The sequence below is a fragment of the Emys orbicularis genome, chromosome 5, assembly GCF_028017835.1.
Source record: "Emys orbicularis isolate rEmyOrb1 chromosome 5, rEmyOrb1.hap1, whole genome shotgun sequence".
Lineage (NCBI taxonomy): Eukaryota > Metazoa > Chordata > Testudines > Emydidae > Emys > Emys orbicularis.
The window spans coordinates 1,887,272-1,948,219 of NC_088687.1; the positions used below are offsets into that span (position 1 = coordinate 1,887,272).

Consider the following 60,948-nt stretch of genomic DNA (forward strand, 5'->3'; position numbering starts at 1 on the left):
CTATCCCTCTCCCTCACAGCTCCCCCATAGGAGATACCCACCCATGTCCCCCCACAAGTGAGCCCCCTGCCCTCTCACAGCCAAGCCCCGTAAGAGCGAGACCCGACTCACATGAAGTGTGTTGAAGACAAACTTCTCCCTCACAGTGAAAAACGGAGCCCTCAAGGTGGGGAGCAACTTGAACAGCCTCCAGGGAAACACCTCCTGAGAGATGCTGGCCCCCTCCAAACCGGCCAACAGGGCTGCTAGACACAGACACAAACTCCCTTAAATAAACTGATGGGCCCATGGCTATTGATAGAAACTCCCAGGGCCGCTGATTGGGGAGTGCTTCTATTGGAGAGCAAATCAGCCTCTTCCGTGGGCTGTGGGAGCCCCACACCCAGCCAGCTTTCTCTAGGGGGCTGAAGGGACTGGGGCCAGGGACTGGAATGGAGGTGTGAGCAGGAAAGAGGATCCAAGGAGGGAGTTTGGGACTCAGTAAAAGTTTGACTCAGAGTCATTGTTCAGCCCAATGCCCCATGTGTGGCACTGGGGGCTCTGTGCTGCAGAAAGCAGGGTGAGGGACATGCTCCCATTGTAGTCAGTGTGAACCTCAATGCCCCAGCATGGTGTCCGTGGGTGCTGTGGGTAATCCAGAAAGGGAGCTCTTTCCTCACAGTTAGGGCTGGCCCTAATGCCTGAGAGCAGCCCCCGGCCCAGGTCCTCACCCCTTGGGGCACGCTGTCCAGGACTCCCCACAGCAACCCAGGATTACTGGGCAGCTCTTACCATGGCCCAGCTCCAGCTTCTGGTCTGGCCAGGGGCAGGGCCTCAGGGAAGAGGAGGAGCAGGGGGTGGGGCCTCATGGCAAGGGGGTGGCAACTAAGGCCAACCTCAGCTCCCCACCAGGAAGAGGCTGGCACCACCCCGGAGCCTCGGGCAGGCGTGGAGTGGTGCTGGAGGGAATCTGGGACAAATGCTGTCCTGGTGTCATGCAGCCCAGGACCGGGACTTCAAAAGTATATTTTGGGACTGTCCTGCCCAGTTTGGGATGGGTGGTCACCCTAGGCCCTGGCCCAGTCCCAACTTGTTTGCCCCATCCTGCCCCAACGGGTTCAGTCAGATCCGGAATCCTCCCTCACTCCCTGCTCTGAACAGCTGTACCACACTAGACATCCGGAGCTGTCATAGGGTTGCCAACAGTGCCTTAGTACAAGGGACATCCCTTATTTTTCCACCTCTGTGCAACTAAATTGGGAGCTGCTGAGTGTTGCAAAAAGCAGCAAGAAATCCCCCTGGCGAATGTAAGTGAGTGCTGCTTATTTATAATAAAATCATCATCATCATCATATTGGGAGGAAGTGATAAAAATACAATGCCCTTAACAATATTGGCAACCCTTTTTATTGGGAGCTAGCTGTGAAACAGCTGCCACAATCATCCCGGCACAGCATGCACCTCGGAGGGGAGGGAGTGACCGTGTGCAGTGTGTGTGTGTGTGTGTGTGTGTGTGTGTGTGCATGCACGCGTACAAAGCTAACAGATCCTGGTCATCAGCAGGTGGGATTGAACCTGGGATCTCTGAAACGTAGGCCTTGTCTACGCTGCCACTTTACAGCACTGAAACTGTCTCGCTCAGGGGGGGTGAAAAAACACCCTCCTGCGCGATGCACGTTTCAGCGCTGTAAATCGGCAGTGTAGATAGCGCTACAGCCCTGGAGTCACACTCCCAGAGCTGGTAGCTACTCCCCTCGCAGGGGTGGTTTCTTTACAGCACTGGGAGAGCTCTCTCCAGCGCTGGTGCCATGACTACACAGCCTGCAGGGCCGGCTCCAGGCACCAGGCAACCAAGCTGGTGCTTGGGGCGGCACCTGGAGGGGGGCGGCGCGGCGCTCGGGCCGCTGGGGAGAGCGGGGCCACAGCCGGGCTCGCCGCCCTCCCCCCGGCGCTCTGGCCGCCCTCCCCCCCGCGCCCTCCCCCCGGCTGCCGGGGGGAGAGCGGAGCCCCCGCCGGGGCTCGCCGCCCTCCCCCCCGGCGCCCTGCCCCCAAGGGGAGAGCCGAGCCCCAGCCGGGGCTCGCCGCCCTTTCGCCGCCCTGCCCCCGGCGCTCTGGCCGCCGGGGGGGGGAGAGCCGAGCCCCCGCCGGGGCTCGCCGCCCTGCCCCCGGCGCTCTGGCCGCGGGGGGGGAGAGCCGAGCCCCCGCCGGGGCTCCCCGCCCTCCTCCCAGGGCTCCGGCCGCCCTCCCCCTCCGGCGCCCTGCCCCCGGCCGCCGGGGGGAGAACCGAGCCCCAGCCGGGGCTCGCCGCCCTTTCGCCGCCCTGCCCCCGGCGCTCTGGCCGCCGGGGGGGAGAGCCGAGCCCCCGCTGGGGCTCCCCGCCCTCCTCCCAGGGCTCCGGCCGCCCTCCCCTCCGGCGCCCTCCCCCCGGCTGGGGCTCGGCGCCCTCCCCCCCCCGGCGCCCTGCCCCCGGCCGCCGGGGGGAGAGCGGAGCGGAGCCCCCACCGGGGCTCGCCACCCTCGCCCCGGGGCTCCGGCCGCCCTCCCCCCGGCGGAAGAGCGGAGCCCCCGCCGGGGCTCGCCGCCCCCCCCCGGGCTCCGCCCCCCCCCGAGGCGGCAAAAAAGCCAGAGCCGGCCCTGACAGCCTGGCAGCACTTTAACATTGGTAGTGTAGACAAAGCCTTAGGTCATGAGCCGCCACTCCACTACATGAGCTAAAAGGCACGTGGCTCACAGTCAAGGCTGTAGCAGACTCATTCTAACTTGGCTAGGTGCCACTCGAGGCAAACAGAGCACCCACACCAAGCAGGCATGGATTACGGGCACACCTGGGGAGGGCTGAGATCCTCTGGGGAGAGACGCTGGAGAAGGGTCAGTTTGTTACTGGTGAGCACAGACTGTCTGGGCTCAAGGCTCTATCCCCTACCAATGGTTTAACCTGTGCAATGGTGGGACGCTCAGGGTCACGCAGGGTCAGAGCTACAGAAGGTTGGGGCTCCTGATTCAGCCGTGGGAGAGTAGAGATGGCGTGGGGGAGGGGGAGGTCTCTGCTCAGTACTGGTGCATTGCTGGTTGTTGTGTCTGGGTCGGCACCATGGTATGACACACTCAGAGTGGGAATCGGGGGCAGGGCATGTCTGTGGGATCCCTGGGGCTGAGCCAACGGGCCGGATTCTAACCAGTCCCATGATCCCCTCCAGTGGTGAGCTGGAGCCGGTTCGCACCAGTTCGCAAGAACTGGTGGTTAAATTTAGAAGCCGGTGTAGAACCGGTTCCTAAAGGGGCGGGCGGGTGGGCAAACTCCGGTCCGCGGGACCATCCTGCCTGGCCTGCCTGAGCTTCCAGCTGGGGAGGCCCCCCCGCAGAGCCCCAGCGCGCCGCGCTGCCGGCGCCAACACTCTGGGCAGCTCGGCAGCTCCTGCCGCTTTGAGAGGCATGGTAAGGGGGTTGGGCTGTGAGCTCCAGCGGCCGCAAGGCACCCTTACACAGCAGTATAGTAAGGGGGCCGGGCCGGGGCTGGGAGGAGGGGTTGGATAAGGGGCAGGGAGCAGTTGAAGGGGGCGGAGGTTCTGGGGGGCGGTCAGGGGACGGGAAACAGGGGGGGCTGGGGAGATGTTGGAGTTCCAGGGGTCTGTCGGGGTGGTGGTGGATGGGGTCAGGGCAGTCAGGGGACAGGGAGTGGGGCAAGTTGGGTAGGGGGTGGAGTCCTGGGGGGGAGTTAGGGTGGGGGATCTCGGGAGGGGGTGGTCAGGGGACAAGGAGCGGGGGGGTTGATGGGTTGCGGGTTCTGAGGGGGGGGAAGTCGGGGGCAGGACATGGGTTGGGATCGGATGGGGGGGAAGACAGGCACGTGGGGCTTGTACTCACCGCGCGGTTCCTTACCGGGTCTTCGGGGGCGGGGGTGGTCTTCACTTGCTCCGGGTGAAGGACCTGCTGCCAAAATGCCACCGAAAACCCAGAGCGAGTGAAGACACCCCCCCTGCCGCCGCTGAAGTGCTGCCGAGGACCCAGTAGGGAACCGGTTCTTAGGATTTTGGGAGCTCATCACTGATCCCTTCCCCCCAACCCCAGCTCCCTCCACAATAGGGAGCATGAGAGGGAGCAAATAGTCCACATGGTGCAGGGTCTCAGCTGCTCATGCAGATGCTCCCAGCCAGAGACACCCGCACCTTTACCCCTCTCCCCTTCTACACCCACCCTTGCCCCTCCCCCTGCCATTGTCTGCTCTACCCAGTGAGCCCTGCCCCCTCTGCAGGGGCGGCAGGTTATATGGGCTCCTGGTGCCTGAGCACCAGGAATATTCAAAAGGCTGGGGGTTGTGCTCCACCAATATCTGGAGCTGGGTTTCTCCCCTGGCCCTGCCTGGAGCGGGCACCAGCCCCTGCTGCCACCCCCCCTGCCCCGGAGCGTCCTCCCCCCGCCCAGTAGCGTAGCTGGGGGGGAGTGGCCGCTCCCTTCTGTGCATATTTTCCAAAAGCGGCGCCTTTCCAGTTTCCAGGCAGCCAGCACTGGGCTCCGGACTCGGAGTCTAGAGCCGGGTTTTGCGTGTGGCCGCCGGCTGGCTCTGGGCTCCGCACCGCCCCCCTGGCATCCCCAGCCCTGCTCCCTAGCTCCGCAGGCATCCTAGGCTGGTTGCCCGGCTCCCTGGGGATGAGGAGGAGGAGGCTCCCAAGCCGGGGTGGGCTCTGCCGGGAGGGGAAGGGGTGGCAGCGCAAGGGCCGGCTCCAGGCACCAGCTTGCCAAGCAGGTGCCTGGGGCGGCCACTCCGGAGAGGGGCAGCACGTCAAGCTCTTCGGCGGCAATTCGGCGGACAGTTCCCTCACTCCGGCTTGCAGCGAAGGACCTCCCGCCGAATTGCCAGCGCGATCACGGCTTTTTTTTTTTTGGCTGCTTGGGGCGGCCAAAACCCTGGAGCCGGCCCTGGGCAGCGCAGCCCCCCCAGCGCAGCGGAGGGCTGAGGAGCAGCAGCCCCGTTGGTCCCCGGCAGCTCCATGCAGAGCGAGGCAGCCGCGGGCGGCAGGGAAGGGGGCTCTGAAGCCCAGCTGGTGCCGGTGGAGAAGGAAGGAAAAGGGGGGGGGGTGTTTTTTTCTCATGGTCTCTCTTCAGAGGAGGGGGCTGAGGGAGCGGCAGGACCAGGAGGCAAAGGAGCGACTTTGGGTTATTGCCCCCCGTACTTACCCCCCCCAGTGCTGCGCCCGGGGCTGTGAAACTGTGCTGAGTGCAGCTTGTGAAGGAAGGAGGGGTAAGGTGCCAGTTCTGTCTCACTGCGTCTCACTGCTGACTAGCTGCAGCCCCAGAGCTCAGAATGAAGCAGTGTTCTCAGGGACTGTACAGACTCTAGACTAGTTTTCAATTGCCTGCTAAATGCTTCAGCCATGCCACCTTTTCACTTCGCTAGCTCCTGAATAGTGGTGCCTGGGAATGGGGGGGGGGGAGGGGGGAGCGGGGAGTGTAGCAGATGCCAATTTGAGGTGAATAGTCTCTTGGCCAGATTCTACTGGGTTTATGGTGCTTTGTGCTATGGACTGGAGTAAAGTGGCTGGTGAATAACCAGGAATCTGGTTAATAATTGTTCTCTAAATTCAGCTTTCTTCTTTCTCTCTCTGTGACTTATCACTAATTCAAAATAGTAGTTTGCAAGTTGACTGGAGAATGGTAATAGCAGAATCTCTTGTTAGAACATTGTAAACCCTACTACCTGATTAGTAATTTGATATGTTGGGTGGCACCTTTTTTTATGTGTTCGCTCCCCCTGATGTTAGAACCTGGCTACGCCACTGGGGAGGGGGGCTTCCTAGACCTGAGCAGCTGGGGCTTGGGTGAATTTTGTGACACCCTGCCCCCCCCCAGCCACCACCTTGCAGTCCCCACTCCTGCCCCATGCTGGGCAAGGGGCAGCCCCATCACCAGTGAGGCTATGGTGAGGGGCAGCAGCAGGTGAGGCCACACGTGATGGCAACCCCCTCCCCCGGTACCCACCATAGGGGAGGCGAGTGGGCTTTCTGGACCTGAGAGAGGCCCTAGGAGCATGTGCAGTGACCGTGGTGCAGAGTGAGTGTGCTGCGGGGGAAGAGGAGGGGTCCCTCCCCTGGAGCTTGCTGCTGCTAGTGGGGGGGGGGAGTCCTCTCTAGCCCTGGGGCAGCCTGTCTGCACCCCAAGTTCCTCATCCCCAGCCCTGCCCCACCCCAGAGCCTGCACCCCCAGCACCCCAACCCTGAGCCCCAGCCCTGAGCACCCTCCTGCACTGTGAACCCCTCATCCCCAGCCCCACGCCAGAGCCCTCACCTGAGGGGGAAAAACACACAACTTAAAGTTGGTGGTCAGATTGGAGTATCATTGTGTTTAGCACAATACTTGATTATTTTACACCCTTGAAAGTATATAACTAGTCGTATACAGGTGTTACAAAGTGGGAATGTTCTTAATGTTTTCTCTGAATACTGTGTGGGTGCCTCGGTTTCCCCTATGCATTTCTTAAGGATCTAGATGGTGGGATAAGGGGGTGGGATTGTTGTAGAGCCCTAGAGGGCCAGTGTGATGGTGTCTGCACAGAGAATGGCCGAAACCCTGTCTCCGGACAACTAATGGCCTGGGCCGCTCTCCTGCAAGGTGCCAACTGAAGGTGTTGGAGCACAAAGAGATCAGGTGGCCTCCTAATGCCTGGAAAAGAGACAAAGGCCAGAGGAGGGAGTGTTAGTGCCTGTGCGGACTTCCGGGAAGCGCATGGTGTGGAAGGGGATGCTGGGATGCTCTGGAACCACTCCTTCAAAGCCAGTCAGGACTCTGGGGGAGCCTCCTCTCTCGGAGCAGACTGTCTCCAGGGCAAGAAGCTTACACCTTCCTGGGTCTGACCTCGGAGCATTCAGCACGCCCTTCCACACCGTGCGCTTCCCGCAGCGAGTCCGCCCAGGCGGAGTCCTGGGGCAGCCAGAGGTCCCTGCACCCCAACTCTGCAGTCAGACGTGACTCTCAGCCAGCCGGGAAAACAGAAGGTTTATTAGACGACAGGAACACAGCATAGAACAGAACTTATAGGTACAGAAAACAGGACCCCTCAGTCAGGTCCATCTTGGGGGGGTGGGAGCCCAGACCCAAGTTCTGGGCCTCTCCCCATTTCCCGAGCCAGCTCCAAACTGACACTCCCTCCTCTGGCCTTTGTGTCTCTTCCGGACAAGGAGGCCACCTGATCTCTTTGTCCCCAACACCTTCAGTTGGCACCTTGCAGGGGAAACTGAGGCACCCACACAGTATTCAGAGAAAACATTAAGAACATTCCCACTTCGTCACAACAGGTGCAACAAAATATAATACTGTATATTGAAGCAAGCAAGTGCTGCTTCTGACTTTCCACTTTTAATTGACCCTTGTAATCTTGTGGCGCCGATGCGTTGTAGCTTCATTTTATCCCAGCAACAAATTCTTGATTTGTAGGACCACTAATAATCAACAATGGATTTTTCTGATAGTGATATTGTGCAATAAAGAGAAACATTGCACTTAAATGCTTACGACTTCCAGTCCATGTTTACACTATTTAATAAAATATATATATTGGCTTACAGGGCGGGAGCAGGGGGGGGCACCACCATGTTGGGCACCACCAAAAATTATACAAACCTGCCGCCTATGCTTCCACCAGCCCCTGTTCAGTGACTTGTCTGTCACACGAGGGACTTCAGCACTTTATGAACTTAGCCCTTCCCTGTGTGGTGAGTGATAACTACTACAGCATCATTGCCCCCAGTTTGTGGATGGGGAGAGAGGCACAAAGAGAGCCCAGTGATTTGCCATGGAAGCAGCAAATACAGGGATAGAACCAGTGTTGAGCTGCCAAAATATTAACAACAGGTTCCCTCCTCCTCACCCCACGAGGGGGTCGTGCCCCGCCCCGGACTCCTGCCCCATCCAATCCCCCATGTTCCTTGAGCTCCCCCTGGGACCTCTGCCCCATCCACCCCCCTTCCCTGTCCCCTGACTGCCCCCTGCCACCCCATCCAACCCCTCCTCGCATTCCTGATGGCCCCCCCGTACCCCTGCCCCATCCAACCGTCCCATCCAACCACCCCTTCTCTCTGTCCCCGACTGCCCCTGACTGCCCCCCACCGCCCCATCCAACCCCTGCTCCTTCCTGACTGCTCCCCGGGAGCCTTGCCCCCATTCAATCCCCCTGTTCCCTGCCCTCTGACCGCCCCAACCCCTATCCACCCCCCCACAAGCCCCCGAACACCCCTGCCCTCTTCCAACACCCCCTCCCTGCTCCCTTACTGCGCTGCCTGGAGCCGCTCATCCCGGACCCAAGCCGGGCCAGTCCGGGACCGGGGCCGGCGCTCGGCCGGGACCGCCCGGCGGGCCGCGGGGGCTGAGCCGGGGCTGGAGCCGCTCGGCCGAGACCAGCGCGGTGCCACGGGGCCCGAGCCAGGACCGGGCTGAGGCGCTCGGCGGGGGCCAGGCCAAGGCCAGGGGGCCGGGCCGGAGGGAGCTGCTGGGCTGCGCCTCCCTGGAGCCCTCCTTGCACCCTCCTCCCCCCGCCCCGCCCCAGCTTACCTGCCTGCTGCTTGTTTCAGACTTCCCTGGAACATCTGATTCCCGGGAAGCAGGGGAGGGGGAGGAGAAGGGGGTGGAGCGTTCAGGGGAGGAAGTGAGCTGGGGCCCCGGACAGGGTAGACAGCTGCCCAAGCTTTTGTTAAATTTAAAAGCCCTTTTAGAACCGGTTGTCCCGGAACAACCGGTTCTAAAAGGGCTTCTAAATTTAACAACCGGTTCCTGCAAACCGGTGGGAACCAGCTCCAGCTCACCACTGGATAGAACCAGAAGTCCTGGCTCCCAGCCCCCTGCACTAACCCACTAGACCCCACTCCTTTCCCAGAGCGGAGCATAGAACCCAGGAGTCCTGCTCTAAGCACAGGGGATAACAATGACCTAACCCCTGTATTGTCTTTGCTTTTAGAAGTCACTGGGCTATTTACAACATTTCTGGGAACTATTTTGATTAGTCTCCTCCCCTGGGGGAACCAAGGCTCTGAGGCCTGCAAAGTTTTCCCTGTGCTGCAGTACAGCCATAAGAATGGCCATACTGGGTCAGACCAAAGGTCTATCTAGCCCAGTATCCTGTCTACCGACAGTGGCCAATGCCAAGTGCCCCAGAGGGAGTGAACCTAACAGGTAATGATCAAGTGATCTCTCTCCTGCCATCCATCTCCACCCTCTGACAAACAGAGGCTAGGGACACCATTCCTTACCCATCCTGGCTAATAGCCATTAATGGACTTAACCTCCATGAATTTATCCAGTTCTCTTTTAAACGCTGTTATAGTCCTAGCCTTCACAACCTCAGTCAAGGAGTTCCACAGGTTGACTGTGTGCTGTGTGAAGAAGAACTTCATTTTATTTGTTTTAAACCTGCTGCCTATTAATTTCATTTGGTGACCCCTAGTTCTTGTATTATGGGAATAAGTAACTTTTCCTTATCTACTTTCTCCACATCACTCATGATTTTATATACCTCTATCATATCCCCCCTTAGTCTCCTCTTTTCCAAGCTGAAAATTCCTAGCCTCTTTAATCTCTCCTCACATGGGACCCGTTCCAAACCCCTAATCATTTTAGTTGCCCTTCTCTGAACCTTTTCTAATGCCAGTATATCTTTTTTGAGATGAGGAGACCACATCTGTACGCAGTGTTCGAGATGTGGGCGTACCATCGATTTATATAAGGGCAATAATATATTCTCTATCCCCTTTTTAATGATTCCTAACATCCTGTTTGCATTTTTGACTGCCTGGATGTCTTCAGAGAACTATCCATGATGACTCCAATATCTTTTTCCTGATTTGTTGTAGCTAAATTAGCCCCCTTCATATTGTATGTATAGTTGGGGTTATTTTTTCCAGTGTGCATTACTTTACATTTATCCACATTAAATTTCATTTGCCATTTTGTTGCCCAATCACTTAGTTTTGCGAGATCTTTCTGAAGTTCTTCACGGTCTGCTTTGGTCTTAACTATCTTGAGCAGTTTAGTATCATCTGCAAACTTTGCCACCTCACTTTTTACCCCTTTCTCCAGATCATTTTATGAATAAGTTGAATAGGATTGGTCCTAGGACTGACCCTTGGGGAACACCACTAGTTACCCCTTTCCATTCTGAGAATTTACCATTTATTCCTACCCTTTGTTCCCTGTCTTTTAACCAGTTCTCAATCAATGAAAGGACCTTCCCTTTTATCCCATGACAACTTAATTTACGTAAGAGCCTTGTCAAAGGCTTTCTGGAAATCTATGTCCACTGGATCCCCCTTGTCCACATGTTTGTTGACCCCTTCAAAGAACTCTAATAGATTAGTAAGACACAATTTCCCTTTACAGAAACCATGTTGACTTTTGCCCAACAATTTATGTTCTTCTGTGTCTGACAATTTTATTCTTTACTATTGTTTCAACTAATTTTCCCGGTACTGTAATTGTAATAGACTGTAATTGCCGGGATCACCTCTAGAGCCCTTTTTAAATATTGGTGTTACATTAGCTATCTTCCAGTCATTGGGTACAGAAGCCGATTTAAAGGACAGGTTACAAACCCTAGTTAATAGTTCCAAAACTTCACATTTGAGTTCTTTCAGAACTCTTGAGTGAATGCCATCTGATCCCGGTGACTTGTTAATGTTAAGTTTATCAATTAATTCCAAAACCTCCTCTAGTGACACTTCAATCTGTGACAATTCCTCAGACTTGTCACCTACAAAAGCTGGCTCAGGTTTGGGAATCTCCCTAACATCCTCAGCCGTGAAGACCGAAAGGACAGTTACCTGTTTCGTAACTGGCGTTCTTCAAGATGTGTTGCTCATGTCTATTCCACAGTAGGTGTGCGTGCTTGCCACGTGCACCGGTGCCGGAAGTTTTTCCCTTAGCAGCATCTGTAGTGGGGGAGCATCGCTGCGACCCCTGGAGTGGTGCCAACATATCGCGCTATAAAGGGGGCTGCGTGCTTCCCCCCCCCCCACCCTCAGTTCCTTCTTGCCAGACAACTCCGACAGAGGGGAAGGAGGGTGGGATGTGGAATAGACAGGAGCAACACATCTCGAAGAACGCCAGTTACGGAACAGGTAACTGTCCTTTCTTCTTCGAGTGATTGCTCCTGTGTATTCCACAGTAGGTGACTCCAAGCTATACCTGACAGAGGTGGGTAGGAGTTCTAAATGATAAAAGTTATGGCTTACCCAGGCAGAGTACCGCCCTACCAAACCCGGCGTCATCCCTTGCTTGGGAGACGATCGCATAGTGCGATGCGAAAGTATAGACAGAGGACCATGTAGCAGCCCTGCAGATGTCCTGAATAGGGACATGAGCCACATAGGCCGCGGACGAGGCCTGGGCTCTCGTCGAATGCGCCTTAACAATAGCAGGCGGGGGAACCCCAGCCAGGTCATAACACGTGCATATGCACGAGGTGATCCAGCGGGAAATCCGCTGGGTGGAAACCGGTTGCCCTCTCATGTGCTCAGCCGTAGCAATGAAAAGCTGAAGGGATGCCCAAAATGGCCTTGTTCAATCTAAGTAAAAGGCCAGCGCCCTACACACATCTAGCATGTGTAGGTGTCGTTCCTCATTGGAGGAATGGGGCTTAGGACACAAGACTGGCAGGAAAATGTCCTGGTCCATATGAAACGCCGAGACCACCTTCGGCAGGAAGGCCGGGTGTGGGCGAAGCTGTACCTTCCCCTTATGGAAGACAGTGTACGGGGGTTCCGAGGTGAGCGCCCTAAGCTCCATCACCCTGCGGGCTGAGGTGATAGCCACCAAAAACGCCACTTTCTCAGATAAGTGGGACCAGGAACAAGTGGCCAAGGGCTCAAAGGGAGGTCCCGTGAGGCATGAGAGTACCAGGTTCAGGTCCCAAGGGAGAACCGGGGGTCTAGCATAAGGGAACGCTCTGTCCAAACCCTTTAAAAACCTGGAAGTCATATGGTGGGAGAACACTGACTGTCCCGCCACCGGAGGGTGAAAGGCCAAAATGGCCGCCAGGTGCACCCTGATCGAGGAGGGAGCTAGCCCTTGGGTCCTAAGGGACAGGAGGTAGTCCAGGACCAACTGTAGCAGAGCGGACGCGGGGGAGGAACCTCTCTCCCTCGCCCATGAGGAGAACCGATACCACTTAGCCAGGTAGGTCCTCCATGTGGACGGCTTCCTGCTTTCAAGCAGGACACGTCTAACAGCCTCGGTACACCTCCCCTCCTCCGCATCTAGCCACGGAGCAGCCACGCCGTCAGGTGGAGCGGGACCAGGTTGGGATGGAGGAGACGACCTCCCTCCTGGGAGAGGAGGTCCGGGCGGAGCGGCAGCCTGCGAGGGGGGGCCGCCAAGAGTTGTAGTAGGGTCCCGTACCAATGTTGACGGGCCCAATCCGGGGCTATCAGTATAATTCTTGCCCCGTCTGACTTCACCTTCTGTAAGACCCTGCCTATGAGGGGGAAAGGCGGGAAGGCGTACATCAGAGGCCCCAACCAATCGAGCAGGAACGCGTCCGTCATGGCCCCCTTGCCTTCTATCACCTTGGAGCAGAACCTGGGACACAGGCGGTTCTGGGCGGTGGCGAACAGGTCCACCTGGGGAGTGCCCCACTGAAGGAAAATCCATTCTGCCACCTCCCTGTGCAGGGACCACTCATGTTGATGTGAGAACACCCTGCTCAGGCAATCTGCGAGCGTGTTGCTCTCGCCGGGTAGGTGGAACGCTCGGAGGAGGATGTCGTGGGCTATACAGAACTCCCACAGGAGCTGGGCTTCCTGGCATAAGGCCCTGGAGCGCGTGCCCCCTTGCCTGTTGATGTAATACATTGCGGTGGCATTGTCTGTGAGGACTCTGACCACCTTCCCTTGCAAGTGCTGGCAAAAGGCCAGGCACGCCAGGCGCACAGCCCTGAGTTTCCTGACATTTATGTGCAGGGTCAGTTCCTCGGGTGACCACATACCCTGGGTCCTGATGTCCCCCACGTGGGCTCCCCAGCCCAGGTCTGAGGCATCCGACACTAGATCTAGTGAGGGAGAGGGGTCTCAGAAGGGGATACCCCGGAGCATGTTGCTCGGGAGGGACCACCATTGGAGGTCTGCAACCGTTGGCGGTACCGTGACAACCTTGTCCAGGCCGTCCCTGGCCTGGGAATAGCGGGAGGCCAACCAGAGTTGGAGGGGCCTCATCCGGAGCCTGGCATGTCGCACCACTGTGGTGCATGCTGCCATGTGGCCGAGGATCTGAAGGCATATCCAAGCCGTGGTTACCGGGAAGGCCGTGACCGAGGCGACGAGGCCTTTGAGCGCCTCGAACCTGTCCCTGGGAAGGGAGGCCATGGCTGCCTGGGAATCCAGCAGCGCTCCTATGAATTCTATGCGCTGGACAGGAACTAATGTGGATTTCTCCTCATTTACCATTAGGCCCAGAGCGGAGCAGGTGCGTAGCAAGAGGGATACTTGCTGCTGCACCTGGGACTGGGACTTACCCTTGAGCAGCCAATCGTCCAGGTAGGGAAAGACCTGCAGCCCATTCCTCCTGAGGTTGGCCGCTACCACCGCCATACATTTGCTGAAGACCCTGGGGGCTGTCGAGAGGCCAAAGGGGAGGACCGTAAACTGGTAGTGGTCCTGACCCACCAGGAAACGGAGGAAGCGCCTGTGACTTTCGAAAATGTGGGTGTGGAAGTAGGCATCCTGGAGGTCCAGCGCTGCAAACCAATCCCCCGGGTCTAGGGAGGGAATAATAGAGGCTAGGGACACCATGCGGAATTTGCAGCGTACCAAGAACTGGTTGAGCTTCCGCAGATCGAGGATGGGCCGAAGCCCACCCTTTGCCTTTGGGATGAGGAAATACCTGGAATAAACCCTCTTGCCCCGGAATTCCCAAGGTACTCTCTCCACGGCTCCCAGGGAGAGGAAGCGCTGTACCTCCTGACCTAGGAGAAGTGCATGTTCCAGGTCCTCCACCGACTCCCTGGCCGGAGGGCAATTGGGAGGGGGCGAAACAAACTGCAACCTGTACCCCAGGGATATAGTGTTGAGGATCCAGTGATACGGGACCATTGCAAACGGAAGGCAGGTAAACACTTTGCAAACCTGAACTTTATTAACTGGGGGGGGTTAACCTGGCAACAGGCCCGGTGACCCCCCGCAAGCAGTCAAAAACGCCGCTTCCCTGGCCTCCTGGCCTTAAAGGACCCCGGATGAGGGGCCGAATGGGATTGGCGTTGTGACCGGCGCCTCTGCTCCCGCTGCTTCTTAGGTGGGGGCTCATATCTACCCCGAGCCTGTGGAGCGGAGGTGTGAGGCCTGGGCTTGTCCTTGGCCGGCGGGACTTACAGGCCCAGCATCTGCAGGGTAGTACGGGAGTCTTTCATCCCATGCAGACGCATATCTGTTTGATCTGCAAACAGGGCCCGACTATCGAACGGCAGGTCCTGCATGATCGACTGGGACTCAGCCGATAGGCCAGAGAGCGAAAGCCAGGACGCCCTTCTCATGGAAATCGCCATGGCCATCGAACGAGCGGCCGTGTCCGCCGCATCGGAGGCCGCCTGGAGCGCCGCTTTAGCCACCGCCGCACCCTCATCCACAAGGGCCCGGAACTCCTTCCTGCCCTTCTTGTGGAGGGAGGGTTCAAACTTGGGAAGGGACCCCCACAGGTTAAAATCATATCTGCTCAAGAGTGCCTGGTGGTTGGCCACTCTGAGCTGAAAGCTCGCAGACGAATAAACTTTTCTCCCAAAGGAATCCAGCCTGCGAGCGTCTTTGTCCTTAGGGGTAGGAGCGGGTTGGCCATGTCTCTCTTGGTGGATCACTGACTCCACCACTAGAGAGTTCGAAGTTGGGTGGAAGTATAAGTACTCGTGCCCCTTTGTGGGCACAAAGTACTTCCGTTCGACCTTTTTGGAGATTGGACAGAGAGATGCCGGGGTTTGCCAGAGGCCAGTAGTAATATTGGCCACCCCCTGATGGAGCGGGAGGGCCACAAGCCCCGCCGTCGAGGACATTAAACAATGTGTCCCATGGCTCCTCCATCTCCTCGGCCTGGAGCTGGAGGTTTGATGCCACCCTCCTGAGTAGCTCCTGGTGGGCCTTGAAATCCTCCTGAGACACCAGAGGTGGTGGCGCCACGGAGTCGTCCGGCGCTGAGGAGGTCGGTGCCACAGTGTCGTCTGCACCCGGCTGTACTGAAAGCTCGACGTCCTGACCCCGGGGCCCGAGTCGGTGCCGGAGGGTCGGTGCCCACTGCCTCATTGTGGTGCCGAGGTGGCGACGTCGGCTGGGCCTGGGACACTCCCGCCACGGAGCGGGGTCCTGGCGGTGCCGGTGCCTGGGGCCACGGTGCCCACTGGCACCACTGTCCCTGCCAGGGAACGGCCTGGCCCTGGTACGCAAGGTGGCCCGGAAGGGCCGGCTGGTCCTGCGGCACCGAGCGGCTCGACGAGGGGCAGCTGAGTGCCAAAGCCGAAGTCCGGGATGAGCGGACGGTGCCATATGAACAGCTGGAGCGGTCCCGTACATGACGTCTCCGGCCCCTGGAGGAGGACAGGTAGGAGTCGGGGGTGCTGTCCCCGTGGTGCCTCCAGCGCCCAAGACTACGACGCCTCGGTGCTTGGGATTCCAGTGATAAGCTCCGGGCGTAGCGCCCTCCACGGCAGCTGCCGGAGCAGGAATGGCGGTGCCGACGACGACGAGACCTGTCCCTGAGGTCAAGGCTCAGAGAGGAGCGGCGCCGTCTTAGTGCCTCCCCTACGGTCTCCCGGAGTGGAGGTGGAAAGCTCGCTCGCAAACGATCCTGCTTGCGGCGTGGAGGCGCGCCGAGGTCCGCGGCTCAGCCCTTCAACTCGGGACAGTATCTTGACCTCGGAGACGTCCGGAGAGGGTCGATGGGCACTGAGCGATGGCTTCCCACGGGATCGGGGGCCTGACTGGAGCGGTGCTCCCGGTACCGGAAGCGTCATGATGTCGCACGCGGCCTGAGCTGCCTCCGGCGTCAAAGGCATTCTCACCTCTAGCGAGGCGCGCGTGGACAGCACCGGACTACTCCGCTCTACCTGAGTTGGAGGTCTCGGTCCTGATGGGGATCGTGGGCTGCCCAGCGGGGGTCTAGCCTCACCCCGTTCTTTCTCCCGGCACCGCTGAGTCTTCCCTTGCTTCTTAGAAGGGGAGCGGTGCCGGCTCGTCGACGGGGCCTTGCTGCGCACCGACGACGCAGTACCGGATGCGGAATCAGGACGGCGCGCCGGGGGCACTTCGCTGCACGCCGAGGATGAGGTGCCCGGCGCGGGGTCGACTCGACGTGCCGGTGCCGGGGTCAACGCCGACTCCATTAGGAGAGCTCGGAGTTGGATCTCAGGCTCCTTCTTTGTTCAGGGCTTGAAGGAGTGGCAAATTTTACACTTCTCACTAATGTGAGCCTCACCCAGACAGCGAAGACACTGAGTGTGTGGATCGCTTCTGGGCACAGAATTGCGACAAGAGTCGCACGACTTGAAGCCTGGGCCACAGGGCATGCCCCGAGCCCAGCACTAACAGAGAAAAGTTCAACAAGTAACTTCAGGGAAAGCTGGATACCACTAAGGCTAGAAATGCTGCAGCAAAGCTGGAGCACAAGTTCCGACTACCTTCACTGGCGGCAAGAAGGAACTGAGGGTGGGGGGAGCACGCAGCCCCCTTTATAGCGCGATATGTCGGCGCCACTCCAGGGGTCGCAGCGGTGCTCCCCCACTACGGATGCTGCTAAGGGAAAAACTTCCGGCACCGGTGCACGTGGCGAGCATGCACACCTACTGTGGAATACACAGGAGCAATCCCTCGAAGAAGAAGCAAAGAATCCATTTAGTTTCTCCACAATGACTTTATCGTCTTTAAGCGCTCCTTTTGTATCTCGATCATCCAGGTACCCCACTGGTTGTTTAGCAGGCTTCCTGCTTCCGATGTACTTAAAAAAACATTTTATTACCTTTTGAGGTTTTGGCTAGCCGTTCTTCAAACTCCTCTTTGGCTTTTCTTATTATATTTTTACACTTAATTTGACTTCCACTTTTTAAAAGATGCCTTTTTATCTCTCACTGCTTCTTTTACATGATTGTTAAGCCACAGTGGCTCTTTTTTAGTTCTTTTACTGTGTTTCTTAATTTGGGGTATACATTTAAGTTGGGCCGCTATTATGGAGTCTTTTAAAAGCATCCATGCAGCTTGCAGGGATTTCACTTTAGTCACTGTACCTTTTAATTTCTGTTTAACTAACCTCCTCATTTTTGCATAGTTCCCCTTTTTAAAATTAAATGCCACAATGTTGGGCTGTTGAGATGTTCTTCCCACCACAGGGATGTTAAATGTTGTTATATTATGGTCACTATTTCCGAGCAGTCCTGTTATAGTTACCTCTTGGACCAGCTCCTGCGCTCTACTCAGGACTCTGGGTACGTCTATACTTACCTCCGGGTCCGGCGGTAAGCAATCGATCTTCTGGGATCGATTTATCGCGTGTTGTCTAGATGCGATGGATCGATCCCGGAAGTGCTCGCTGTCGACGCCGGTACTCCTGCTTTGCGAGAGGAGTACGCGGAGTCGACGGGGGAGCCTGCCTGCCGCGTCTGGACCCGCGGTAAGTTCGAACTAAGGTACTTCGACTTCAGCTACGTTATTAACGTAGCTGAAGTTGCGTCTCTTAGTTCGAAGTGGGGGGTTAGTGTGGACCAGGCCTAAATTGAGAGTTGCCTCTCCCCTTGTGGGTTCCCGTACCAGCTGCTCCAAGAAACAGTCATTTAAAGTATCGAGAAATTTTGTCTCTGCATTTCGTCCTGAGGTGACATGTTCCCAGTCAATATGGGGATAATTGAAATCCTCCACTATTATTGAGTTCTTAATTTTGATAGCCTCTCTAATTTCCCTTAGCATTTCATCATCACTATCACTGTCCTGGTCAAGTGGTCGATAATAGATCCCTAATGTTATATTCTTATTAGAGCATGGAATTTCTATCCATAGAGATTCTATGGAACATGTGGAGTCACTTAAGATTTTTACTTCATTTGATTGTACATTTTCTTTCACATATAGTGCCACTCCCCCTCCCTGCACGACCTGTTCTGTCCTTCCGATATATTTTGTACCCCGGAATGATTGTGTCCCATTGATTGCCCTCAGTCCACCAGGTTTCTGTGATGCCTATTATATCAATATCCTCCTTTATCACAAGGCACTCTAGTTCACCCATCTTATTATTTAGACTTCTAGCATTTGTGTACAAGCACTTTAAAAACTTGTCACTATTTATTTGTCTGCCCTTATCTGATGTGTCTGATTCTTTATGTGAATGTTTCTCGTCTGATCTGGCCCTTACATTATCCTCTTCCATCCGCTGCTCCTGACTATAACCTAGAGAATCTCTATCATTAGATTCTCCCCTAAGAGAAGTCTCTGTCCGATCCACGTGCTCCTCTGCAGCAGTCAGCTTTCCCCCATCTCCTAGTTTAAAAACTGCTCTACAACCTTTTTAATGTTTAGTGCCAGCAGTCTGGTTCCACTTTGGTTTAGGTGGAACCCATCTCTCCTGTATAGGCTCCCCCCATCCCAAAAGTTTCCCCAGTTCCTAATGAATGTAAACCCCTCCTCTCTACACCATCGTCTCATCCACGCATTGAGAGACTGAAGCTCTGCCTGCCTACCTGGCCCTGCACATGGAACTGGGAGCATTTCTGAGAATGCCACCATAGAGGTCCTGGATTTCAGTCTCTTCCCTAGCAGCCTAAATTTGGCCTCCAGGACATCTCTCCTACCCTTTCCTATGTCATTGGTACCTACATGTACCACGACCACCGGCTCCTCCCCAGCACTACACATAAGTCTATCCAGATGCCTCGAGAGATCTGCAACCTTCGCACCCGGCAGGCAAGTCACCATATGGTTCTCCCTGTCATCACAAACCCAGCTATCTATGTATCTAATGATTGAATCTCCCATTACTAACACCTGCCTTTTCCTAGTGACTGGAGTTCCCTCCCCCGGAGAGGTAACCTCAGTGCGAGAGGCAACCCCAGCACCGTCTGGAAGAAGAGTCCCAAATATGGGAAGGTTTCCCTCTGCTCCTGTTGACTGCTCTGCTTCTCTGGGCCTTTCATCCTCCTCAACAGCGCAGGGGCTGTCTGACCGGAGGTGGGACAATTCTACAGTGTCCCGGAAAGCCTCATCAACATACCTCTCTGCCTCCCTTAGCTCCTTCAGTTCTGCCACCCTGGCCTCCAAAGCCGGTACGCGGTCTCTGAAGGCCAGGAGCTTCTTGCACCGAATGCACACATACGCCACCCGCCCACAGGGCAGGTAATCATACATGCTGCACTCAGCGCAATAAACTGGATAGCTCCCACTCTGCTGCTGGGCTTCTGCCTGCATTGTCTCCTGCAGCTACCTAATGAAAGGGTTTTGTTTAAATCAAGAAGTTTTGAATGTATTTAGTTTACAGGTTTTAAAGAACAGCAGGTGAACCTTGCCCCCTTCCCACTCCCCTTCCAAACTCCCTTGCGAAACTCCCTGTTAGCAGCCTCTGGTCGCTTGCACACTGCTTTATAAAGCCCTGGCCTTCTTGATAGCCCTGCCCACTGACCAATTAACAGAGGCTTCTAGCTTTCAAACCTTACTTTGAAGCTCACAGCTTCCAACTGCCAGCCACAGCACACAGTCCTTCAAACAACCAAACAAAGAGACAGACAAACACAAGCTCAGCACACAGCAAGTAACCCCCAAACACAAACACACACTACAGACAGCCACTTACCCCAAGGGTGCTGTATTGCTCCTCCTTCACCTGGAGAACTCCCTTGCGAAACTCCTTGTTAGCAGCCCCTGTTCGCAAAGTCACTATGGCTGTTAGTATCGGTGGGCTTTACATACTGTCCTGGGCTGGTCACTCCGGGTCTGGGAGCCAGGCTAAGGGGAGACTCCACCATCTGGGACACTCACCCCACTTGGGCGGGTCAGGGGGGCTGAGCCTCAACACAGCTTCCTGTTTCTCAGCTCCCAGTGCTATCAGAGGGTCTCCCACTTGCTTTCAGATTCTGCTGTATCACATCAGGGCAGTTTGGACAGAAACCAGCATTGCCCCCCTGCCATGCACACCTCTCGCTCCCCACAGCCCCGCTGACAGCCTCCCCCTACACTGGCTGAGGGTGATGGTCAACCACAAGCCCAATGACTCCCAGACTGACTGTCTCCCCTGGGTGGCTCTGAGCTGCTGGCGCCGACCCTAAACGCAGGACAGTTCTGGGCCGGGCAGCCATTTTGTATATCTGACATGCATGAGTGAATGCAAGATGGTCACCTCAATAGGAATCCCCCTTTCGTCTGACGATCACCCTAATAAGTCTGTCCCGGGCTGTGGATCAGTGGCCTAGGGCTGTGGGGCACCCCTTTTGGTGCCATTACAGAGCCTTGCCCTATGGATTGCCTGTGGTTTCTGATTCTGGAGGTTTACATTTTTAGGGGCCCAAATGGAGACACCCGGGGCTTGACTTGCAGGGGTGCGGCATTCCCCCAGCTCCCTGTGATTTTCCCCTAGCATTGTGGGTGCCCAGCACCCCACAACATCAGCCTTAGGGTGGCTCAAAGCTGGGCCCCTGAAAAAGGAGGCATCGAGAATTAGGGGGCACTTTTGAGAGTGGGGCCTTAAATCCCTCACCCCGGGGGCCTCCTGCACGGAACGGGGCTCAGCAGGCCCCCCCGCTCTCCAAGGGGTTCCCACCGCCATCGGGGATCTCTTCTGTCTGCCCCTGCTCCAGAGGCGAGGCTCAGGGGACGGGACGTGTCCCGGTGGGTTTCTTTGGGAATGTGGAGTGAGAAAAACTCTCCCGGGCCAAGACGTAGGCAAGAGGGGGCAGTGGATTCAGGATGGTCCTAGGTTCATCCAGACAGGCCAGTAATTGACCATTACAAGCTGGGAAAGCGGGCTCCTTACCTGCCTCTGAGCCACGCCGGGGTGGGGGGGGGGGGGTTGATCACAGAGGGACCATGAGTGCACCAGAGCTCTACAGGCAACGCACAGAGCCAGGGAGGAGGTGTCCTGTATTCCCAGCTCTCTATTAGCATGGTGAGTGCTCCCTACACTGGGGTTCACTGCTTTCCTGCTATTTCTATAGTTCCTTTAACCCAGGGGTGGGCAAACTTTTTGGCCTGAGGGCCGCATCGGGTTTCCAAAATTGTATGGAGGGCCGATTAGTGGAGGCTGTGCCTCCCCAAACAGCCAGGCGTGGTCCGACCCCACCCCCTATCCAACTCCTCCTGCTTCTTGCCCCCTGATGGCCCCCCTGGGACCCCTGCCCCATCCAACCACCCCTTCTCCCTGTCCCCTGATTGCCCCCGGAACCCCTTGTAGCCTGATTTAGGGTGTAGTGATAATATTAATGTGGCTAATATGGGAAATTATTTTATTTATTTATTTTGTATTTAATTGTAATTTTATTTTGATTTAATTTAAGTAACAATATTAATAATAATAATTATTATCAATAGTAATTGGTATGGGTTTTAGGCTCGCCAATCTGTTTGATCAGAAGATAACAGTTCTTGTCCTGAATCAGGCTCCACAGAATGTATAAAGGACGCTTGGGGGTATGACAGGAAGCTCACACTGAGACAGATACAGACTTAAAGACCTTTTATTAAAATCAATAATAGTAAGTAAATGGTAAAATAATCAGAGATACAAAGTTACAATTGCATTACTGCTATTCAAAAGATACATATGATAATATAGTATTATATGCAACAAAGCTTTGGTTAATATACTCACACCCGTCCTTGATAACCTGGTGGTAAGAGACACAGGAACAGCCTTGTGGTTCAGGTTTCTCAATTATTGAGTGAGGGATGCAGTGCTTAGAAGAAACTAATGCTACGAGCTATTAAAGTGAACTTAGGGTTTACTTGACTAACAAACTTAAAATCAAAACCTGATAAACAAAGACTAAAACGTAGGGAAACCGAGCTTAGCCTCGTTCCTTTGAAACGTAACGTTTAAGAAGAACAAGTACAGCCTACTCATAGTAGCAGTCATCGTAGACAGACAGAATAGATAAAGTGGAGGAAGTATGTGAGACTAGAGTAAAGTGAGAATGGAGATGGAGTAAAGTGAGAACAGAGTACTCTGTTGAGGTGGGTCACCTCTTTTATCGGGCAAATGCCAGAAATCCTTCCTCTTATGCCCAAATTTCATTCCTCACCCACAGAAATGTTAGGGTACACTTACCCCATAGGCTAATATATTTGTGCGGATTGATGACAGGTATGTATGCACATCAGTCTCTTCTGGTGTACTTGTTAAGTCTGTGGCTACAACATTGAAACCCCCCCTATGCCATTCTCCATTGTCTATTGGTCTAAATAAAAGGTCATGGACATAGGCGTGGGTACTCATCTATTTAGGTAACAAGATATAGGTCAACTTAGCTTTCTGAGTAAAAGGTCTTAATATAGATATGCTAACTTTGCCTTAGTTTAACATACAGGATATGGCCTGTAGGTCTCTTGCATTACAGCCAAACTTACTTTAATATAAATCTATAAACCTATTACAATAAACCAAATACTTAAACTATAAGAAAATATAGATAGATAGATAGATAGATAGATAGATAGATAGATATAAATAAAAGCAAGCAGGTTAGTCCTATCGGCTACACCCTGCCCCTGACTGCCCCCCACCGCCCCATCCAACCCCCCTCTCCTTCCTGACTGCCCCCTGGGGATCCCTGCCCCCATTCAACCCCCCCGTTCCCTGCCCTCTGACCGCCCCAACCCCTATCCACACCCCTGCCCCCTGACAACCCCTCTGAACTCCCCTGCCCTCTATCCAATCCCCCCCCCGCTCCATGCCCCCTTACCGCATTGCCTGGCGCACCGGTGGCTGGCGGCGCTACAGCCGCGGCGCCTGGCTGGAGCCAACCACACCACCACCACCACGCAGCACAGAGCACCAGGTCATGCCGGGCTTTACAGCTGCGCTGCCCCAGGAGCTCGCCGCCCAGAGCATTGGAGCGAGCTGAGGCTGCACGGGAGGTTGGCTGAGGGTGATGGTCAACCACAAGGGGAGGGGCCAGGGGCTAGCTTCCTGGGCCAGGAGCTCAGGGGCTGGGCAGGAGGGTCCCGCAGGCCACCGTAGTTTGCCCACCTCTGCTTTAACCCCTAAGTGCCTCACTGACTATGCACAGCACCCACAGCCCTATGGAGATGCAGCCACCACTGGGGACGAGCACATTAGCCAAACACACAGGGGAAATGTCAGCCAAGGGCTATGGGGCAAACTCCTGCTCTTATGGAAAGTGCCCCATGAGGTCTTCAACCTACACCCATCTGACGGGCCTTGGGGTTTAACCCCTCCTCCCCCCCACACACCCCATGGATCCTCTATTATTTGCTGGGAAGTGCTCCAGCAGCAGCCGACTTCATAATATGCATTGACTTGTGCACAAAGATTGCCATACACACAGAGGAGAACCCCACCCTAGCTGGGCAAGGGGAGGCGGGAACAAAGACAGAGACTGAGCTGGGGAGGTTCAGTTTGGTGCCCAGGCTAAAGTTCCCCATAAACACAGAGTGATCCCCTGGCGAGTGGAGGATGGTATCCTCCGGCCCAGAGACAGGTGTGTTCTCCCCACTGCATTGAAGGGGCAGGGGGGGATCTGGGCCCAGACCTATGGAGAAAAGGCCCAGCAGAGTCAGACAAAGAGAGGAACTAGAATGAAATCCCCCGCCCCCCCGACTCAGCCTGTATCTTTGCTCCTGGATTCCCGGTATCAGCCCTACAGACAGCCGTGCTGAAGAAAGGGTCAGCTGTTTAAATGGCTGCTGGGCCGATGCTGAAGTCAGGCAGTGCTTTCTAGTCACAGCAGCCGGCGGGGATGATTCAGGGCTGTGAGCGTCAGGGTGACACACTGGAACTGCAGGGGGGAATCCCAGCTTCCTCCCCCTTGGACTGAGCTCCCAGCAGAGGGTGTGTGTGTGTGTGTGTGTGTGTGTGTGTGTGTGTGTGTGTGTGTGTGTGTGTGTGTGTGTGTGTGTGTGTGTGTGTGTGTGTAAACACCTGCAGGTGAGCACACCTGGGTGTATTGCAGGGGTTGTAGATTTAGCTTGGGGTTCTCCAAGGCACCTATGGCAGTTAGGCACCTAAATCCCACTGGATTTCAATGGGGATTTGGGCACCTGATTCCCTTGGCCCCCTTTTGAAAATCATGTTCCTCCCCAATACCCCCAGCATTGGTAGGGGGCCACGCTTACCTCACTAGCCCAGTGCAGGCTGTCTGCAATTGCAGGGCAGGGGCTGCACGTTAGAAACCTGACAGAGCCCAAAAGAAGGTCAGGGACACACACTTTGCTGACATTCACCAAATGGGTCTGATCCTGAGGCCTTAGCTCAGTTCATAATAATAAAACAGATTAACATTCAGTCTCCCCTCACCCTGGCAGCGCACTGCTTTCCTCTAATTAGTGAGTAGTGGTAGAAAATCCACTCAGGTTTTCTCCCTCTCTCTCCAGTCCTCCAACATTGTTCAATTTCCCCTCACATTCTGCCCTTTTCCCCTCTAAGGGCTTCTCTACACACAGTTTTTGCATCAATTTAACTCTATGGGTTTCTGAACCTGTAAAGTTAAATGGGTGCATCTCCTAGTGTAGACACAATTATATTAACACAGCTCAGTTGGTACATTTGCCAAAACAAGCTATCGCAACAGAAACACTTTTATACAGACATACCTGGGTTCACATAAGGGGAAGCGCATTGATTTAACTATATCAATTTAAAAAAACCACCTAGTTAAATTGATGCAAAAACTGTGTTTAGACCAGCTCTAATTCTCAAATATGGATGATCCATATTTGAGAATTAGAGCTGGTCTAAACTCAGTTGCCAACTCTGGCCATTGTATTGCAAGTTTCACAATATTTGGAATTTTCCTAAGAGCCCCAGCTCCTGGAGTCATGGGATGATGTGAGAATTTCAGCTTTAAAAAAAAAAAAAAAAAGGTAAATTTCTAGTCCTCATAGCTGAGGGAAAAGCTTGAAAATGTGATTGCCTGAGGCTCAAAACCCAGAATGTAAATAAACTCCCCACTTCTGTTCAAAGTCTCATTTGTGAATCAATGTTCTGATTTTTGGAGGGTATAAGTGGCGCATGCCATCTGCACATGCCCCTAGCACCCAGATACAGCTCTGCAAGTGCCCCCTGCCCTAGCAGGTCATCAGTAAGCTAACCAAGGCCTTTATGCATTGAACAGTCCCCCTTCCAGAGTCGGATTATTTAAAGGAAAGTTCAACAGACCCAAGGCAGCCCTTCACCCAGCCCCTTGGCAGGGGGGCAGACTGCATGTGAGTGTGTCAACCCCACAGCCAGGCACAGCCCCCTTCCCTGGAACCAGGCCCTCAGCACCCACTGCAGCGCCTCTCCCAGTAACACACAGCTCCTGCAGCTGGCTGGGAGATTCCCCCTCAGTTCTTTCCTCTGGAACTCTCCTGCTCTGCCCCCCTGGGCCTGTTTGCTCCTACCTGAGCACTGGGAGCCTTTTCTCAGGGCCAGGGCTCATTAGCCAATTAGCTGCCACCCAGGCAGTCAGGCCCAGCTCCACACAGGGATTTATTCTCCTAACTTCCATTGAAATCCTTGGTGGAGCTTTGCTTTAAGTACTGACAGCTGGCTGAGCTGGGCTGGTTCTCCCTAAAGAAGCCCAGCATAAATAGACAGGGCCCTGACTCCCCTCGATGGCCCAGCCGGCCAGGGCAGGGGCCTTCCCAGGATCTGGGAATGTCTTGGAGCTGGCCGTGCTCTAGAGCTAAAATCCCCTCAGGAGTTTCCCTTTCCCCTTTAATGCACCAATACGGACAGAAAATCCCCTCAGATGTGGGGCCTCCCACAGGTTTTAAACCCCAGCCCCTTTCCCTGGGTTTGGAAGGAAAACTGTTGCCCTGAGAGGATCTCTGAGGTGGTTCAAGCCTCACAATCATCGCCTCAGCTATCAGAGTTTGATCCTTTCCCCTTCGCCATCAGTAACACTCAGCCCATCTGGGGTTAACAGTTTCTCCCTTTATGGCAATAACAACTGTCAGGTTGGTGACTGACACGACTTGTTCCATATTTAAGAGTCATCTGGTTCCTGACAGAACAGGCCTTTATTCCCATGAGCCCCCACGTCCCTGTCCATTCACTTCCTTCCTTACATCAAGGTATCCGTGCACCATGGACAGTGCTCAACTGTTCCTGCTTCTGTGTGAAAAACACCCAACCCGGCAACTGCCACCCACTGGCCGCCTGCCCCAGGAACTGGCAGCTCCAGCCTGGGAGTGCCTGAGCCCAGCCAACAGGAGATCCGAGTAGCGCCTGTAATGGGGCATCCCTAAGGGAGGGGAGCGCTGGGACATGGTCTCAAACCCGGAGCTTCACAGGGCTCCCAGGTGCCTTTTAAATCTCCACATTGCTGCTCACTGCCCATAGAGTTATTATTTGTATTACGATAGCACCTGGAGCCCCTGACTGGGGACCTGTTGTGCTGGAAGCTGCACAGACCCTGACTGCAATCAAGGTCCTGTTGTGCCACCTACTGCACAGACCCTGAGCAAGATCAAAGCCCCATTGTGCTGGCTGCACCACAGGCTCCCATTGAGATCAGGGCCCCACTGAGCTGTGTGCTGTATGCACAAACAGAGACACTTTCTTCCCCAAAGAGTTTACATTCTAAATAGACAGAGGAAAGATTCTTATCCCCATTGTACAAATGGGAAAACTGAGGCACAAAGTGGCTCAGTGACCTGTCTAAAGTTGCACACGGAGTCGGAGACAGAGCCAGGAACTGAACCAAGATGTCCTGAGCCCCAGGCCAGTAGCTTCACCACAGACATCCTGTTACTGTCCCTGCGTTACATTTGCAGAAAGATGGCAACCCTTTCAGCCTTGAGGGGGCTGTAGCGAGGGGGAGGCATTATTAAGGGAGAGCAATACACAAGGATTTGGGGAGACCTATAATTGAAAGGGCATCATTCAGGGCTGGGCTGAGGGGAGCCTGGGGTCTGAGCCCAGACATCATAGAATCATAGAATACCAGGGTTGGAAGGGACCTCAGGAGGTCATCTAGTCCAACCCCCTGCTCAAAGCAGGACCAATCCCCAGTTCCCGTCTGGCTGAATCTAGCAATCCAAGGGAGAATGATCCTGCTTAGCACTGACATGCTGCTGGGGCAGTCCCCACCCATGTTGCCCCACCCTGGGGCAGGCCCTGCAAGTGAGGGATACCAGGGGCAGCCAGGCCAATGGCTCTCTATCCCCATAGGCCTGGGTTCCCCCTGCCAGGCACCTTGTACTGCCAGTGGTACCTCTGCAGACCAGGCATCGACCCCCCCCCCCCAAGTCAGCCCCACCCTGGTGCCAGCATTTCCCACCGCTCTGTCCTGGCCAGCAGCAGGGTGATGGTGGGTGAACCAGGCCCCATGCAATGGCTGGGCAGGGATCAGGGACACAAGGCTCCCTACCCCTCTTGCCTGGGAGTCTGGCCATCAGCCTGTCGGAGAATAACAGAGTTCTCACTTTTTGTTTGGGTACAGCAAATCAGATACTTTATTTTTTTCTCTAGAGGGAGAGAGCTAAACAGGTCTCTCAACAGGTAAACAATTACAGCAAGCATTTATACCTTTTGTTACAGACAATAATGAGCAACAGCTGCATTTTGTTTATACATAGGTCATTCTGATATCTTGTTTTGCTCACTAATGTAGACTTAGTCCTGGTCCACACTAACCCACCACTTCGAACTAAGAGACGCAACTTCAGCTACGTTAATAACGTAGCTGAAGTCGAAGTACCTTAGTTCGAACTTACCGCGGGTCCAGACGCGGCAGGCAGGCTCCCCCGTCGATGCCGCGTACTCCTCTCGCCGAGCTGGACCCGGCGGTAAGTGTAGACCTACCCTTTGTCTACATTCCATATTATCTACACAAGGTCGCAACAACTTCTCACACAGTTCTTTCCCACTCGCCTCACACATTCCTCGCTACTACAAATCTCGCGTTATTAGGGTTACAGTTAGCCTGACTCTTGCTAACGAAATGTCATGCATTGCAATCCCCTTCCTGTCAGTTCTTTCTCTGCTTCCACAACCCCCCCTTTTGTACTACTAGTACAACAAACATTTTCAAATCTCTATTTGCATTAAATCTCAGAATTCAGATTCTACATCAGATGCTTCAACCTTAGGGGTTTTGATTGGATGTAATGACAATGCATGATGAGCATGGACATGAAAGGTATTACTATTATTACGTCCTTTACAACAACAATAACATACTCCTACACTAGCTAACAACAACACAAGCAATAACATTCCCATAGCGATAATATGATGGGGTTGTTGTACAATCTTAGTCATATAACACAATACATCATACTTAGTACACAAGGTGGATACTCTATAAGCTGTCTGAAAGGCATACTTTTCAACTTGATATATATTTTGAAGCATGTGAATTTGCCCTTGTATTTCAGAGATTTTCTGAACCTCTGGTAACAGTGAAAGCAAATTTTGAAATCGATCAGGTACTAAACTAGTCCAATTAAAGGGTATCTGGAACCTAAGGACTACTTGCAAAATTCTATCTGCAGGCCAGTAGATAATATGATTGCCTGCAGTGATAGTGAGATTAAAATGTATGTCTTGCGATGTGGTGGCATTAACATACACACAGCTATCATTAGCTTGAAAAAAGTAAGTGTCCTGTCAGGGTAGTTCCTTGTCCCCTACCCTCCCAGCAAACGTAGTCAAGAAGAGTAACAACTGCTCCTGGCTTCAGTTTACGGATACACTGAAGCTGTGGGGGTTCTAACGGCCAAAATGTCCATTGACTCCCTAACCCCATCCAAAAGTCAGATGTAATCCCAGGAGCACTGACTAAAAATCGATTGGGCATACCTGGAGGTCTAATTTCCCAGATGTCTCAGTGAATTACCCAATCCCACATGCATCCTCCCCATGGACCCGGCAGGATTCGGTATGTGGGAGCCCACCCCCTCCCAACCGGTCCATATGCTTGGAAGGAGCACTGAGAACGTCCGCACTTCCACCCAGAAAGTCTCCAAGTATGTCTCCATGGCCACAGATCAGATGGTACTCCTGATGTGTCTGTAAGGGCAGTGGGCCAAGCCTGATGCTCTAGATCATTCCGAATGGCCATTAGCTGGTCATTCAGGAAATCCTGAATTTCTGAACATGCTAGATCCCACTGCAATGCCTTCCCCGCCTCAGTGATATTCAATACCACCTCTGTCAGCAACTTCTGGGTCATAGAACTAAGGGCGGAGATAACATTATTAGTCACTGGAATAATTTCTATGCAGGTAAAATTTCCAGTGGCAGAACAAACTCTCTGGGTATTCGTTTAATTGTTCACTAATTGGGTGACCAAATAACAATAAGGGCCTCTCTCATTTAACACAGTGCAAATTCCAGGAACATTCGCTATAGAACCCATCAATTGCAATTACAGATTCTTGGGGTTCACTGGTAGTGATATCATATACTTTTATCTCCACTGATCCATTCAATTGTTCACTTATATGGGATATCCACATTCTTTTCTGAACACACCTAAATTAATCTCAGAGAAAACAAGGGGGATTTGGCTGCAAACCTGTTCCTGCAACCCCAGTGTGAATAAAAGGGAAATAAAAGATCCAGAACTCCCCTGTTCTGCTCCTTGGGGCTGGTTTGCTCGAGGGGACGGGCCAGTGAGACTCAAGGTCCAATGACTTGAACTCGGTGTCTCTCTCCAGAGGCCAGAGTCACAGCAGTGAACCCCTGGGCTAGAGCCCCCCTCACTTACCCTTGGCAGCCACGTCAGAGCCACTAGATCCTTGGTCATTTGCTGTGCAGAGGAGGAGAAGGGAGAGGATATGAGCATCTCTCACAGGCAGGGTTCCAGCGTAGTTAGTAGATACGGGGACTCTTATCCAAAGGGAACAGTCATCACCTGACTCTTCCCTAGCAGTGAGGTGGTTGGTGCACAGACCAGTCTGCAGTGCAGCTGCCCTGGATTTCCATTATTCACATGCAAAAAACCGTTACCACTGTAGGGGGTCAGCACCGCTTTGTGCTTCTCATGCCTCTGCAGAACGGGAGCACTGAATACTCCACATTCAAAGGCTAGCAAACTAGGAAACGCTGGGCTAAGGATACATAAGAACAGCCATACAGGGTCCGGCCAAAGGTCCATGTAGCCCAGTCTCCTGTCTTCTGACAGTGGCCAGTGCCAGGTGCCCCAGAGGGAATGAACAGAACAGGTAATCATCAATGATCCATCCCTTGTCACTCATTCCCAGCTTCTGGCAAACAGAGGTTAGGGACACCATCCTTGTCAACAGCCATCGATGGACATATCCTCCATGAATTTATCTAGTTCTTTTTTGAACCCTGTTTAATCTTGGTCTTCACAACACCCTCTGGCAAGGAGTTCCACAGATACCCCTGCCCCCTTTGGTCTGTGGCCAGAGGGGTCCTTGAAGCACACCATAGACTTCACCCTCACCCTGTGTTCCATCTAAGCTGCGTGGTCACGTGGCCACCCAGGAGTGAATCAAATGCTGCACACTTAATTAGCAGGTGCCCCTCCCCCCACTGCCCTGCAGCCACGCTGCTTCTGCACTTTGCCTCGGAGCCCCTGGCCAGCTGCTCCCGGAACCCTCCTCCTGGCTGTGCAGAACGGGGAGGAGGGGGGTGGTGCTGATGTCAGGGTTTCCCCCTCCCCCCACCCATGTACCCCATCTCCACAGTACAGGGTGGGGGACAAGCCTCAGGAGCTGGAGAGCTCAGCTGCTGTTGTCTGAGCCTTCTGGTGTGAGTGCCTTAAAGAGACAGTGCACGGCCTCTCAGACTTCCCCAGCAGCCAGCACACATGCACCCTGTCAGTCTGTGTCTCTCCCGCTCTCTCTCTCTCTCTCACACACACACATTTTCTCCTTCACACTCACCTCCAACACATACTTGTGTTGTTCTTGTTGTTATTTCTTTGTACTTTCTGCAATGCACATATATTCTCTGTAATTTTATTCTTTACAAGTGCTGTTATTTTAGGTTTTTGACTGGTCTGTGCAGTTAAACATTTATTTCTCTTATACTTAAATTTAATTATTTGAGTAGTCAGTTCTAAAATGCCTAACCTGTCCTGGCTGGAGTAATTATCCCTATGGTAACTTTTAAAATATATATATTAAATCTAGGGTTTTTGTTTCTACTGGTGGCGCATATCCGCACAGTACTTCCATATTGGTGCACATAACAAAATTCTTTGCAAATAGGGATGAAAATAATTAGAGGGAACAGTCCCCCTGCCAATCAACATCAATTCAATCCCCGTCTTAATCAATGGCACTGCACAGAACAGTGTGGATGGTATGAAGAGGAATGCTGATTTGGGGAGGTGCTGGGCACAGAGACAAGGGCAAGTTTGGTTTGGCCAGCAGCCCCCGGGTATCAATTTTATAAAACTGCTGTACACAAAAATCCAAATATTGAAAATTAATTCCCTGATCCTGCAAACATTTAAAGAGATACATAATTGTACTCACAGAAACAGTTCCGTGTTTTGAAGTTAGGTAAGCATTTGCAGCATCAGGGACTCGGTGTATTTTTATTAAGAACTTATCATGTAGTGGTATAAAATCTGTGTCACTTCAACAGTGAAACAATTTTGTTTTAACAATAAAAAGTTATTTAAACTCTCAGTAATTTACAGTAGCAATTTTTTTATACAGGCCAAAGTTTTCAAATAGTGGAGCCCAAAATTAGGCTCTTCAGCCTGCCTTTAGCCATCTAAGGGAGGGGTTTTCAAGAATGCTTAGGGCACAAGTCCCATTGACTTCAAACTGCAAAACCTGGTGGTTGAAGCATTTCAGCTCTTTACTTGTGGAAGTACAGTATACTGGATGGTGATGCTGGCCGCAAATCATCTAGCTTATTTAGGGATCTGTCTGGGGATTGGTCCTGCTTTGAGCAGGGGTTTGGACTAGATGACCTCCTGAGGTCCCTTCCAACCCTGATATTCTATTATTCTTACACATCGCTTTTCACTAGTAGATCTCAAAGCTCTTTACAAAGGAGACACAGAGCACAGGCTACTTGCTTTTCAATTCTGTGTCTGTACAGTCTCATAATAGGGAATATTAATGAGGCCTCAGGCTTGTCTTTTTCAGCACAGATGAGCATTTTAAGTGTGAAACTTCGTAGTAGAAAAAAAATCTACATAAAATCTGAAATTTTATTAACAATCGAGAAACTAAAAAAAAAACAAGTACAAAACATCACTTTGACAATTTAAGACCATAAAATGGAAGAGAACTAGCAATATGTAAATAAGAAATTTGATTTAAATTTTCAAAAAAAAACAACTAAATTTAAATGTCATAATTTAGGTACAAGAAACACCAAAACAAAACCAAGACTTGTTGTTTGAAAACGAGCCAAAGAAGAAAGCAACAACACTCAAGGCAACCGAATTAAGAAGAGAAAATTACTCTTGTCTTTTGTTGAAAACAACCTGAGCAGAAAAAGTAGGTGAAAGACAGACTGCAAGGGATAGAGAAGTGTTGGGAAAGTGAAAGGTAAAGGCCAACTGGTCCCAATACAACAGTATATTTGATCCTATATAAAACATATAAATTTTCAATTCATGTACATTTGTGCTTTAATGCAATTTCTATATAGATAGGGTCTGAAAGCAAGACAATTTAACCCATTCTGAAACTGGGGCTGAACAGTTTATAGTTTCTGGTAAATCTAATCTGGCAAGCGTATTTATATAGTTTTGTTATAGCTGGAGCCTTCACCCCACCCCCGCACCCCAAACCTCTGCCCCAGCCCTGAGCCCCCTCCTGCACCTGAATCCCTCATCCCCAGCCCCACCCCACAGCCCTCAGCCCCAGCCAGAGCCCTCAGCCCCACACTCCAACCCTCTGCCTTAGCCTGGAGCCCCCTCCCACACACCGAACAAACCCCTCAGCCCCACCCCACTAATTTTGATATGTGCCCCAATATGGAGGTGATCTGTCACACATCACCTCCATGCTGGTGTCACATAACAAGATTCATTCCGCACACGAGTGGGAAAATCAGAGGGACGCTGTTGTAACTGTAGGGGTCCAGACCCAAAAGGGGCTGCGGGGGCACAGCAAGGTTACTGTAGAGGGGTTGCAGTATCGCCACCCCTACTTCTGCGCTGCTGCTGGCAGGGTGCTGCCTTCAGAGCTGGGCACCTGGCCAGCAGCGGCTGCTCTGAACACCCAGCTCGGAATTCAGTGCAGAAGTAAGGGGGGCAATACTGTAACCCCTACAATAACCTTCTACCAACACCCACACCCCCCGAAGACCCCTCTTTGGGTTGGGACCCCCAGTTTGAGAAACGCTGGTCTCCCCTGTGAAATCTGTATAGTATCGGGTAAAAGCACACAAAAGATCAGATCTCACAGTATGTGACGCGTTTTTCAAGGCTGTGAATATGGTAGGGCCCCAATCAGAATACCTCTGCATATCCTGATTTGCCAACTTTTGACTTCTGGGAATTAAACACTCCCATTCTGAAAGGACACAGGGAGCCCAGGGCAGGGCTGAGCACCTGCAACCTTAACTCCACATTAACAAAGTTCTTGCATGTGAATTTCCGTTGTTCGAGGAGGAGTGAGGGAGGCACGACTGAGGGCCAACTGTAGAAGGAAGGGTGATGCTCTGAGGAGGTTTTGTTGGCACTTCTCAAACCCCCTCCGTTTCCCGCTGGAAGCACCCCTGAGAGGGTAAAGAGAGAGCTGGACTGCTACAGCCTAGCAGGGCCCGGCAGATCTGTGCACTTTATACCAGCTTTTGGTGCCAGGCATTAGACGGGCTCTGAGACAGTCCATAATTTATGTAAATATTTCCCATAGTTTTAGTCTTGGTCTGTTCCTAAAGCTAATTACAGGAGACAACTGAGGAGGGGATTTGAACTCGTGGTCATCGAGTTGACAGAGTGGTGCTGATCTGACTCCCATTGCCTTCAACAGGCTTTGGATCAGACCCAGATTTCACAAGCACTAAAACCACTTTCAGGTAAGTCAAAAGAATTGTAACATTAAAAGCAGGTCAGACACTTTCAGGGTCACACTCAGCCATACACAGCACAGCTCTAGGGGGATAATAATTCAGCCCAACACCACTGTATACATTCCCGACTATCGACTTGTCTACACGAGCAAAATTGGGACCCATACCCGCAAGCAATGCAATTCCACCAGTGACAGCAAAGGTGGAGCAATTGAGGAGATCGGGTTTAGGTGTTTTTAACCACTATCATCTAGACTTCCTCTGAGCAAGGTTATAGAACATGTGTCTACAGCCACTCTACACTACTGAAGAAGACCTCTGTTGGGAAAATAACACAGCACTGCACAGATTATCCAACAAGTTCTTGGAATGTATTGGAGACCATTTTTCTTTCAGACGATGGAGAATGCTACCAGGGAGAGACTGTTCTAGATTTGACTTTGACAAATAGGGAGGAACTGGTTGAGAATTTGAAAGTGGAAGGCAACTTGGGTGAAAGTGATCATGAAATGATAGAATTCATGATTCTAAGGAATGGTAGGAGGGAAAACACACAATAAAATAATGGATTTCAAGAAGGCAGACTTTAGCAAACTCATGGAGTTTGGTAGGTAAGATCCCATGGGAAGCAAGTCTAAGGGGAAAAACAGTTCAGGAGGGTTGGAAAGTTCTCAAGGAGACATTATCAAGAGCACAAGTACAAACTATCCCACTGCACAGGAAAGAAATGAAGGATGGAAAGAGACCACGCTGGCTTAACCAGGAGATCTTCAATGATCTAAAAATCAAAAAAGAGACCTACAAAAAGTGGAAACTAGGTTAAATTACAAAGGATAACTGTAACCAAATAACACAAGCATGTAGGGGCAAAATTAGAAAGGCCAAGGTCCAAAATGAGATCAAACTAGCTAGAGACATAAAGGGTAACAAGAAAACATTCTACAAATACATTAGAAGCAAGAGGAAGTCCAAGGACAAGGAAGGCCCATTAGTCAATGAGGAAGGAAAGGCAATAATAGAACATGTGAACATGGGAAAAGGGCTAAATAACTTTTTTGTTTCAGTTTTCACCAAAATGTTTCAAAGCGAGGGGGAGATATGATAACAGTTTTCAAGTACATAAAAGGTTGCTACAAGGAGGAGGGGAAACATTTTTTTTCGTCAACCTCTGAGGACAGGACAAGAAGCGATGGGTTTAAATTGCAGCAAGGGAGGCTTAGGTTGGACATAAGGAAAAAAATCCTGTCAGGGTGGTTAGGCACTGAAATAAATTGCCCAGAGAGGTTGTGGAATCTCACTCATTAGAGGTTTTTAAGAGAAGGTTAGTCAGGGATGGTCTAGATAATACTTAGTCCTGTCATGAGTGCAGGGAACTGGACTAGGTGTCCTTTCGAGGTCCCTTCCAGTCCTACAATTCTATGATTCTATGGTACTAGAGCAATAGTTGGAGATATCCCTAAAATCCTCAGTGTAGACAAGGCCTATGAGTGGGAGCGAGGATCTCCTGTCAGTGCCTCTAGGCTAAAATCCACAAGCAAATACTGATGGTTGTTCAGAGATGGCCACTTGAAAAGAGGCGATGAGTCTCTTGTCACTTACTCTGAGCTACAGCGTAGCCGTCTCCCTTCCTCCCTGCAGAGAAAAGGCAAATTTCAGTGAATGCAGCTCCCAAGGCAGGAACCGACTGCAATCGGTGTCCACAGCTCAGAAACAGGGCCCCTGGCCCAGCACAGACCCCTGACGCTCAGTAATGGACTCAAGGTCCCAGGCGCTCACAATTGGCAGGAGAGAAAGACACAATGAGACAGTTTCCAAAGACCTCGGTGCACTGGGTGCTGAGCTCTTTGGAAAATCTAGCCCCATATAAACGGTAACCCACACCCAGTTTCTGGGTCTGGCCCTCCAGCAGCTCCCATTGGATGTCACTAGCTCAGTCCCGCAGTGGGGCAGTTACACCATACTGACACTGGTTCCTGTATTGCTGTTGTCCTTAGGCGGGTGTGCAGGGCCCAGAAAGTCCAGGGAATCACCCCATCCCAGGCTTTTTACCTGGGCGTTTCTTTTTCCAGACAACTACTCCGATTATAACACCAATCAGGACAACTGCAGTGATAACTCCAGCCACAATGGGAATCAGATTGTTATTTGGTTCTGAAATGGAATGGAGAGAATGATCAATGAGGAAAAATCCCCACTAAAACCCTCTTACATCCCACTGCAAGGATCAGTCAGTCAGCTCCCCAGATAAGCGCTGAGTCCTGCAACCCTCCACCCCTTCCAATGCAGCCACCATGCATTACACCCCAACACAGAAAGTCCTGGACACAGCCTCTACCAGTTCAATTCATAATAAATATTTAGCACTTAAAATAGAAGACTTTTATAACATTAATCAATCTTTATAAACCTAATTATGGGAGAGCATGGGAAAGGGGGAACACTTGCTGAAGATCACACAGTGAGTCAGTGCAAGAGCCAGAAATAGACCCCGGGAATCCTGACTTCCAGCCCCTCCTGCTCTAACCTACCAGACCCCACTCCCCTCCTAGAGCCAAGGACAGAACCCAGGAGTCCTGGCTCCCAGCCCCTAACCCCCCTTGACCACACTGACTTTCATGACTAATGGAACACAATCCCATTGTGGGAGTATGGTGACAAACTGGAAACTGACCTCAAAGCTCTGGATTTCCCAGCCATGAATGGAGTTACAGACACAATGCATGTTTTTTGAGGGGGCAGGAAGTGAAGAGGGGACGATAGAGATATTTTAATACTGTTCTTGCCTTATATAAACGTGTTAAACCCCGAGTTCTGTATACACTTTCAGTTTCACTAATCAGCTTCTCCTGTTGTCTGAAAGATCCACATCATAATACAGCAAAAAGAAAAATATTTCTAAGAGAATAAGGAAATGTGGTTTATGACACAAAAATTGGCAGGGGACGTGGTAGCAGGAGTATGATGTGAAACCATCTGATGACTAGATTTCCAGTGAAGGCTGCCCTTTTAGAAATTGGTTGCACTTCCAAATGCTGCATTTTTCCATATCCCGATTAACCAAGCAAAAAGATGGCTGGAAGGCAGCTCCATGTGTAAAAAATTCTTCCTCGACTTTCTTGTACTAGGGGCATAGGAGACTGATGCAGGGCTCTAATCTGCCTCCTCGCTCCATTCCAAGGCCATACCCTCTCTTCCAGCATCACTGCACACAGAAACAAGCTGCTCCCAACATTAAACATCTCTCTCTGGCCACATGGGCAAGAATGAAGGACCCGTAGAGCCATATTTCTGAGAACCTGCTGGATCATAGGACTGGAAGGGACCTCGAGAGGTCATCTAGTCCCGTCCCCTGCACTCATGGCAGGATCACGAGTGCATTAACTTGAGACCGGGCTGCAAGCTGAAGCAAGACCAATTCTGTCTGGAAATAAGGAGCAGATTTGAGCTTCCCCGGGATGTGATAAATTCTCCATCTCTTGGAGACTTTACATCTGGAATGGGCATCTCTTTCTGAAGGGTCAGTTCTAGTTTGCCCACAGATGACCAGACTGGATGCTGGGGTCCCTGGTGTGATTCCCCCCTGCCCTGGGCTATGCAGGAGCTCAGATCAGATGATTAGAATGGTCCTTCAGGCCTTAATGTCTCATTGTTAATCTTCTCCCTTCAGAGACACTGTATTGCTGAGATATATCCAACAGCCCCAAAGGCAGAAAACTGGAGAGCAAGACATGGGGTCTGCAGTGCCTGGGGCTCAACTCTAGCACAAGAACTTGACTGCAGAGGGACAGGGTCAAAGAGGAAAGGGCCTCACAGACCCTCAGGAAATTCCAGCTTCAGCCTATTAATCCGAATGAGAATTTTTCAGGGGTTGAGTTTAATGGATTCCCCCTCCCCCACTAGGAAAACAGACAAACACACAAACTCCTTACCCCAGGAGACAGAGAGTGGCTCTAACAGGCTTTCATGCTCCACGTGACATGAATAATGGGCTTTGATCTTGGGATCAATCTCCATTGTCACCCAGGTCTGGTAGGTCCCATCCCCATTGGGTAGAATGCCTTCAGAGTAGGTCACCTGCTGTCTGCTCTCCCCATTTTTCAGCCAGGTCACGGTGATGTCCCGGGGGTAGAACCCACTGACCTTACAGGAGAGGGTGCTGAGGCCGTCATGAGATGACCTGTCACTCACTCTAGCTGTTGGGTGCACTGGGAAAAAGAAGAAATTGAAGTTAGTTGTTTTCAAGCTCTAATCAAGGCAGTCTTTGCTGGAGCTTTGCAAAATGAAATTCTGAGACCCCAGCAGTGGGAGAGGATGAGAGTCCATGAGACGGAATCCCTCTGATGAGGATTTTCCACCATGTTAGAGGATTTCTGTGCCGCATTCACAGCATCAGCATCCCTGACCAAATTCTATTAATGTGGTAACCAGAAGCCTTTGCTCCAAGCCACAGTGACACAAGTACCTTGAAAGGCTTCACTAAGCTCCAGATACAGGTGTCAATCATACGCTAGGTTTGTGCCCATCTCCTCTCAGTCCCTGGATATGAAAGAGGGAATAATCTTGCCCTGGCCCGGGAGCAAAAAATGGACTTGTAGGGCAGTTCGGCTGGGGCTTGTCTCCCTCTGGGGCGGCAGGGAGCCAGACCACCTCGCTACTTTGGTCAGGTGTGTCGGGGAATGAGCTTGGCTGTGCGGCAAACCGTCAGCAGCTCCGGCCCTCTGGTAGGGGCTGAACAAAAAACAGTTGAATATTAGCAGGCCCAGGCCCTGGATCAGGGCGGGGCAACAAACAGTCAGTAGCTCAGACCCTCAGGGAGGGGCTGAGCAAACACGTTGAACAGCAAACCCCAGGCTCCTGGCTCTGAGCAGCCGGGGAGAGGGGGAGATGGCCACCCGCGAGGTGGGGGGCAGGGGGAACGCAGGCCCACCCACTCCACTGCGTCCCAGCTCGGGGCCCTAGCAGTATCTGGGCTCGGGCTAGCATCAGGCGTTGGCTGGTCTGGCCAGTCCTCGGTTTGGCCGCCGATCGCCGTGGTCTCCCCTTTGGGAGCTACACCACAGGCATCTGGTCTCTCCCGTGGCTGAGCTTCAAGTGAGCTCTAGGCTTTTATACTTCCTGTCCTGCGCCTTGACCTCTGAGGGGCGGGCTCAGGGTTTGCTGGCGCCACCCACTTTGGTGTCCAGGGAGGCTCCTCCCCCTCCGGGGCGGCGGGGAGCCAGACCGCCTCGCTCCACACTCCCCCCCTTAAGTCTGGCTCCCGCTCGTCGGGGCCAGACCCTTCCACACCCCCCAGGCGGGACAGGAAGTCAGCATTAGCGTGGTCCTTGCCTGCCCTATGGCGAACCGTAAAGGCATAGGGCTGGAGCACTAGGTACCAACGCTGTATTCTCATATTATTGTCTTTCATTTTGTTCATCCACTGAAGCGGGGCTGGTCGGTGACTAAGGTGAACAGGGCTCCAAGTAACCCTAGTAACGTAGGGCATCACAAGCCCATTTTACTGCAAGGGCTTACTTCACCACCACCGCGTAGTTCTTCTCCCGCGGGAACAATTTCCAGCTGATATATAAGACCGGATGGTCTTCCCCATCTATTTCTTGAGACGGGATGGCATCCAGTCCTACCTTTGAGGCATCCGTTTGGAGGATGAAGCCTCGGTTGAAATTTGGGCTATAGAGGACTGGTTCACGGCAGAGACTCTTTTTGAGTTCCTGAAAGGCGTCCTCGCATTCCTGGGTCCAAACCACATATCGAGGGCTGTCCTTGGTTAAAAGGCTGGTCAAAGGGGCGGCGATCGACGAAAAATGGGGAATGAAACGCCGATAATAGCCGGCAAGGCCCAAGAACTGTCGCACCTGATGCTTTGTGGTGGGAGGCGGGCAGGCCGCCAGGGCCTGGACTTTTCCCACGATGGGCTTCACTTGTCTGTTCCCTATGGTGTAGCCCAGATAAGTGGTCTCTTGCCATCCAATGCAGCATTTTTTTGGGTGGGCTGTCAACCCGGCAGCCTGCAGGGACCTCAGGACTGCAGCTACCCGTACCAAATGATCCTCCCAGTGGCGGCTGTAGATGACCACATCATCCAGATAGGCGGCCGCATAGTCTCGATGGGGTTGGAGGACACGGTCCATCAGCCGCTGAAACGTGGCTGGGGCCCCATGGAGGCCGAAGGGCATCCGGGTGAATTGGTATAGACTTGTTGAGGTAGCAAACGCGGTCTTCTCCCTCGAAGCGGGATCAAGGGGGATTTGCCAGTAGCTCTTGCTGAGGTCAAGTGTGGTGAGGAAACGAGCTTCCCCTCACCGGCCAAGCAGCTCATCTACGCGTGGCATAGGATACGCATCAAATTTGGAAATGGCGTTGACACGTCAGAAGTCGATGCAGAAGCGCCGTGTCCCATCGGGCTTGGGTAGTAGCACTATCGGACTACGCCATTCACTCTGTGAGGGTTCAATTACACCTAGCTCGAGCATGGCTTGTACCTCTTCCTCGACGATCTGTCGCATTCGGTGCGGCAAGGGCCTGGTCGCTTCTCGGATCACTACCCCAGGTTGTGTCTGAATGGTATGATAAACCTGGGTCATGTAACCCGGCTGGCAGGTGAAGGTTCACAGGAACGCCTGCAGGAGGCACCGGGCTTGCTTGCGTTCGTCTGTGAGGGTCTCCGCGAGCTGGGGCCCCTCGGTGTCTTGGGTTAGGGCGGCATGGGGGCCCAGTTCTGGCTCCGGTGGGTAAGGGTTAATTAATAAGCCCTCGCACGCACGCCAGGGCTTCAGGAGGTTGACATGGTACCGCTAGGTTTTCTTACGTCGGTCCGGTTGCTTGACCTCATAGGTGACGGGCCCCACCTTCCAGACCACCTCATAGGGGCCCTGCCAGCGGGCCAGTAGCTTTGACTTGCTCGAGGGCAGGAGAAGCAGGACCCGGTCCTCAGGGTTAAAGTCGCGGCTCTGCATGTCTTGGTTATAGGTCCGTGCTTGAGCCTCCTGGGCAACCCTTAAGTTTTCCCGGGCAAGCGCCCCGGCCTGAGAGTGAGGCGTTCCTGGAGCTGGAGGACATACTTCAAGAGGCCCTGGGTTGGTGATGGAGCTTGTTCCCAGTTTTCGTGCATCAGGTCGAGCAACCCCCGTGGGCAGCGGCCATACAACTCAAAAGAGGAAAACTTTGTAGAGGCCTGGGGTACCTCCCAGATCGCCAGAAGCAAAGGCGGGAGTAACTGGTCCCATTGGCGTAGTTCTTCTGGGTGGAATTTGCGCAACATGTCTTTTAGAGTACTGTTAAACCGTTCAACCAAACCATCGGTTTGTGGATGGTAAATAGAGGTGCGCAACTGCTTGATCCCGAGGAGCCTACGCACCTGTCACAGCAGTTGGGAGGTAAAATTGGTGTCCTGGTCCGTGAGAATATCCTGGGGCAGGCCTACATGAGCAAAGACCTTCATGAGCTTGCACGCAATGGTTCGGGCGGTGATGCTCCACAGCGGTACTGCCTCCGGGAAACGGGTAGCATAATCTACCAGGACCAACACATACTGAAATCCAGCGGTGCTTTTTGGGAGGGGCCCCACCAGATCCATGGCCACGCGTTTGAAGGACGTTTCAACTATGGGCATGGGGACCAACGGGGCTTGGGTGTCCGCGGGGGTGCGGCTAGCTGGCACTCTGGACAGGAGTTACAATAGTCCCTTACTTCCTGATGCACGCCGGGCCAGAAGAAGCGTGTCAGTATCCGGGCTAGAGTCTTCTCTTGGCCCAAGTGCCCGGCAGCCGGGATGTCGTGGGCGAGTTTCATTACTGCCCGCCGGTGACATCGAGGCACGAGTAGTTGGCTCTGGGGTTCTCCAGTGCGTGGATCCCATTCTACCCGATAGAGCCGATCCTGTCGCAGTTCTAAATGTGGCCACTGCTTCGCCCGGTGCGGGTCAATTACGGCCCCATCGACCGTGGCTAGTTGTTCGTAAGCATGACCGAGGGTGGGATCTGCCCTTTAGTCACGACAAAAGTCAGTGTGAAGCAGGGGTTCAGCGGCAGCTTCTGGAGGGGAGTCCTCGGGCTCTTCTTCCGGACCGTTGAGGGCTGGTGCCTCCTCCCCCTCGGACTGGGTCCCAGGGAGGCTCCCTTCCAGTACTGGGGTAGTTGCAGGCCTCTCGTCGGCATTGGAGTGGAGAACTTCCGGGAAGTCTGGCCAGTCCCGCCCCAGGATCACCGGGTAGGCGAGCCGAGGAGCCAAGCCGACCACCATCGATCGTGTGACCCCATCCACGGTCAGTCGGGCTTGGGCACTTGGGTAGGGTCGTCTCGTACGTCGCCGTGAATGCATTGTAGACGGATGGTACCCAGTTGTGGGTCAGCCTGGAGGCCTAGGCTTTGGCGAACCAGTGTCTGGCCACAGCCTGAGTCAATTAGGGCCAAGGTTGGCCAATCCCTGACAACCACTGGCACCATAACCTTGGTGGCCTGTGGGCGTCGGGCACAGGCTTCTCCCGTGCAGACCTGGCCGAAGCTGCAATCCATCTCGGTGCAGTCTCGCTGTAAATGGCCATATTTCCCACAGGAAAAACAGGGCCCGATATCCAAGCGCCCAGGCTGGGACAGTGTTCCCGCCTGGCCCCTGGGAGGGCTTCGGTTGGTCCCTCGGGCATCTGGTCGAGGTGCCAGGGCTTGTCGAACCGGGACCTCGGCAGGTCGGGGCTCCGGGCCCCGTGATGGATTTCGTGGTTCGCTCCGGATGGCCCCCCTTTTCTCTGGGTTAGGGCGCTCCGGTCCTGGCGGGGCGGCTCGAGTGATCGATCCCACTGGTGCTTCACAAACAGGGAAGAATTAGTAGGGGAAGCAAAAGTGGATGGGAACCTGGGAGGCAGTGACCATGAGATGGTCGAGTTCAGGATCCTGACACAAGGAAGAAAGGAGAGCAGCAGAATACGGACCCTGGACTTCAGAAAAGCAGACTTTGACTCCCTCAGGGAACAGATGGGCAGGATCCCCTGGGAGAATAACATGAAGGGCAAAGGGGTCCAGGAGAGCTGGCTGTATTTTAAAGAATCCTTATTGCGGTTGCAGGAACAAACCATCCCGATGTGTAGAAAGAATAGTAAATATGGCAGGCGACCAGCTTGGCTAAACAGTGAAATCCTTGCTGATCTTAAACGCAAAAAAGAAGCTTACAAGAAGTGGAAGATTGGACAAATGACCAGGGAGGAGTATAAAAATATGGCTCAGGTATGCAGGAGTGAAATCAGGAAGGCCAAATCACACTTGGAGTTGCAGCTAGCAAGAGATGTTAAGAGTAACAAGAAGGGTTTCTTCAGGTATGTTAGCAACAAGAAGAAAGTCAAGGAAAGTGTGGGACCCTTACTGAATGAGGGAGGCAACCTAGTGACTGAGGATGTGGAAAAAGCTAATGTACTCAATGATTTTTTTGCCTCTGTCTTCACAAACAAGGTCAGCTCCCAGACTGCTGCACTGGGCAGCACAATATGGGGAGAAGGTGACCAGCCCTCTGTGGAGAAAGAAGTGGTTCGGGACTATTTAGAAAAACTGGACGTGCACAAGTCCATGGGGCCAGATGCGCTGCATCCGAGGGTGCTAAAGGAGTTGGCGGATGAGATCGCAGAGCCATTAGCCATTATTTTTGAAAACTCATGGTGATCGGGGGAGGTCCCGGATGACTGGAAAAAGGCTAATGTAGTGCCCATCTTTAAAAAAGGGAAGGAGGAGGATCCGGGGAACTACAGGCCAGTCAGCCTCACCTCAGTCCCTGGAAAAATCATGGAGCAGGTCCTCAAGGAATCAATTATGAAACACTTAGAGGAGAGGAAAGTGATCAGGAACAGTCAGCATGGATTCACCAAGGGGACGTCATGCCTGACTAACCTAATTGCCTTCTATGATGAGATAACTGGCTCTGTGGATGAGGGGAAAGCAATGGATGTGTTATTCCTTGACTTTAGCAAAGCTTTTGATACTGTCTCCCACAGTATTCTTGCTGCCAAGTTAAAGAAGTACGGGCTGGATGAATGGACTGTAAGGTGGATAGAAAGCTGGCTAGATCCTCGGGCTCAACGGGTAGTGATCAATGGCTCCATGTCTAGTTGGCAGCCAGTTTCAAGCGGAGTGCCCCAAGGGTCGGTCCTGGGGCCGGTTTTGTTTAATATCTTTATTAATGATCTGGAGGATGGAGTGGACTGCACTCTCAGCAAGTTTGCCGATGACACTAAACTAGGAGGCGTGGTAGATACACTAGAGGGTAGGGATCGGATACAGAGGGACCTAGACAAATTAGAGGATTGGGCCAAAAGAAACCTGATGAGGTTCAACAAGGACAAGTGCAGAGTCCTGCACTTAGGACGGAAGAATCCCATGCACAGCTACAGACTAGGGACCGAATGGCTAGGTAGCAGTTCTGCAGAAAAGGACCTAGGGGTCACAGTAGACGAGAAGCTGGATATGAGTCAACAGTGTGCTCTTGTTGCCAAGAAGGCTAACGGCATTTTGGGCTGTATAAGTAGGGGCATTGCCAGCAGATCGAGGGACGTGATCATTCCCCTTTATTCGACATTGGTGAGGCCTCATCTGGAGTACTGTGTCCAGTTTTGGGCCCCACACTACAAGAAGGATGTGGAAAAATTGGAAAGAGTCCAGCGGAGGGCAACAAAAATGATTAGGGGTCTGGAGTGCATGACTTATGAGGAGAGGCTGAGGGAACTGGGATTGTTTAGTCTCCAGAAGAGAAGAATGAGGGGGGATTTGATAGCAGCCTACAACTACCTGAAGGGGGTTCCAAAGAGGATGGAACTCGGCTGTTCTCAATGGTGGCAGATGACAGAACAAGGAGCAATGGTCTCAAGTTGCAGTGGGGGAGGTCTAGGTTGGATATTAGGAAACACTATTTCACTAGGAGGGTGGTGAAGCACTGGAATGTGTTACCTAGGGAGGTGGTGGAGTCTCCTTCCTTGGAGGTTTTTAAGGCCCGGCTTGACAAAGCCCTGGCTGGGATGATTTAGTTGGGAATTGGTCCTGCTTTGAGCAGGGGGTTGGACTAGATGACCTCCTGATGTCCCTTCCAACCCTGAGATTCTATGATTCTATGATTCAGCGGCAGGAAATCCTCCATCAATGTGATGGCAGCAGTTAAGGTCGTAGGCCGATGGCGGAGGACCCAGGCCCTCCCTCGCAACGGGAGTATATGGACGAATTGCTCCAGAAAAATTTGTTCAACGAGCTCATCCAGGGTTCGCCTTTCGGGTTGTAGCCACCGCTTGCAGGCTTCCCTCAACTCGGGCACGCTCCACCGCAGATCCCTTCTCACAAGGATGCCCACATTCTCCACCACGTGTAGGGCAGTTCGGCTGGGGCTCATCCCCCTCCGGGGCGGCGGGGAGCCAGACAGCCTCGCTACTTTGGTCAGGTGGGTCGGGGAATTAGCTCGGCTGTGCGGCAAACCATCAGCAGCTCCGGCCCTCTGGCAGGGGCTGAACAAACAGTTCAATAGTAGCAAGCCCAGGCCCCAGGTCAGGGTGGAACAACAAACAGTCACTAGCTCAGGCCCTCAGGCAGGGGCTGAGCAAACAGGTTGAACAGCAAACCCCAGGCTCCCGGCTCTGAGCAGCCGGGGAGAGGGGGAGACTGCCACCCGCGAGGTGGGTAGCAGGGGGGACGCAGGCCCACCCACTCCGCTGCGTCCCAGCCCGGGGCCCTAGCAGCGGCAGAAGACCCGCTGCTGTGTCAGTGGGGATCCTGACCGCAACACACTAACATTGGCTGCAACACTGCCAGAGCCAGACTCGGGTCGGCTGCCCCCGGGCTACTTCCTTCCTCCCCCTCTAGAGGTACCTGGGTCTGGACGGCGTCCTCCACGGGTCACACACCATGGGCTCCTCGGGGTAGCTGGCGAGCGGTTGGTTTGGCAGCTCCTCAGGGTAATAGGCAAGCGGTAGGCTTGGTAGCATCTCTGGGCTCGGGCTAGCATCAGGCGTTGGCTGGTCTGGCCAGTCCTCGGTTTGGCCGCCGATCGCCGTGGTCTCCCCACTGGAAGCTACACCACAGGTGTCTGGTCTCTCCAGTGGCTGAGCTTCAAGTGAGCTCTGGGATTTTATACTTCCTGTCCTGCGCCTTGACCTCTGAGGGGCGGGCACAGGGTTTGCTGGCTCCGCCCACTTTGGTGTCCAGGGAGGTTCGTTCCCCTCCGGGGCGGTGGGAAGCCAGACCACCTCGCTACAGGACTGGATAAACTGACCAATTAGAGATGGAAAGGGCCCATTTAACAAAAAGTGACACACAGTGCTAAATTCCCCTCAAACTAGCTAATATTAATTGGCTAATTTCTCATAGGTTGTTACCAAAACTATTTACCCAATATTATGGATTTCAAAAGGAATTATGCTAATGTTGAAAAATCAGTTTCCCAGTCCCTTGGTACTGAAATATACATTACATTGCTGTGTATGGCTTTTTCTTCTTGGCATTTGTAAAGAGGGCCAAGGACAAGATAATGTTCTGCTGAGGTTTGTGAGAGAAATAAGCAACTAGTATGTTGCAAAAAACTGGGTACAAATTTCAAGTAACCTTGAACAGCAAGTGCAAACTGTTTGGGAATGGAAAGATTAGGGTGTGTAATGATGCTAACTAATTTGGGAAATTTGTGTCCATGGTAACAGACAAAGGTACATACAGGGATAATAGCGAGTTAACATTTTGAAGCAACACTGCAACTGTCCTCCTGAGTCGGAGTGTTAAAGCATTTAACCTCTTCCCTTCTATGTTTGTGCTGATTAATCTTTAACTAAAAAGCTTTGGTAATAAATTGGAGTGTGATTATCTGATGTCTTATTGATAAAAGAATCAAGTAATAAGTAAGCGGGTGTTGCAGCAAAGGTAGGTCTTGAGGGGGGAAAACTTTGAGGACGACAAGGGTAACATTCTTCCAGGTTAGTATATGGAGGGCAATTCCACATGTACGGGATGGCATGGAAGAAAGCACATAGATGACTGTGGGAGAAGTTTGGACAAAGAGGCAACAAGGACAAAGCTACCGTCATTGGTGGAACACAGGGGCTGGGGGTAACATAACAAATACGATGGTACATACAGTGAATGAGGAAGAATTACATGGTGAATGAAGCTGGTGTCCATAGAAGTGGTGGCACTTCCATAATTAAGCAAAGTGCTCTAAAATGCACATGCACAGGCAGATTGGCTTGATAACTACTGTGTCTCTACAGTGAGCTGCTTTTAACATTTTCAATTTCTTATCTTTTTTTCCAGCAGAGATGGGGGGGAAAGGGTTTGTTTCCCCACCCATCCCTGGTGCAAGGTTAGCTGAACGGCCCCCTATCCCCCTGCTCCATTTTGGAACTGGGGCTGGGGAATGGAGATGTAATTTGTAGTGACCTTCTGGGTGGGGCTTGTCCCCCGACTTACCTTTCCTCTGCAGAGTCTCCTTCCCGTACTCTAGAGAACTCCTTAGCCAGGGGATACATCTCTCTTCCAAGTAGTGTTTCCACTGCTGGTTGTCAAATACTTCAGCATCCCATCTCCTCTTGGTGATCTGAGCCCCAATATCTGCTGCTCCTAAAGTCATGGTCTCCTTATCGAAGGTAAGAAAGTCTCGTCCGTCATAGGAATCCTGGTAAAACCCCCAAGTGGTGTTGTCTTCCCGGAGATCACAGCCATATTTCATCTGGATAATGTGAAACCCTGAAACACAGCTGAGGGTCAGCAGCAGCCTCTCTCTGAAAATCTCACCAAGACCCCACTGCAGGTGGCCCAGTGGTGGTTCTTCTTGCTACTGGACTCTCCCTCCCCTGAGAAATGGGGTTCCCACGTATGCTGTTGGGTCCTACACCCTCACAGCTCCTTTCAGGAGGGAACCAAAACTGCAGGGGGCACCCTCTCCATCTGCTGGGTCTTTGTACACTAAAGACCTCCCACTACAGAGAGCTCACAACCTTCAAGGAGTACCTCACTGCTGCTTGTTCTTGTATGCTTCCTGCAGGGGGTGCAGGGTGGCACGACCCCAAAGGGAGTACTCCGGACATTGCAGGGGTCTATCCCCTCCAGCTCTCTTCTGCTCTCTGAGGATCCCCCCAATTCTGATAGTTAGGGTCATTCTGGAGAAGAGAGAGAGAGTTCAGGGTGCCTATATCCCACTCTCTCCTGCTCTGGTTGTATTAATTTTGCAGGGTCCTCAGGGTCACTTGGTCCCTGTAGCGGGGTGGTCACCCGCTCCAGCCCTGGAAGGGTTAAAGCAAGCCCTGGGAGAGGGCTGAGGCTGTGAAGGAAAGCCTGGGCTGACTGGGGAAGGCAGACACAGCTGGGGCCACGCCCCAATCAGGCCCAGCTAGTCCCTATAAGAGTCTGCGGGCCAGGAGCCCAAACACTCTCTCTCTGCTTGTAGAGAGAGAAGGGCCTGGCTGCTAGGGAGCCAAGCAGGGTACTGGGAGTGGAGCAGGGCTGGGGGAAGGCTAGAGGATACGGAGAGCTCCAGCCTAGAAAACCCCCAGGCTGCCAGCCTAGCAGAGGGCCTAAGACAAGTACTGGGGTTGCAAAGGGGCAGCCCAGCAATAGGTAGAGGCAGCAGGTCCAGACCCAACCTTGCCTATGATGAGTGGCTTACACTGCAGTCTGCCCCAGTGCACGGGGGCGAGTTGGTGACTGGCAGTAGCCTACAACTGAGGCGAGGTGGGGGTAGTGGGTAGGGGGTCCCCTGAGCTGGGAGACCCGGAGAAACAGTAGGGGTCCTGCCAGGGGGCAGCACCCAGTGACAGGGTCACCCGGGGTCTGGGAGGGACACGGGGGCCAGCGGCAAAGCGAAACACCGGCCAGCAGAGGGCGCTCCGGAGGCTGGAAGCTAATTCCAAGATCACCAGCAGGGGGGGCTGCCGGGTGAGCCTGCGCCCGGTTACAGTCCCCCACCTTCTCCATTCACAGTACCCCCATGTCCCTGTGGGGAGGGGGTACAGGTCTGTCCCCCACACTAACCTCTGCTCTGGTTTAATGACCTCACAGAATCCCCAGGGTCACTCTGTTTCCCTGCACTATCTTCCCGTGCCCCCAACTCAATCTAGGAACGGCAAAGAACCAACTCTGGATGCTTGGCCTCTTTTTCACGTGGCCACTGTCTCAAGGTGATTCCCTGTAAGGATCAGACCATTGATGGCCCTTAGTTCAGCTGGCCACCATTTTCCTACATTCAGGCTAATCTTCACAACAACGGCCACCATCTCACACACAACCAAGAACTGACACAGTTAATACAGCCACCCCTGGGCTGACAGGAGGCAAGGAAGGAGAATTTAGGGAAGAGGGAGGGAGGCTGTGGTGAACAGAGAACACTGTGCAGAACACGAGGAAGACTGAAACGTGTGGGGAACGGATCAGACCCCTAGCTTGGCAAACAGGGCAGAATGTGGGGGCATAAAAATAATCCACACAGGGCCCCAAATATTTTCACCCCTCCCCCACCCTGCATTAGATACATTGAGGTAAATGCCTAGATTTTCAGCAATGACTAGTGATTTTGGGTGCCCAACTGAAACCTTTTAAAGGGGCCTGATCAGAAAGTGGGAGCACCCGGCCTCTGCATATCAGACACCCAAAAATCACTAATCGCTTCTGGAAAAATGTAGGCCAAGGGATTAAAATACAATTTGGTGTCACAGCCATAGGTGAGAGCCAAGCCCACTAAGCTGTGTCCCTGAACAATGCCACAGGTTTGGACAAAAACCAGTTACTAACCTTCCTGTAACGGTTGTTCTTAGAGATGTGTTGCACACGTCCATTCCACACTAAGTGTGCGTGCCCCATACACAGTCGCCAGAAACTTTTCCCTCAGTGATACCCGTCAGGCCGGCTCTAGCGCCCTCTAGTGCAGCACTCTTATGTTGCGGTGCAAGGGGACTGGTTGACCCCGCACCTCTCAGTTCCTTCTTGCCAGCAACTCCAACAGAGGGGTAGGACGGTGGCTCGTGGAATGGACGTGTGCAACACATCTCAAACAACAACAGTTACAGAAAGGGTAGTAACCATTTTTTCTTCTTCAAATGCTTGCACATATCCATTCCATGTTCGGTGACTCCCAAGTTCATGGACATATTGGTGTCACTAGGCATAGCTACCAGGTAACTCGGGGGGATGGAAGGCCATAAGTGCCGATGAAACCTCCCTGCTCTGGGTCTAAGTGAGCCACAGTAACTCCATCTTGTGAACTTTCACCTACTTCCATGCTAATAGCCTATGCTGAAGCAGAATATGTAATGGTCAGCTTTTTTCTAGCAGACAGCTGCAGTTTTGCTCGCACTAACAAAAACGGTAGTGATAATGCGGGGGAAAGGGGGAAGGGAAAGGCCTACTGCGTAGAGCTTGCAAGGTCAAATATAAGCATGTGAATGGGAATTTTTCTAACTAACTGCTCGAGGAGGGAGGGGTAGGAGGGGTAAGAGGGAGTAACAGAACAAAGGCTTGCACACAAACAGCTTGGAGTATAAAATGGGAAACTTGTTTGTATTTGTTGCACTTGATTTGAGACATGCTGGTCTCCTAGTGCCTATTCAGAGCTCTTGAATAAACTTGGATTGCTTCTCCACCTCGGTGTGTTCATTGGTACGAAGCACACCGGGCAACGAACCCCGCTGTTGCCCCCTCGGGCCCTTTGGGCCGGCAACAGACAAGTGGATTACAACACTGCCCAACCAAACCCAGTGCATGTCTAGCTTGCTGGTTGATAGCGTAGTTGGAAGAAAAAGTGTCTGACGCCCAGGTCGCCTCTCTGCAAATGTCCTGGATCAGGCCTGGGCCATGAACACCACTGAGGAAGTTTGTGCTCTCACAGAATGGGCCGTCAGGAAGGCAGGTGGTGGGACACCTACCTGCTCGTACCACATGTGAATGCACAATGTGATCCAGGATGAAATTCTCTGAGCCGAAATGGGTAGGGCTTTCATCCTATCAGCTACTGCCACAAAGAGCTGTGTGAATTTACGGATCGACTTTCTGTGTAGTCCTTTCTATATAGAACAAAAGACCCACACACCCAGCAGTTTTTCCCAATTAGAAAAGGTACAGCTTTCTTATTGGTTCCCCTGGTCAGGTGCCAACTCATTTTAAGTTTCTCTCTTAACCGTTTACAGGTAAGGCAGTTAGGGTCCAGCTGCTAAGGAGGATTCTACAGCTAACTGAATATGGTTGGGGAGTTACACAAGGGTGCTATCCTCCCTCGTTTACACAGATGGGTTCCCAGATTTGCAAGTATAGCCTTTGAGGAAGTGAATGGACATTTCATGTGAAAAAACTGATCGACCACCCAGCAGGGGGTAGAATGCTGAGATGGCTGCTAGGTGTACCTTAACAGATGAAATCGCTAGACCTGGCTGTTTCCAGACTTGTTCTGGAGTATCTGCTTCATCTGAGAGATGACTCAGTGGGTGAGAGGCAGGGGTGCCGGAACAGCGGGACCATGGCCCTGCCACTTTAGGTGAGAGCAGGAGGGGAGGGGGCGGAGCCTCAGGAGAAGAGGTGGAGTGTGGGGGGGCATTAGGGGAAGAGGCGGAGTCACAGTTTCAGCACTGGTGGCTCCCCACTCATAGGGAGGTTCTGGCACGTGGGTGAGAGGCCCTGCTGGGTAGACCAAAGGAGAAACACTTCCACTTGGCGAGGTAAGTAGCTCTGGTAGATGGTTTCCTACTGCCTAACAAGACCTAGCAGACCTGCTCCGAACAGGCCAGTTCTACAGGTTTAACCATGGAGCTGTCAGGCAGATGAAGCATTTGGCCGTGATCTTGCAAGAACAGGCCCAGAAGGGGAGGGAGGAGCATTGGAGTTGCTACTGACAGGTCTAGAAATAAGCCAAACTAGTGCTGACATGGCAGGCTGAGGCTATGAGAATAACCTTTGCCCTTGACGTTCAGCAAAGACCTTGTGCACAAAAAGTATGGGGGGAAAGGCGCAGAACAGATGCTTTCTGGAGTAAGAAGGCGTCTGTGAGCGAGCCCGGGTCGCAGTCACGCAGACAGCAGAACTGCTGACATTTCCTGTTCTGTCTGGTTGTGAACAGGTCTACGAGGGGAGCACCCCACCACTGCAAAATGATCCTTGCTATGTCAGGGCATAGGGACTATTTGCAGTGAGAAGAGCTGATCTGCCAGCTCATTCTGGGCTCCCGAAAGGTGAGAAGCTTCGAGGTGGATCGAATGCTTTATACAGAACTCCCACAAGCAAATGGCCCCCTGACACAGGGGGAGCAGAGCAGGCTGCTCTCTGCCTGCTGATGTAAAACATGGCTGCCATGTTGTCCGTAAGAACTCGCATCACCTTGCTTGCGATGTGGGGTAAGAACACCTGACGTGCTAGGCGTACCACCCTGAGCTCTCTGACGTTTATCCGTAGCAAGAGTTCCTGCTGGGACCACTGACCTTGTGTCCTGAGGTGCCCGAGATGGGCCCCCAACCGAGCTTGGATGCATCCAACATTAGGGATACCGAGGGTTGGGGCCTGACAAAGGAACATCCAAGCCTACCAACCAGGGATCTGTCCGAGCACCGAGTCCAAATGATGGCTGTTTGGCCAGTACGCTGAGGCCAGCCAAGCCTGAAGGGGTCTGAGGTGCAACCTTGCATACTACACCACGTATATGCACGAGGCCATGTGACCCAACAGCCTGAGTGGGCCTTGACCTGTGACAACACTGACTGGAAGTGGGCTTCTGGGAGGAAGGCCCTGGCCTGGGTAGAATCGAGCACTGTTCCGATAAACTCTATCCTCTGAATTGGGATGAGTGTTGACTTCTGGTTGTTTATCAGCAGGCCCAGTGCTCGAAACGTTGCTTGTACAAGGTGGATGCTGGCTTTTACCTGGGACTTGGACTGGCCCTTGACCAGCCAGTTATTGAGGTATAGATACACCTGCACCCCTCACCTTCTCAGGTAGGCTGCCGCTATTACCATGCATTTCATAAAGACCCATTTGGCTGCTGACAGGCTGAATGGGAGGATGGTAAACTGGTAATGAGCCTGGTTCACAATGATCCTGAGAAACCTTCTGTGGCCTCGGAAAATAGAGATGTGGAAATAGGCATCTTTCAAATCAAGGGCGGCGTACCCATCCCCTGGATCCAGGGAAGGAATGATGGAGGCCAGGGAGACAATGCACAGCTTCAGCCTTTGAGGTGCTGCAGGTCTAGAATGGGTCAGAGACCCCCTTTGGCACTCAGGATTAAGGAATTGTGACGTTGCACTCCATATGCTTTATGGAAATATGCTTATGAATGTGAATATGATGTAACTGGAATATGTTTTATGCAAAAGGTCTCTTGTATGATGGCATTAGAAAGCTTGTAATCTACTGAGTGTATTCATCCTATTTGTTTGCATGTATTATTTCTATGTCTGGAGTTGGGGAAATAAGATAAACTTGTATCACTGTTGTAGTCACACCAGGTGAGGGCCATCAATGGGGCATTAGGAACTTGATCGCTCCCACTGATTAAGACAATTGATGGTACGTGGTTTATTTACCTGAAAGCCTTCCTGTGGGGGGGAGGGGTAGCAACCCAGGAGGACTGGAGACTAGAGGTCTCAGAGACATGTGACCATATCACCTGGTAGTGAAATCCATCTTAAATCTGGTACTTTTCCATTTAGCAGGAGGGGCAGGGACCCAGAGAGACACAAGATTCCCGCCTTGTGCCAAAGTTATAAAAGGGGGTGCCAGTCATGAAAAAAACCCTGCTTATCGCCTGAGATGTCTGCTGGATCTAACAAAGACTGTACCAGGGGAAAGGATTGGGCCCAGACTAGGAAAGAGTCCAGTCTGTGAAGTAAACTTATTGGAACATCTTTGAGGGCGAAATATTTCCTGTAATCAGTTTCTTAACGTATTAAGCTTAGACTTGCGTGTTTTGTTTCATTTTGCTCTGTGACTTACTTTGTTCTGTTTGTTATTACTTGAAATCATTAAATCCTACTTTTTATACTTAATAAAATCACTTTTGTTTATTAATAAACCCAGAGTAAGTGATTAATACCTGTGGGAGCAAACAGCTGTGCATATCTCTATATCAGTCTTATAGGGGGTGGACAATTTATGAATTTACCCTGTATAAGTATTATACAGAGTAAAACAGATTTATTTGGGGTTTGGATCCCATTGGGAACTGGGTGTCTGGGTGCTGGAGACAGGTAACCTGCTGAGCAGTTTTCAGCTAAAGCCTGCAGCTTTGGGAACGTGGCCCAGACCCTGGGTCTGTGTAAACAGGCTAGCATGTCTGGCTCAACCAGACAGGGTTCTGGAATTCCCAAGCTGGCATGGAAAACCTGCTCAGAGATTATTTCAGCATATCAGTGACAGTCCCAAGGGGATCTCTGTGACCGAACCCATCACAGGAATAACGGGAGTGAAACCCTTTCCCTTTTAAATTCCGAGGCACCTCCCCCACCGCTCCTACCCAGAGAATGGCTTGCACCTCCTGGGCTAAATATTGCTCATGAGAAGGGTCCCTGAAGAGGGACAGGGATGGGGGGTAGGAGGGAGGCATGGAAACGAACTGAAGTGTATAACCCTCCTCCACCATACTCAGCACCCAATGGCCTGTTGGCTGGAGCTGTAGTCCAACGATAAATACATTTTCCTACCAAAACGGTCTTGCTTTTTTTATTCTTTTGACTTGGGGGTTGCCCCTTACAACCCTGGCCTTTCCCTCTCATTGGCTGCCGAGGCCACCAAGGATCCAGGAGAGGGTTGGGAACACATGTACTCCTACCCTTTGGTGGAGACATAGTACTTCCTATCTGCCTTCCTTGATGTGGGGGGCAGTGAGGAAGGGGTCTGCCACAGGTTTTAACTGGACCTATGATGGCCTCATTGAGAGGCAGAGCTACCTTCGACAGGGCCACTGCAGTCCAGATGTTGACCAGGCTGTTGGAAGACTTTTTAACTACCTCCACTTCCAGCCCTAAGTTCAAGGCCACCTTCTTCCATAACTCCTGGTGAGCCTTGAAATGTCCTGGGGAGGTGAAACACCCACCCCTGCCTCTTCTGGGGTGGAGGAGGCAGCCTGCACCAGCATGGGACCTTTCTCCTCTCCTTCTGCACCAACCGGATCCTGTCGCTCCAGGTTCTGAGAGTCTGTACCTGGCTCAGTATCGTAGTCGGGATCAGCAGCTGTTTGGTGTGACAGAGGAAGCCTTCTCTCAGGCACCACTGAGTAGGAGCACCTAGACGGGGGTACAGGCAGCGGAGGAAAACCCCAGGGGTTCCGAAAAGGCCATTACATCTGCATGGACCATTGCCCAGTGGGCCAGGCGATCGGAGGACCCCCAATCCCGGGATCCACCATTGCATAGGGCCGATTGGTGGGGTACTGGTACCAGTCCCTTGGCTGGGTGCAAGATTCAAACTCCAACTTGGATGATGAGTCATCTTGTGGGGACGAGGGGTGTGTGGTACCCGTCGGCTCCAAGGGACGGTGCTGAGGATCCAGGGATCGGTGCCAAGATGGGGAAGCCTGCTTCGACATAAGAGAGCAAGGGGCCTGGTACCAAATGGGAGCTCGGGGCATCATGCTCCCTTCTGCTTGCCCGCACTGCTGACACCAACTGTTGTACTGCCGGCAACGGTGGTAGCGAACATGCCAGCAAGTCCCTGGCCACAACAAACGCCTCCAGGATGGATGGTACCGCAACCCTGCTGGTGCCTCACTGCCCCTCTGGTGCCGGCGGCTGGTCGGGTACTGGACTCAACAGAGCCTGTGAACAGGGCGGAGTCAATGGTATTGCCTGCGGAGCAGGGGCAGAGGAGTAGCCAGACACAGGTTGCACTCCCCTGCACTGAACTGGTGGCAGAGCTGACAGCGATCCGCAATAGGGGTCTCCCCCAAGCACTTTAGACAGCTCGAGTGCAGGTTGCTCAAAGGCATGGGCTTGCCGCAGGAGACACCGGGTTCGAAGCCCAGAGACTGAGGCATGCTCAGTTGCAGGAGCAGAAGATACTCTGCTACGAGAGTCCAACTAACTATTTATACCAATCAACTAAAGGCAAAAAGTGAGAGAACAACTGCGTGGAAAAGGGATGGTGTAACGAGAGAACCACTGAGACTCTTGAGAGGGGCGGGGCGGCTGGTCACAGAACATGCAGAGATCCCAAGCCAGGCACCCGAGAGGAGTGGGGTGGGACAGGCCTCCCCACCCACCCCTCTTCTCCTCCCTTCTGCACTCCACAGGGATGAGCAGGGTGGGGGCACAGATGTCATTTCAGAGGGACAAGACCCCGAATTCCCCCATGTTGGGGGCAGACACAGCTAGAGAGGGGAACACTGTTGGTGGCCAAGGTGCAAGACTCAGGACAGTCTCCAGCAAGCTGGCAGCCCCAGGACTGCAAGGAGGGGGCAAATGGGGGGAGGAAGCAGGAGGGGGCAGCGGGGACAGAACAGCAGCTCCCCAGCGCAGGCTTAGGGGCGGGCGAGCGGAGCCCCTCTCTCAGCACTGGGGAGGCCGGTGTCCGTGTGAGCAGGTCAGGCTGGACAGGCTCAGCAACAGGGGACCAATGGGTGAGACTAGTCACGAGAGGGTTAAACTAGCTACAGAGGGGGTGGGCTAGGGGGGCAGACACTTGGCAACCCTCTGCCCTGTCGCTTAGTCCTGGGGCAGGGCCGCCAGGAACCCAGGTGTTCAGGGCAGGACAGGAATTAGTTCTCATTGCTGCTGTCCCAGTGCTGGGAGGCAGGAGGGATTAGGGCAAGAGGGGGGGTGTTAGAACAAGGGGCTGGGGACACTCCTGGGTGAGGACCAATGTGACAGGCCAGTACCACTGACACGGGGGAATCAGGGATTTTCACTCGCCAGTCCCCTATCAGGAAGGGCAGAGCAATTACATCAGAGAGACCCTCACCTGCCAGGGACAGTTCAGCAGTGCCAGGCACTGAACGCTTATGGATCATCACCAAGCCAAGTGAGACAGCCCAATCGGGGGCCTGGCCAGGTGGCTACAGCCCCACACACTGGGGACCGAGCAGGAAGAACAGCTCTTTACACATCTATCGATAGCGTGCAGGGGAACCTGCCTGACCCCAGGGGCTCCAACCAGGGGACACGTGCTGGGGTTTGTGCTGCCAGAAGTAAGGAAGCCCGGGAGTCTCTGCACGTTGCAGGGGCTGATTCTCTAACTAACTCTCCAGCCCAAGTCGATGTCAGACCCTCACTCTGCAAAGCAAAGAGGAGTCTGACCTTAGATAAACTCACTCTGGAAATAAGACAAAACAAACAATGAAGGAGGCTCACTGGTGAGCAGCTTCTCCCCAGGGCTGGAGTGAATGCAGCACTGCCCACTTTAGTGACTTTACTGTGCGTCTCATGATGATACTGGGAGGGGGAGCTCAGTGGTTTGTGCATTGGCCTGCTAAACCCAGGGTTGTGAGTTCAATCCTTGAGGGGGCCACTTAGGGATCGGGGGCAAAATCAGTACTTGGTCCTGCTAGTGAAGGCAGGGGGCTGGACTCAATGACTTTTCAGGGTCCCTTCCAGTTCTAATTTTTTTTGGGGGGTGGTTTTATTAAATCCCCAGTTCCTGGATTTATGGGATTAGAGGAGAGTCTCAGCTCTCTTTTCTTACAGCAGTAACTTCTAGTCCTTCTAGGAACAGGGAAAACCCCAGAAATTTGTCCCCTAAAGGCTCAAACCAGAGGGCAAATAAAAATAAGCTCCAATATTATTCCCAAAATACTCATGACATTTAAGGCAAACTCAGGATTTTTGGGGCCTGACTTGTGTCTGAACATTTGGGGCTGTCGATATTGGGATTCCCCATCACTCGGTGTCTGGGAATTGAGACAAAACGTCTCAGAGCCCTGTTCTAGCTATAGGGTCTGACAGCATCACTGTCGTAGCTGGGAGGAACAAACCCCTCCATGCAGGAATCACTGGGTGCGATCCTCCGGCCTCAGTGACCAGGAGATCAGACTAGCCAGGTCTGATAGTAACTTCTGGCTTTCGCACCTCTGCCACTATGCCTGGGAAATAACCACACATGAGCGGCAGGGGGTCCCCCAAAGGACAGCAGAGGCAGCTGCAAGTGGGAGTGGTAGCAGAAATCTGGGGTGTTTGGGGAGGGGACAGTATGAGAGTCCCACTTTGGAGGGTGTCAAAAATGTCTTTCGCATGGAACCTCCATCCTGCGGACCCTCCATCCTGCAGCCCCTTCCCATGTCCCTTTGTCCCCCACATTCACACTGACTCCAGCGACAAAACGCCTGAGGGCTGTCCCCTCCCCCAATCCCCAAAACGCATCCCTGTGTCCCTTCACCTTGTTTACATCAATCACGTGTCCCGTCGTCCCCCCCCCCCCCACGTCCCTACATCCCTAGGTCGGGTCGGGTCCTTCACTCACCCTCGCTCTGGTTGTAGAGCTGACCCAGGGTGTTCAAACTCGCTTTGAACCATTTCTGATGGCGCTGTGCCCACCAGGTCCTCTCGTCCCAGAACTCTGGACCCTCGTTCTGCGCCATCCACACTGTGCGAGGCTCCGCCTTCTGCATCCCGCTGGTGTAGACGTAGATGACCTGATCGTCCACATACACAACACGGCTGTACCAGGGCAGCCCCGGGCTGGGCTCCGACACCACCGTGTCCAATACGCGCCTGGAGTGCAAGCCTGAAAGCGGGGGGGGGAGGAGAGATGGGGGAGTCAGACCCAACCAGACCCTGCCAGGGAGCCCCTGGCAATACACAAGAGGGGACGCCAGCCCTCAGGAGCGCTCCTGTGGGAGGGAGACCTGGGAAAGGGCTCACAGAACGGCCCGACCGGGGAGAAAGCGATGGTGGGGTAGAAGGAGAAAGGGAGGCAGGGCTGGAGGGGGAGTGAGAAGGGGACGGGGTGGGGAGGTACAGGGGGGCTTGATCATGTGCGAGGAGTAGGGGAGCATATGGGGAGAGTGTATTGGGGGTACAGGGGAGTGTGAAGAAGGAAAGGGGGCCCAGGAGGAGGGGCAGTGCTGGAGTGCGGTGTGGGGAAAAGGAAGGGGGTGTTATGGGAGAGGGTGGGGCAGGAGGACTGGGGGACAGGAGATGCAGGAGCTGAAGCTGGGGAAGTCAAGGTGGGCAGAGGGATGTGTCCAAGCTACAGGTGGGAGCCAGGACACCGGCTGTGCATACATTTTACTATAATTTATTCAGAACACAAGAACGGCCATAATGGGTCAGACCAAAGGTCCATCTAGCCCAGTATCCTGTCATCCAACAGTGGCCAATGCCAGGTGCCCCAGAGGGAATGAACAGAACAGGTAATCATCAAGAGATCCATCCCCTGTTGCCCATTCCCAGCTTCTGGCAAACAGAGGCTAGGGACACCATCCCTGCCCATTATGGCTAATAGCCACTGATGGACCTATCCTCCATGAATTTAGCTAGTTCTTTTTTGAATCATGTTATAGTCTTGACCTTCACAACACCTTCTGGCAAGGAGTTTCACAGGCTGACTGTGCGTTGTGTGAAGAAATACTTCCTTTTGTTTGTTTTAGACCTGCTGCCTATTAATTTCCTTGGGTGACCCCTAGTTCTTGTGTTACGTGAAGGGGTAAATAACACTTCGGTATTCACTTTCTCCATACCAGTCATGAAGACGACTATGATTTTGTCATGGATATTTTTAGTAGAAGTCCTGGACAGGTCACAGGCAACAAAGAAAAGCTCACGGAAGCCCGTGACCTATCCATGACTTTTACTAAAAATATCCATGGCAAAATGGGGAGCTCAGCTGCGTGACCCACACACCGCCTGCAGCGGCTAGGCAACTGCGGGCCACTCAGAGCTCCGGGTCCCCCTGCCGCCCACGGCAACTGGGAGTGGTTGCTTCCCCCACAGCCCACGGAGCCCCCCCCCCGCCGCTCCCGGCTCCTACAGGTGGCAGGGGGACCCCACAGCTTCCAGCCGCCACGGACTGAAGTCATGGAGTTTGCTGGAAGTCACAGATTCCGTGATTTCCACGACCTCTGTGGAAAAAAAACATAGCCTTAGTCTTGATTTTATAGACTTTCATCATATCCCCCTTAGTCGTCTCTTTTCCAAGCTGAAAAGTTCCAATCTTATTACTCTCTCCTCATGTAGTAGCCATTCCATACCCCTAATCATTTTTGTTGCCCTTTTCTGTACCTTTTCCAATTCCAATATATCATTTTTGAGATGGGATGACTACATCTGCATGCAGTATTCAAGATGTGGGCGTACCTTGGATTTATAAAGAGGCAATATGATATTTTCTGTCTTATCAATCTCTTTCCTAATGATTCCCAACACTCTGTTAGCTTGCTTGATTGCCACTGCACATTCAAAAAACTAAGAGTCCTGTGGCACCTTAAAGACTAATGCATTTATTTGAGCATAAGCTTTCGTGTATGCATCTGACGAACTGGGTTCCAGCCCACGAAAGCTTATGCCCAAATAAACAGTCCCCCTGTTTGCGGGATCGGGGCCTTGTTCCCTAGTTCGTAATTGCCAGTTACAGATCAGAGCTACCCCGTGCTGGGCGCTGGACACACACAACAGGCACAGCCCTGCCCTGGCTTATGTCTGAGCTGAAGAACAGACGGATCTAATGAGGACAGAGCTCTCCCCTTTTCTTCCCCTCAGCTCCTCCGGCTGCTGAACGCCCTGCGTCCTTCCTGCCAGCACCAGCCACTGTCCATTTCACTCCCCTTCAGTCACAATCAGACGGCCTGATCCGGCGAGCAGGGCTGCTGACGCTGCTCCTCCCTGGCTAACAAATTAAAGAGTCAGTGGAGCAGAGGGACTGGACCTAGGGTCTCCCACTTCCCGGGTGAAGGCTCCAACCACCCAGCTACAGAGCCGTTCTCACGCCCCTGCTCTCTGGCCCAGTTCTAGTTCTC

At 52.9% G+C, this 60,948-nt stretch overlaps 1 protein-coding gene across 3 annotated transcripts; it reads right to left on the reverse strand.

Annotated features, from left to right (window-relative positions):
* Window positions 1–29,852: 29,852 nt before the first annotated feature.
* Window positions 29,853–58,681, reverse strand: LOC135879744 (class I histocompatibility antigen, F10 alpha chain-like). Of its 3 annotated transcripts, none has more exons than XM_065405801.1 (6): window positions 58,455–58,681; window positions 47,502–47,777; window positions 38,013–38,288; window positions 36,136–36,234; window positions 35,683–35,717; window positions 29,853–29,881 (listed from the first exon to the last, which is right to left on the reverse strand). In XM_065405801.1, the coding sequence occupies exons 1-5, from the start codon at window positions 58,600–58,602 to the stop codon at window positions 35,689–35,691; spliced, it is 828 nt and encodes a 275-aa protein (XP_065261873.1). In that variant the 5' UTR covers window positions 58,603–58,681; the 3' UTR covers window positions 29,853–29,881; window positions 35,683–35,688. The 3 variants fall into 3 exon arrangements, with proteins under 3 accessions (XP_065261873.1, XP_065261872.1, XP_065261871.1); XM_065405800.1 differs by having other exon boundaries at window positions 29,859–29,997; XM_065405799.1 differs by having other exon boundaries at window positions 29,859–29,997; window positions 35,683–35,715; window positions 36,133–36,234.
* Window positions 58,682–60,948: the final 2,267 nt, after the last annotated feature.

Bases quoted from the DNA above. Each gene is read 5' to 3' on its own strand.
- LOC135879744 (XM_065405799.1), bottom strand. From the start codon at position 58,602: ATGCAGAAGGCGGAGCCTCGCACAGTGTGGATGGCGCAGAACGAGGGT. The intron at 35,716-36,132 runs GTAAAAAGCCTG...TTTTCTCTGCAG, and splicing joins CTGGAAAAAGAAACGCCCAG to GGAGGAAGGGAGACGGCTAC. The intron at 29,998-35,682 runs GTAAGTGACAAG...CCTCACTGCTAG, and splicing joins CGGCTACGCTGTAGCTCAGA to GGAAGAGTCAGGTGATGACT.